Genomic DNA, 70,033 nt, shown 5'->3' on the forward strand with positions numbered 1-70,033 from the left:
GCTATCAGAAATAAATTATATATATACGTACACATATATTAGATAATTTAAGTTGCTTCTCCCCCCTCTCTAGATTAATAATGATCATAATGATAAAAGATGTTTGAATGTAAAATATATAAACAAAAAACGCAATGATTCCAACTTATAGAACCTCGCGCATCGCAGGGAATATGAAGTCTGTGTAAAGCAGTAAAGGAACCACAATAGAAGATTGGCGCAGGGAATTGAATGCGTGTTGTAGCGATTTGAGAATTTAATATTTGTTTAGCTGTTAGTGGTTTAGTATTCGTGCTAGTGCTGTCTGTGTTTAAAGTTAAAGGCAATGGATATAATATAATATTTTCGTGTGAAAATATTTGGAACGGGATCTTTTCCGGAGAAATTGCAACTAGTTAATGTAGGTAGGCCAGTAGAATCTCTTGTACCACAAGTCTTGAACTCAAACTTCCGTGTATAAAAACAAAAATGAGGAATGCAGGAGTAACTGGGTACTGGGGTAACTTGAATTTTACACTTCAATTAATATTGAGGGTTTTTATTTCACTACCGAATTCCTTTCATATTCTTTGTTACAGGTTTTTTCTTATAGATTTATTATATTTTCTTGTTTTATCATTTGAAATTCTAAACGTAGATTAACTGCAAGTGCAATCACAACAATTATTCGACAGTGGTCGCAACAATAAGGTAACATTTTTCACACATACATTCGTAAATCCTGTATGAATGTTGAGGTAAATTTGCAGGGAGACTTCAGGAGTGGGTGGATGAATCAAGTGTCTGAGATTACCCGCTAGTTAAAACCAGCATACGCCACTGTGCCACTGACATTTGTTTTTGTCACGAAACGATAAAATCTTTGGTAATATGTGCAATACATAGACTGTTAGTTATCTAGGCAAAGGCAAAAATGTGCGAATTCATGATTGATTGATTGATTTGGTTTAACTTACTTCTCATTTCTGCCACTTTTGGCTAATCGCGAAGATGAGGATGAGTGATGGTATGATGAAATTCATCAAGGAACACTCACAAACAACACCCATATCCATGCCGGGATTCGAACCAGGAACCATTGGCGACTGTTAACCACTCCGCCACGGAGGTCGGCGCGAATTCATAATGCAAGAGAGCATTGTGTAATAAATGTAGCAGTGCACAGAGAAAAATGTTTGTTTGGATTAACCAAAAAAATGGTAGTGGTGAACAAAACGTTTGTTTAAATAGGCATCAACCAAACAATTGTTCACCATTACCAAAAGATTTGGTCAAGTTCTATTTGTTTGTCGTAAACAATTTTTTGGTTATCAAAACTAAATATTATTTTGGTAAATCTAACAAAATGCAGCCCATTTGTTTAGGAAAACCAAATAATTTAGTCAAAATTACCAAACGATTTGTTAAATAATTTATTCATAATTACTTATGTTATAATCTAACTAATTTTAGCTAGTGTGGATAGTTTGTAGAAACTAACTGATCTCAAAATACACATTCAGAATAGAAAGTTCACGTGAAGTAACCAACATAGAGAGAGTTTGTTTTCCTGCGACGCACTTACGTTGTACTTATATAGTCCAGAATCAAAAGGTTGCCCATGGGAGATTAACTTTTATTCACTGCAGTACATTTTCATCTTTAATTTGTAGCTTTGATGTTCACATATCTTTCGAAGAATGTTAAAGCACAATTTTTCACTGTGATTACAATCAAACGTACCATTATTTGTTGTACAAAAACTTACGTGTCTTGTACAAATTTTGACAGAACCATCTAGCGGCCGGTGTATGAAACTCAGTATAAAGTAAGTATATTCTCAGCTTTTTTTCAGAATATTAGGTTACACAGCAACATAAGGGACTCGCTTCGAGTAATTACCTATCTACATGAGTTTCAATTTTCGACAAGGGACTTTCATACTACACTCGACGAAACTGGACAATCGTTATTTCAAATTCGGAAGCACGTTCACGCACATATAGTAAATTTAACCAAACGTTTTGTTTCTCTTTACTTACATAAGTATAATTTTGTTTACGAGTACCATATTTTGTCTGACCAAATTATTATTATCATTGTTCTTATAACAAATCATAATGTTGCTACACGCATGATCATGTGCCGGCAGTGTGCACTGGCAAGAGGGAAATGCGCATTTTTAGATGTTTGTCGCTTTTCCTATTCCTGTAATTTATTGGCTTCTAAATTCCCATTCCTGTGAAAATTCCATACTGAGAACAAGGTCGAAGGTTAGCCAGAATGGATGATAAGAACTTCTAGTACTTTGCAACTTCTTGAAATCAGAACAGGTTGCCAACTCGTAAAAATTTTGGTTTCCAACTTCGGAAGCACCACCATCTTCTTATTGAAATGAACAATATAATGCACATTTACTAACGAAATTTTTCTTCTGTATTGTACCCTCTGCGGCTTCAGGCTTTAGAGATAACCTAGCTAACATAGAATATAAGGTCCTGAAATATATGTATGTATAACTTGAGGGAAAAGGGAAAACTTGTTGGCCACTCTGATACAGTGTATTTTGGTGTTATACTCTTTCTCTAAGTTAATATTGCTCTTAGTATGTTATCCAGCAAAAACATTAATAAATCCCAGTGCCAACCATGTAGCAGCACCGTGCGGTTAAGCACAGAGAGTATAGAAACTGCTGTTTTTAGAGGGCTCGTAGCGTCGAAATGAGGCCTTAGTGAGCACAAGCGTTTCAAGAAAAGTTGTTTGTTTTGATGTTCTCTGCACGTTGTGGACGTTTGTCGGTTTTGCATGGTGACATCCTGTGTAGTATTGTGTTTGACCAATAAGTGTTGGAAATTGTGGCCGGTGGCGGATGGTCTGGACTGTTGCCCGCCTTCACTAGAGGACAAGATTGGGAGGAGAATTGATTGAGTTTTGAATTGACACAGGAATTGTTCGAAATCTTATTAGATAGGACGCGATGAAAACTACCTGGTACGAGCTTTTCAAATATTTTCTTTTATCGTATCTTTTTAATGATTGTTGATGCTTCAATTGCCAACATGCAACATCCATAGGAATTTCTAGTACTGCGTCAGATGGGTCCTTTAATTGCCATACTAACGTCTGATAACCTCTTGCATAAACTCAGCAGTGACGTAACAGATATTTTATTTCCGCGTACAATGCTCTTTCCTATTACCAGCACAAAATGTGTTGTCACCTTGCCAAATAAAAATGCACGTGCCGACCTTCTTGGTGGAGTAGTTAGCTTAGACGCGGAAAAGTCGGTACAGTGATGTGTAATAAATGTGTGACTCCCTTAAACTACTCTCTCTCTCTCTCTCTCTCTCCCTCCCTATCTTTCCCTCCTACCTTTTTATAAGGCTCTGTTTTAAGTCCTCTTTATTTACATATAGGCTAATTGCACTGGACCGACAGACTAAAGTGAGAGATTTGAACCACTCTGTCTCTCCGCCGGGTATCAAACCAGGGACCCCTTGATTACAATGTGGTGACGTTACCATTACGCCATCGGGGTTCCCCTCAATATTATTTTTACTGCTGTACTGGACAATCCACTGATTCCATTTTGTAAACGAAGAAAGGATACGCTGAACTTGTTATTGCTTTGATCTGCATCTATTATACAGGATGTTCCAAAAAATGTGGTTAACTAGTGAGAGTATAAAATTATCGGTCATACATAACAGAAAAATCTACATCAACATAAAATGTCTAACACGGAGAAAGAAGTAAATCTTCCTCTACACCTACAGCAATGTCGAATCTGAGTACGTCGCTAACCAAACACATTAAGTGGGTGATTTCCGATCTCGCCACTGAAGTTCCCGCGTTCGAGTCCAAGCATGGTCATGTTCATTATCAGTGTTCATTCAACAATTTCATCTTATCACCATTCATAGTTCATACCATCTTCGCGATTAGCTCAAATTGGCAGAAAAGCGATGCTAAATAACGAAAATCAACAACCAACACAAACGAATCTAATTTCTTTGACCGGCTGGCTCACAATCTCGTCATCGTTCGAGTTTCGGTCTATGGGTGTTCCTTTGTGATTGTCATTTCATACATTGTGGAGTTTTAAAATCTTATTCTCCACCCACAAAACTGTTTAATTGAATACTTACATAATGTACCTTATGACATTTGATATTAACTTAAACATTTACCAATCAATGCATGGGCGGAACTTGGGAGGGGAATGTAAAATCGAACTTGGGGTTTAACTTTGGGAGAAAATCAGAAAGTTTTCCTTTCCATAATAATAGCACCCAGGATTATTTGCTAAATAACGGTTACATTTGCGAAATCAGAAATATAATTCTTTTTGGTGTGTTAAGTCTACTTTATGCACAGTAAGGCTAATCGGGACTGGACCTACAGTTTAAAGTGGGATCCGAACCACTATGTGCCTCCACCGGGTATCGAACCCTGGATATTACTCTTTATTACTTTGCTTCTCAGGTCCAAGGAGGTTAACAAAAGTACATTTAGCTTATAAATTTTAATAAACGTGAAAATTTGGAGGGGCAAGTGCCCCTCTTGCTTTTTGGGGGGGGGAGTTATGCGTTTACAGTCTTGGGATATGAGCAGAGAGGGGGGCAGATCAACTATAGTGTTAAGTAAAGCTAATAACAAGTTACTTTAAGTAGACACGCTGTTGTAATTAAATACTTAATGCAGATTACGGCATGATTTAGGGAAATGCGCCATTTATCTTGGGGGGATAGTCACGCCTGGCTACACGTGGCTGAGATTTCTTTAAAATAATAGTTTTTTTTTCCAGAAATTCAAAAACAGTCATTTGAGGGTGTATGAAGGATATTTCATAATTACATCTCTCCGTTTTAAGAGTTCTTCAAAATCAAAGACAAAATTGGTAACGGCTGTGGAGGTCATTTCAAGGAATTCTTCCATTACTACTTTACTTTTTCCCGAGTTCTTTACTGATTTGATTTGATTTTTTTTAATTCAGAGGGGCTGCAGCCCTATCAGCTTCCCTTGCGTACGCCAGTGCTCGAGGGGAAGTAGTGTGTATAATTCGAGGGTAAGACTCTACTTTACGTCCTTTTCCTAAGGAATACGTGTCATCGAGAACGAAGTTTCCCCATCCCGAATGTTGGGATTTTAAAAATTTCCGTCCTCAAAAAACGTTTCCTGGCCTTCAAATTGTGAATCATCTTTTTGGATACACCCTGTCAGCAGTCTTCTGCCATCTAGTGTGAATTGTTTATCTCCAGATTTTAAAACAAAACAAAAGTGTGTCACGCAGCCAGTTCTACACAGCACGTACGCAGTGTTGTTTACGTGTATGTGCATTCACACTTGTGCAAAAGTCACGGAACTTTGAGTTTACATTTCCTTTGATGAAAATACATCTCAATCTTCTTCATCTTTAATCTACATTATTTGTACTGCTCGGTTTAGTAGTCTGTGGAAAAAGTAAGTCTACGAATATGGCGTCCGCGAGGAAAAAGCAAGATGAAAAGAATCTTAAAATATTACGTGAATTAGTGTCTCTTCCAGCAAATAAACAATGTTTCGATTGTCATCAGAGAGGTCCAACGTATGTTAACATGACAATTGGTTCCTTCGTGTGCACCTCTTGTTCCGGAATGCTGTAAGTAACAATTGATTGTAACGTAGTGTCCTTTTAAGGTTGAAGAGCTCATTAGCATAAGTGACTCAACTAGCGGAGCACTTGTATCTGACAATTTTATTGTGTGTTGATTGTTAAACACGTGTACAGCTTTAATATGTGTTTTGAACATATCAGTCTGATAGCAAAAAATCGATTTCTCGACGTGGCATATGTGAAAGTTTGTTTACATTTGTCGAAATGGCATTGAAGTGTTCTTTGAAGTAACTTGTAAAGTTGACAAAGTGTCATCTTAAGTAGAAAAGTAGAACATAAAGCGAAATAAAAGTATTTTCACTATCGTAGGCTGTTGACCAGCCTGCCTGTGTTACAGATAAAAAGTAGTGTCATTTTTAACTCTTATCAGAGCGAATTTATATTAAACCGGTTCAAATATTGAGACTGATTGAGATTACTACTGTTAGGAACATCTTTTTCTTTCTCTCTTTTTTTTTTGTGTAACCCACTCCTCCTCAAAGATGTTTTTTGGTCATTCTTTACTATTCGTGCGTAGTGACAGAGCAGCTTGAGTTCTGTATGCAATACGATTTTTTACAAGTCGTGAAGGAGAAAGAGGAAAACTTCCAGAAGATGGACGCAAATAATGAAATAAGTTTTTTTTATATATATACACAGAAATTGCTATTAGTCCCTCACAGGTCAACATACAATTTTAATGAGGCATTATCCACTATCTATACCAGTGCCCATTAAAGGGGGTTACATGGCCCAGTGTGACTTGTGGCCACATACGTGAAAGGCAGAGTAAGGGTCAGAAATAGCTGGTTCCACCACACTATGTGTCAACTTGTCTGAATTCTGTATACCTTTAAAATTGTGTTTGCTTTACCTATATGCAAGATATTCCATCACAGAGAATAGGCTAAGTTCATTTTGGTAATAATTTACTATCCGTCAGACACCTATAACTTCTTCGTTTCATCAATTTTTGACATTCGTACTTACCTATCTGCTTTGCGGAACATTCCTTAAGGTGTATTGACGTTTTTTTGATCAAAGTAATTGCAGTTATTCACATTATGAGTACTTCTTACTCGTAGTTTTTCGCTTGCCTGAGACACAATATGGCGCTCACTTTCCTACATAATATCGCATGTTGTGCTTGTGTTTTGTCGATTTTCATTCGTTATGCAGTGTTTCAACCTTCAGAACCCAAGAAATAGCCGTGAACAAAGCTCATCTGATCTAATTATTTTTTTAAACTTTTTTGCATTGTTTTATGAAGAAAATTGTAATGTTTCGTGGTGCTATCCGTGAATGGTTTTTGGGGCTATCTGTCCCTGAATCAGTGCGAAATTTAAAGTAAAAAAATATTTTCGTTTGAAATTTTTGGGTCGATATTTCCCACCGATTCTGGGCTCCGCCCCTGGGGTAATTGACGTACCGCGGTGCCGCCTCCACTCCGGCTACCCGGCTTTCTCTATTGAGTCCCTGTTAAAGGCAAGTTAGAAATTTGCCGGAGCCACCTGCCCCCAAATGAGCTCCAAACTTTTAAATTTGAAGAAATCCGTTTCCAGGATACGGAAAACTTATCTGAATTTCACCACACATCCACAACATGTCATATTAGGCATATATGCACAGCCCATTCCTTCTAACGAGTAACTTACATTCACTGCCACATTTCCGACATTCCTTTCCTATCCCGTGTTCAATTAAATTAAAAAATCCACTGGATCTTCCACACCCGGTACGTATTTCACCACGCATCCAAGACACGTCGTGTTTCTAACTTTTGTTGCAAACACAGACAGTTCGAAACACTGGATACCCAATGAACATGAACAAAACACAATCACAACGCGTGATGATGTACGACGGTGTACGCGCCAAAGGCTATTGTCCGTCGGAGAATTAATTCTCAACAAAGAACATGAATTTCCGCTATGAAACATTCCCACATCACACAAAACACCTTCCAGATGTTAGACAATGCTACAGGAAGTTATTACCGTAAGTTGTTTCTTGTGTAAAAATGAAGAAATCTGCGATGTATGGTAAATTGTACCGCTTTTAAAATTAATTATGCTCTAGATGTAGGGCAATTCCATAATTATGTTCATAATATTTTGAAGTATTGATTTTACTTTGTGTACATTTTACACATCTCAATTTGCCAGTTTAGGCTGTAATTATTCATTACATATTAATATAAAGTTATACTGTTACAGATGTAACTCAGATAAACATAAGAGAACACATCTTCACGTAACATTGTCTTATTGTGTAACAGTGTGTGAGATGAACAGCCATACAAGATAACTTATAAACAAGCAATGCAAGCATTGCATTGCTTGATAACATGCAAGCAATGATAAAGTATTAAGTTTTTATAATTGTAACAATTATTTTAATTCATTTGTGTTATTAAAATGTTAGTATATTTTTTAATTTTATTTTATTTAAGGATTAGGGCTGTTATTTTTATCTTATTAGGGGTAAAAATAATTAGGTGTTTTTTTTTATTTCATAATTATGGTGCAATTAAAATATTTTAGACATACTATTTTTCCAGTATGAACAAAAAAATTTCTTCACATCACAGCAGTAGGAAAAATATGCAAGTACATGTCTGAGTTCCACATAAACATTACATAGTCACTCATTCATATGTAAGGACATGGAAGGCTTTTTTTTTAACGATAACACTGAAAAAGTTGAATGAGCAAAAGTAAAGTGTTTAAAATGTAATTGGATAGGTTAAGGAGGCAACACTGAATTTTGCACTTTAATGTGAAAAATGTTTCAAAATATGCAATATAAATTGGGCAGAACACTTCTTCTGTTCAAAAAGAGTTACTTAAAGTGCTGGTGTTGATTCAAAAAAGAGATTGTCACACTTCATTTGTTTCAGTTTTGCGTAGACATGGCTGACAGACCTCGTCCTGAAATAGAATTACCTGCAGGGATCTTCCGTGGAGAAACACCTGATGTGTTGTGGGAGGAGGGGGTTGGATTTGGTTGCACAAAACAGTATTTTCTTTTGGTCATTAAAACTAAAATTTGCCTTAATTTTTCAGAACTACAGCAATGTGAATATTGTAAGCACAGAAGGAACAGTAAAAACACATGTAAAAATAACACCATTTTAAAATTAATAAACGCTTAATTTTGCACGAAACTACGAAAAAGAACACCAAATTGCAGTAAAAAATAACACTGAAATTTAGGAAAATTAAAAATAAAAATAAAACTTCACATCCTTACAGAATGAACTTACAGAATAACGCTGATAGGGATCCTTTTGAGTCCCAAGGCCATTTTCACATGTAACTCCCTTGGTCCCGAGCCGATTTTGAGCAAAATGCAGAGTTTCAATTAAATGAGTGTAGATCGGAGGCTAATTGCCCTAGAGAGATGAGTGATATACCGTTGTACGCGGAATGAACCAGAGATTCAGACTATATGAAATTTAAGCAAATTCGGCATATATGTGGCGGTGGGGAGGGGGCTAACTCTCAAAATTCGAAAATTTCGGGGGGGGGGAATGGGGACCCCCCCAAGAAAAAATACATGACAGTGTCAACATGCACATGAAAATGATCGCTGACATGTAAGGAACACATAAATATTTGCATTATTATCATATGACCAATGTAATGTGAGTTGTACCCCCCAAAAAAATGGTCGGCACACCACTGATTCAAGCTTCAAAATTCAGTGGTACCTTGAAATGGCTTTAGCTCGGAGACTATTTGCCCTGGAGATATGAACGATATACCATTGTACGCAGAATGAATCAGAGATTCAGACAATATATAAGTTATGCACATTCGGCGTACATATGGAATGGGAAAAATATTTTTTTTTAAAGAAATAAGAATTTCTCCCCCCCCCCCTAAAAAAGGATATGAAAAGTTCAAAATGCACATAGAAATTATCGCTGGCATGTAAGAAACAAAAAAATATTTTCATTTTTGTCATATGACCAATATTACGCAAGTTGTACCCCTTAAATGAAAGGCTTGGAAGCCACTGTCTCAAGCTTCGGAATTGAGCGAACTGCAGAGTTACATTGAAATGACTATAGCTCAGAAACTAAATGCCCTAGAGATATGAAAGATATACCATTGTACGCAGAATGAATCACAGATTCAGACGATATATAATTTATGCACATTCGGCGTACATATGGAGGGGGAAAGGGGGGAAATCCCCTCAAAAATACTTTTCTTAAAAAAATTGTGTTCCCCCCCAAAAAAAGATTGTCAAAATGCAAAATTTATGCAAATTTGGCATATATATGGAGGGGGTAGGGAGAAAAAACCCCAAAAATGATTTAAAAAAATTATGTCACTTCACCCAAAAACATGTCCTCGCACTTGGGCACAAAACGACACATACGCACAGCATTCACGGACGAAAAGGTAGAACGCAGTGAAAAATGAGCACCGATTCTTGCAGCTGCTTGAAATTCTATTTTTAGACAATGCAGGGTAACTTGTGTTGCAACTTGTGGACACTTGTGCTAAAAAACAAAGGTTTCCTTCAGCACGCTTCGAAATTCCATTCTCACAATGCAGATTCAACAACCAGTCTTCCCCCCACCCCCACCCCCTGCTTGCGCCCTCACGGAAAACTTTCATTTTGACATCGGATACTGATAAACAAGCTTCCTTCGAATGCAGTTACCAGGCGGGATTGAAAAACATTGCTTTAGAACAACAAAGCCCATCTTCCTTTGTTGGCAAAAATTTTCCCTTGAAAAGAGACGCAAAAGATAAGTCCCTTTTCCCCTCCATTTTCATGAAGAAGAAAAAAAGGTGCAAGATACATTTCTGTTAAATACATGTGTTAGGAACAATATATAAAAAAAATCGAAATTTTAGCCAAAAATAGAAGAGTTATAACGTAAAAACTATGACCTTGACACAGCGTCTCGATCGAGATGCTTGGGACCGTGAGGGTTACATTTGGGTATCTCGATCGAGATGCTTGGGACCCAGAAGGTTACGTTATAATATTTGGTAATAAAAATGTTAAAATAGGATAAGTGTTTAGGAGGACAGGTGACTAGAAGGGAGAGAATATGTGAATGCTGTTATTTTAAAAAATAGAAAAAAGGACTGTAGTGTTAATCAAGTGCAGTTATAATTGGTCTCAATGTATCACATTGTTGCCACCAGTCAGATTGAATAAGTGAATAGTATTGTATGTTAATATATTTCCCTTGAAGGCCAAATCAGAAATAGCATGTTTTTTTCCTTCTCTCTTTTGTCTGTGAGGTATGTAATTGTGCCTTGACCTTTCTGTATGTCAAGGACTTTTTTTTATTCTGATTTTTTCTTCCAGGCGCGGCTTAACTCCTCCACATAGAGTAAAATCAATATCCATGGCAAGCTTCAGCCCAGATGAAGTAGAACAGATCAAATCAAGAGGAAATGAGGTGTGAATAATTTTACTGTCTGCCCTTGTTTAAGGACTAAACCTATCATATGTGCTGTATAGAGCATTGAGGGTCAAATTACTTACAAATAAATTTCACAGAATTGCACTGTTTTAACATTGTCATCTAATATCAGGGGGAAAATTACACTGTGTTCCTGGAATCTCTGTAGAGAGCCAACGAAAACAAGTCTCCGCGGAAGTAGTGATTCTAGAGGACTTGACCAATGAATGTGTGAGAGGAGAAATGAGCGCGTGGAAGGCATAATGTGGCTTCATCTACCAACCGTTTGCAGCAGCATGCACTTCTTTCCTCCGTCAACTCACTTTCTTCCCATCTCTTCCTTTATGCACAACCTTGCTACACAGATTTTAGAGATAGAGTATAGGTGTTCATTTTACTTGCATTTGCCTGTGTTTATTATAAGTGTTGTTTCTAATTTAGTTTCAATTTGAATGCACAGAATTATCTTGAGTTCAAATGAAAGGGGGTGTTATTAATTTATTGATGGACATCAGTAAATTTTATATTTTACATTGCGTTCTGCCACTTCTAATCACAACAAGTAGAATTAGGGATTATTAGAAAAAATTGACGATGGACCAAGACTCAAACTTGGGAACAGTGATAGCGAAATTAAATAGTCAACCACTTAACACAAACTATGGGAAAATTTACTACCCTAGATTTACTGCAAGTAGTCACTTTGTCAAGTTAAGAAAATTAATAAAAGTGAAAGAAAAAAAAAAGTATTGCTAGTCCCAGAAGGATTTACTTATTTTTCACATTTTGAATCTTTTATGGGGCATAAAAACACACACAATATTATTATTATATATACACAACACCACAGTTTCCACAAGCCGTGCACATGATTTTGATACTTTTTCTTGGTAGACAAGAGACCATAGTGAAGGGGCATAAAGTGGATGGGGGGAACTGTCCCCACTGGTCCCCCTTCGTAATCGTCGCCGCAATATAAGGACACACAATTGTTTATTTCCTACGTACACTTGAAACACAGAACTTTTTCTTCCCTGGTACAATCCACACACCACTTTATCACAAGCTGCATACTACATTGGAACCTTACTCTTATTACATCTACCTACTTGACATTGCCTCCTCCTCTTCGTACTGTTGCTAATTTTTGCCTAATCATTTCCAATATGCTTCACTCTATCCTTTACTTCTTGTCTTTTCTTCAGAAATCCTTGTTGCAGCTTCTCTCCCAGCTTCCAAATGAAAGTCTTCCTTTCCATGTGAGCCCCAATGACCTGGGTGTAAAGGATGCATGTGTTGATGCCTGCAGTATCCAGTATATTGTAAATTACATGCATTGTCCATCAACAGACAGATCTAATTTATTATATAATTCGAAAGTGGATTAAAAGTAATTTATTGTTTAAGAGAGACTTACGTCCCAGTCATCCACCAAAATATCAACAAACAATAGATTTTGTTGGTCCAGTGTCCTGTATTTGAGTCTTATTCAAAGTTCTTCATGATAAGCTTAGTTTTCAGTTTGTGTTTTATAACAATCATGCTGAATCCTTGTTTGTATGGTAAGATCGACAAAAGACTTGTTCCTACTATACTGAGGAGCTTGCCTAAAATTGGGAATCGTTCTTTCAGAGTCTGTGATTTTTACAGTAGCTTCAGCACATTGTCTATTTTGTCCTCTTCAATTTCAAGGTGTTTTGAAAAATAAGTTGGTAAAATTTTTGTCTCACTATCACAATTTTCCAACAACTTCCCAATTGGCCAGGAATATTTGGCAAACACACCAATATTGTATTGTTCATTATTCTGATTTAATGATACATGTGATGCAGGAACACACAACTAACAAAATAACATACTATACTTGGCATTTAAAAAAGTAAGGCAAATTTCTCTAAAGTTGACTCGGAATATAAAAAAAAATGATTGTCCAATCATCAGTCCTTAGTTGGCAGCATGCTTCTATCTGAGTACATATTTGAATGAGACACAACATGGACTTGCCGAACAGAAGACAGAAAGTACTTGAAGTATATCCTTCAATGATTCATCATTTGGAGGAACTGGTAGGACCACCTTGTTCCCTCAAGATGTTTACTGTCATAGTTCTAGTGTTAATGCACTAAGCCAGCACAACTATCAGTAAATGTATCACCATACAAGTGTACCATCTAATAATAATATGTTTCCCCCTAAATTAATACTATTGTATTTGTTGTCTGTATTGCCAGAAATTATATAGTTATGTGAACATGTCAGTACATGTGTATTTGCATGCATGTGCATACATGCACACATATGCTGTGTAGGTTTGTAAGAAGATGTCATGCGATTTTGGTTTTCTACATATTACTTATTAGTAAATGGACCTATGTGCTTTGGAGTAGGAAGCAAGATCCATCTGGAGTGAACCAAGACTGTTGTGCAAGACGAGAGTTTTTGCTTTGAAATCACAGGCAAGACATGCATGTTTGTGCCTATCATCAACATGATCATCTGTCCTAGTTTTGAAATCAAGAGTTCCAGGGTTCAGTTCCCAGTGAAGGTACATTCCAGAGTGGTTTGGATCTCGCTGTAAACTGGAGGTCCAGTCATGATTAGCTTGTATGAGCATAAAATGGACTAAGTTAAAATAAAATTTTTGCCAATAAAAACAAAGTGAGAAAGGTGAGAGGACACTATTTTATGGGGAGAGTCACGTTTTTCATATCCCTAAATAATACAGCACAGTTGTATATTTGGTTTAAAAGTTCATTTAATCTCAAGGATGTCTGATTGAGGGGGTAGTAATTAAGTGTAATCCTCATGGTGCAAATATTTGATTTAAATCTTTACAAAAGTACAAAATCATCTGAGTTATTTTAATAATCGTTTTTCATATGCAATTATACATTGACAACTCTCAATCTGTTGACTAATTTCTCTGTAATATCTAGCTAAAGTAATTCAGATGATCTTGTTCAAGATTTATTCATAAAATGGATCAAGTGTGTATTCAGGATAATTGGTTCCTTATTATTTTCTTGTTCTCTTATTATGTTCTAGTATTGTCGAAGGATATGGTTAGGATTGTATGACGCGAATCACGAGCAGGACACCAAAGACGAGCAGCTGATTAAAGATTTCATGGTGGCCAAATACGAGAAAAAGAGGTAAGATATGGTGAATTCCTGATTTAAGTTTTCCCCAACGAACACCTACTATAGCTGACTGACTGTGCCTGTAGAACCCCACTAATGGTGCCACCTGTTGAGAAAAGTATAAGCTGGCTCTATTGAATACAATGAAACAGACACTTTAAGATTGGGTGACACTGACTTTTTGATAAAGTATCATATATTGGGCCTGGCAATATACATACACCATTTTAATATATTTACCATAGTAACAAAATATAGCTAATGTAAAGCATGATTGTGGTAATTGATAAGACAACATAATGCCAGTTGTAACCCAATAACACAATACTGTTAACTTCGTCTTATTTTCTGAAAATCACATCAGGTAGATAGCTGTCATTCCATGTTGTAGCTACACTCACGGAGCTGACAAAGAAAATTATCCATTATAGACACCACCTTTGCTGGTGGAATTGCCTGGACTTCTCTAATTATTCTCGCACATGGCACAGTGGTTCGGATCCCACTTTAAACTGTAGGTCCAGTCCCAATTAGCCTTTCTGTGCATAAAGTATACTGAAAACAACAATTAATCTAATTATTCTCTGCAGGTTCTCTAACTTAGATATGTGTTGCAAAAAGTTGGTTCTTGAGGTACCCCCCCCCCAGAGAAAGAAATCGTAGGTAGTCAGATTGGTTGATCTTGCAGGCCATGTTATGCCCCCGAAACGTGATATGATTCTGCCTGCAAACACACTATGTAACATTGCCATCGTTACTCGAGCAGTATGTCAGTTGGACATAAACTACCCACCTCCGCATTGTGTGTCATTCTGGTTCCAATGTTAAATTGCTGTCAAAATTTACGCTGCGCAGCTACCATACAACAAAATACACCTTAGTACAAAAGCACGGTGTTCAGGAGTCCCAACGCTCCATTGCTACACAAATGGCATCCCTTGTGCTCTTATACCTAGCATGCTCGGCTTCATCTCTACTGCGGGCCCATATGGAATACCAACCTTTGAAAGTGGAAGATATATATTGCCGGACCCTGTATATGCTTGAACTGTATAATTTATTCTGAATCCTAAAAGTAAAAGACAAAAAAGAAAAAGGTTATACCAATGCAATTGTTTTGACTTCTTAAAGTTAAAGTAGGGATTCCCTAATGTCGTAGTGGTAACGTCGTCGTCTTCTAATCAAGGGGTCCTGGGTTTGATACCTGGTAGATGCACACACTAGTTTGGACCCCCCTTTAGTCTTGATTAGCCATTCTGTGCATAAAGTTGGCTTAAAAGCAAACTCAAATTATTGACATAAAGTATTCTTGCACCATACTTTCTCAAAGTGTGCAGTATCTACCAGCAAAAGTTTTAGCTTTAAAATTTTCAATATTAATTTTGGAAATTGAAGATTGTACTTTAATATTTTGTAACATAATACAATTCTATGTTACTGGGATGATTTTTTTTCATTTGTTTGCTTCTTTTATAGATATTATTTGGACCCATCCGTTGCTATGAAAAATGGCCCAGTTGGCCAGTCAACTCCAACGATACAAACTCAACCACAAACGTCCACTCCTGTATCCATTCCAGAAGTGAAGCCATTGTCAAGTCTGATTGGAAGTACACCTCGACCAATAGTGGTAAATGTAGGAGTGTTACTTTTAGATTCTGCTTGTGATCAGTGTATTGAACTTTCACTGTGTGACAGATATGAAAATTTAGTTGTTATATGCATGGACACAGATAATGAAATTTAAATGAAACTGTTAATGTATTTATATTGATACGGGGCCTCCCGATGGTGCAGTAGTAGCGTCATCGCCTTGTAATCAAGGGGTCCCGGGTTTGATACCTGGTGGAGGCTCATAGTGGTTCGGATCCCACTTTAAACTGTAGGTCCAGTCCCAATTAGTATTACTGTGCATAAAGTGGACTTAAAACACCAAATCAATTTATATTGATACTGACTCGGTAGTGGTTCTTTAGTAAACCAGCATTTCTTGGAATGGTTGTAGGTGTGTCAGATAAATCATAGCTTTGCATACCAAGTTATTTTATCACATACTGCTAGGTGGTGATGTTAAATTTTAATTTTATTTCTTTTCCAGGCTTCTAGAGCACTAAGTGGAGCGTTTTCACCGAGTTCGACAGTCCAATCTCCTTCAACAATGCTAGCAGATGTCAGCTCTACAGATCCGTTTAGTTCCTCTCAGATGTCTGCTAATGTTGCCCAACCGTCTTTTGCAAACTTTGAAGATAATCCTATTTTTAGTGCATCAAGTAAGTTCATATTTTTTGTTATAGATCTACAAATTGTGTCTTTCTTTTCTTTTCTTTTTTTTTACCATGCTTTTCAAACAGTTTTGTTTATGACAGATCATAAGTTCTCAAGTCGAAAATGTTGTATATAAAAAAATAATCACGCTGTACAAATTACAACTTTGACAGCGATGTAAAGAAAAGCCATATTGGCAATCGCATTGTATAAAACAGAGTAATAGCAGTATGGAGATATTCTGTGGCTTAGCTTAATGGAAGCCATGGTTGTAATTTTTTGCAATGCATGTCAATCGGATTGTTTTATAATAATTTCAAACATGTATGCATGTGAATGTTAATAAAAACCTGACATTACTAACCCCAGACTTGTTTTGACATTTTGCATGAGTAAGCGTATGTGGTTTAAACCTGAAAGGTAAAAATCCCAGTAAGGAAGTTGGTCCCCTGCGATTCTCCAGTTGTCAGAAGTGCTACGAGAATTGGTACCATGTTACACAGGTTTCGGAAAATAATCTCTTCATACACACAACATGATAAAAAGTAATAGGTAACATATCATGTAGTACTAACAGTCAACAGTTTGGAATGTGTTTTTACCAATTACGCATTGAAGTGGTAACCAGCAGAGAAACCTTGAAAGCACTCTTACGGTTGGGACATCTAGGACTCACTTTCCGTGGAATGGCTGAAGTGCACATATCAGCAGCAATGGAACCTGATGTGCTGACCATGTGTCATCCAGGGAAGAACTGCTTATTGGGCCTCAGTCCTTGAAGAGCCAGTGTACTGTATTAAATATTCACACTTCTTTTGTGCATTTCATTTCTTGTCCATTGAGATGTAACAGTCTATACCTGCCGCAAAATTAGTTTGGTATTGACGCTTGGGAAGCACGTGTTGAAATCGGGTCTACGTCACTGCGGGAGGGTGGGTTGCTGGCATGCGAGCCAATCAAAATCTTCCCAGTGCTTCACCCAAGCTCTGGTTACCTAGCAACAGAAAACGTTTATCTCAGTGTTGCCGCTTATCGGGCGATTCTTCCTGCGATCAGATTTCATCTTGATCAGATTTCGGTAATTCATGTTGTTGGGAGAGGACGTGTTGTTTGTTTGTTGCGTTGCGTTGCTGTGATATTTTAACCGGTCAGTTTGTTTAGTGTTTATTGAATTTAGAATATTCTTTGTTGTATATAGCATGTTGTTTTAGTGTGTTTTTTTGTGCATAATTTTCTGTGTTCTGCTTGAGTGTGTCGTGAGCTTGTGTGAAGAATGTCAAGCACAGGAGGCAATACTCGAGATGACAATGTACCAAGGAGGCCATGCACTAAAAGAAAAAGGAATTCTTCTCAAAGGACAAACGTGGGAGATTGTATGTTCTGAGCGAAAATAATTTGAGCAAGAGAAAAACAATGGGGATCCAATCATTTCTGTAAATAAAGTTCTGGACAGGACTGCTGCTGCTTTCGGCGTGTCTAAGAACACTATTGTTACCATAGGGAAAGAAAAATATAATGTGGTAGAAATAAATAAATAAATAAATAAATGCGAGGCTTCAAAATTGGAAACCCCAGGAAAGAAGAGGAATATCAGTAAACGCATGACAAATTTAGATACCTTTCAGCAAGATGCTATTCGTCGCCATATTTACTCTTATTATAGGAGGAAAGATATCCCACTGTTGGGAAACTGCACGTTTCGTTGAAAGATTTGGGACTTTTTCAATGTGGGGAAACATCTTTAAGGACAGTCATAAAATATCTGGGATTCTCATACAAAAAAAATAATGGACGCAAAATAAAGTATGGAAGCATATGGGGATGTGGAGGTAGAGCTCCACACATTCTCGACCTCGACCTAGGCCATACTATGGAGGTGATGCGGTGATGTGCTTCACCAACCTTCTTTACCGTAGGTTTGAGCCAGGTACTCACTTGGGCTGAGTCGACCCCGGAGTCGCTCTGGATATTTGAAAAAGTTCCACAAACCACCGCGGGTCTCACGCGTGAAAGTCAGACGCCCCACCAACTGGACTTTGTGCAATTCAGTTGCGGTATAATTGAAAGATGGGCAGACTTTAACGGCAACTTCGGAAAGAAATGATTATTGAAAAGGTAACCTGTAAACAATGCTCGTTTCGTTAATTCGTTCATGTTGTAAGGGAGATGGAAATGAAGAAAGGAAACAATAACACATTCATCATTGTTATTCCGTTTTCCTCGAAAAACAATAACACATTTCATCATTGTTGTTCCTTTTCATAATACGTTTTCCTCGACACAGTGTCAGTCGGCTGCACTTCATACCGTACCGTACCGCATGATATGGCAACACCGTGGCGCGTGTTCCTTCAGCTCTCAATACCAAACTAATTTTGCGGCAGGTATAAGTTAGAGTGTAAACTTTTTTTTTCTGGTGTCATATTTTCTTTGAGAAAATCAATATTAGCCACACATTAGTTAAAAATTACTTCTTTGTAGCTAATCAGTGGTGATTTATTCATTCTAGTTTTTTTGACTTTTAACCACTGTTATGTTTTAAAGGACCTCTATATACAAAAAATTGCCAGGTAAGATTATATCAGTGGCCCAGGCTCCACTTTGTCAAATGACCATGTCACTGTCACGATCAAGGCTTCGTGTGTTGCGGTCCAGTCCCCTGAGATCAAGGTGGAAACCTAATGGTGCCACACGAAGCCTTGATCGTGACCTTGACGTGGTAATTTGACAAAGTGGAGCCTGGGCCACTGATATAATCTTACCTGGCATTTTTTTTGTATATAGAGGTCCTTGTGACCGACAGACGCGGTGGAGCCTAGGCCACCAAGAATAATCCTCCTAGGCAACCATTTATGTGACCTAACAGACTACACGCTACCCTGAAGACGGAGGCAGAAACAGCCTCCGAAACGTAGGTATCTTTAAAAAATAACAGTGGTTAAAAGTCCAAAAAACTAGAATTAAAAATTACTGTAGTTTAGTGTATATTCACAGCTGCTACTCCTTATAAGTTGGTACAACATAATTCAAGGCTAAAATCTCATTCCTTCTTTCTTTTTAGGTGTGTCAACAGCATCCACAATGCCGGCCACTCACAATTCGTCGTCTTTTCTTAGTCCTGTTAAACATCCTGCCAATTCAAATGTCTCTGGACACACTCCTACCGCCAATTCTCAAAATAATAATCTCCAGCCACCTTCAGAGGATAGGTACGCTGCACTCAAAGATCTTGACAGCTTAATGAAGACTCATTCTGATCCATTATCAGAATGGACAACTGGTTAGTATGCTTAAATTTGTATGGAGAATGTTGGAAAGCATTTTAAAATGTATAAGAATATTATTTTGTTGTATTTTGAAATGTTATTATACTTCACCTTTTGCTCTCTGCCATAGAAGTCAAGCCTTTTTGTTTTCCTATCTTCCACTACACTTTGTTTCCACTGTGTGGCATTTCAGCTCTCCTTTTTATTACACTCTCTGCTACCTGATATTTCAATTGGCATTCCAACTTTTTTTGCCCTGCACCATGGCCTCTTAATGTTAAGCCTTGTCTACCAAGGAAAATTAAACTGTCCTTGCCTTCCCAAGTTTTGACACCCAATCACGGCCACTACTTCCACCGATACCGGTGCTTGAAAATTGTAACAATTAAAAGATGTTCAAAATATTGATTTATTACTGGCTGAGTATTCTACTCCAATTATAAGCATCAATTTACCAGAATTTTAATTTAGACAAATTAAATATTACCTCAGAATGTAAGAATATCTGTTCTGTAGTCACAAGATAGTTTTTCTTTTTTCTTCTAAATGATACAAAATCAATGGAAACTTTTAATTTTGCAGTACTTCCAGGATAATTAGACTCCACAAAAGTGTTGCTTGGCATTTCTGCAGACCCTGTGTTCGATCAAAATACTGGAAAAAGTATTGGCTGGTGCAAAGCGGCTGATATTCATGCATCGGTTCAGTCGTACTTTCATTTATTGTTCACGTTTCTTTTCCATTCATAATTACATGCATATAGTATGTGCTGTATGCATATTACCTCCTTACATTTGGTAGGCTGTTCTTGTTTCATGTCATCCCCTTACACTTTGATAAGATCCAATTTACATTTTAAAATGTAGTGGATTTTATTAATGTTCTAGCGAATGAGAATATTTTCCATTTAATGTGAAGGATGTGTTCATCGAGCATTATGATGAGAGTACCACGTGGTAAACATTAGAAATGACAAATGAGTTTACACCATCCTTGTTGGGAATCTGGATATTAAGAAATCTATAGGAAAGCCAAGATCAGTATTTAAGGTCAATGTTGCACTGCTGCGGTGGAATGCCAGAGAGGTTAGTTAATGTCAAGATTGTATTTTTGGCTGTTGCTTTCATATTATTTTTCAGAGTAAACATGAGAGCAGGTATTAGAAGGGACTACAGTCACCTGCATTATTAAGCATTTTTAGAATATTATATTAGTGTTTCTAAAGGAAACATATACTTTTTAGTGTGGAAGTTGGCGTTATACTTTAATTTTACTTTGGTATTTTGAAAGCATTCTTATGAGATCAAATTCAAACTTTATATTTCAGTTCAGTCATCTGGCCCGAGTTGGACAATAAGCAGTTCTGATCCAGGGACAAATTCAGTTTTCTATGCGACCTCCCAATCATCAGGAGGTCCTGTTGAAATGGGGATGAATGGGACTGCGCCAGTAAGCACGAGTACTTCCAGTGGGTTCCTAAGTAATGTTGATGCTTCAGCAGGAAATGTTACTAGCATGCCCTCCTCCAATCCTTTTACAGGTGGGTAAGGCAACAAGTATGAACAAAAGTAATTACTATATTGGAGTGAGATAACACAGCTTTTACTGATACTTGCAAACTAACAAATCAAAGTAGTTGAGAATATTTATTAATTTTAATGTATAAACTATATCATGACAATCTACCAGAATTTTATTTAATATATTCATAATTTCAAATGAGATAACTATTCAATGAAAGTTCGTTTCTCCCAACAATGCTGTTGCAAAAATCATAAAAAATATTCATTTTGCGTAATTTCCTAGATATTTGGACTCTTCCAAAATATTTCGAGACACTTGGGGCTCAGACACGTACAGTCAAACTCCGATTTTACGTTCCCGCATTTCACGTTTTTCCACTTAATACGTTCAGCCATCCAGGTCCAGACAAAAGGGTATGTTAAATAATAGGTCATTCACCTCAATCTTACGTTTGCTCTAACTCCTGTTTCCCGCTTCATATGTTTTCCAAGGGGTGCTGATGTCATAAAATTTGCCAAGAGTGTTGTCTGTTGGCCACGGAACTTTTCCTTGCTTTCGCAGCTGTTTCGTTCACCACGCGACCTTCAACTTCCAGATGTGTAACATTCTGCTTCATTGCGTGATACTGGGCCCGAGGGAAAATCGTGGAAGTTATATTAAAATATCACAGAATGTACAAAATCTTTGTTTGAAGAATGCGTACCGAGGTTATGGTACACTTCAAGGTTCTACGGAACTTTTTTGACAATTCACTTGAATTTGCCAGTACTCAGATTCAAAGGGTATTGCTTAAACAAGAATTCTTAGGAACAAGTATTAAAAAAAAAATATTCAAGAAATCAGTTCAGGTACCTGTGGAAAGAAATTCTTAACTCTACAATCGTGCACTGTAATTAACATGCAATGCACACGTCAAGCAATAACAAATCATACTTTCACTTCAAAAGATGTATGAAATATCCATCGTATTGTACTACCCTGAATAACTCTTGTGTATTTAAATTTTGTTAAGAAACAGTAATTGGAAAAGAAGGTATTGCCTAGAATTTTAAATTTATAACAATGGTTTTATTTTCTCTTAAGGCTTTCCACAACCATATGTATTATGAATCAACAATTAATTTTTTACAAACACGCTACAACCATGTCTCTCTTTTATGGCATGCTCACTTCTGGACATAATTAACATTTCAATGTAAAATGACGTTAGATAATGACTAGATTGAAATAATTAACAGGTAACTACTTTCATCAAATATTACTGGATTGTACCCTAACTTGTTAAGCTACATTTTCTCATGCATTGTTTGTAGTCAACCTTACTTTTACATAGTACACCCTGGATTGCAGACTAATGAGGCTCTGGCGACTGGCCCCATGGCCAGTATAATTCTGTGTTGTCCTGTGTTTTGTCCTTATTTGTGCTGAGCGCTCTTTTTAGCCTCAGCTTTTAACCAAAGTAAGGAAATTTTAGTTTTCAGACCTTCTTTTATTTTTGTTATGATAAGGGGCTGGACCCCATATAGTGTGACAGGTGCAAAATAGCCTCAGTGCTTACGCACCCAAAACATTTTAATTCAAATTCGACCAGCAAAAATGCAATTTATTACAATCAAACAATTACGTAAACTTCCATCAAGGATAAAGCCATTATTAATTAATTTCACATACAATCATTTAACCCCAATCTTACTATTCAATCAAAAATGCTCGGGTACATTGAATGTTGGGTATTTAGGAAGTGAGGGAAGATTTTCCAAGTAACTTGCTCCTTTATTAACGTCATTAAATTCAAAAATGAATTAGAGTCAAGATTTGTTTTGCCACAAAAACCCATCCTCAATTTAACTAGATCATTCGTGCACGTAATATGTTTTATTGTTTCATTCCTCGACGATTTCCCTGTCAATTATCGCGTAAATGTCACTCTTTTAGTCAGTACGAAAACTAGTGAAAAACGATGCACTTATTTGATACACCAATGATATTGCCAAGAATATGTCCACTTTTCATGTACCTGTATAATTAGTTCCTCCTAACCACATTGCCACATCTAATCAATGACATAATATTCCACCTTGAAGAATCACGCGATGACTTCAGTAATCATTCCCGTTTTACTGGAATCATGGGTCATGAAGAATTGGGTAGAAGGTGTAAGAATTAACCCCTCAGAAACTTCTATCTCCTTCAACCACGGGCAGACTTCAGAGTGACGTTTGACAACATCGCCTCTGTTATCTTCTAATTGTCTTAGCACACTCAAAAGGCATTGTCAAAAATTCCGTGTAGTACTTCACTTTCTCCATAGATGTACCATGTTCTTCGATTCTCGTACTTCTCAAAATTTTGACATCTCCAATATTTGTCCCTTTCGTCACGTACGCCGAATTAGAAATCTCATTTTACTTTCTTCGATAATGACTACACACTCCACATGCACGAGCATAATTTGCACAGTCAATCTTGTAAGAACCTACTCTCGTGCAGAGCATTTAACTCGCCAACTCCATTATCTTCTTCAACAATGCAGCACTTCGTACAACAGTCAGTATTCACCCAATATTCTCCCTTGTAAAAATAAGGTACATGAGAATTTCCTAATGTTCAGTAGGCACGTACGTCTATGTATTCCTAAAGAGAACATTCGAGCTTGTTCCTCAATCACACGTACTTGCATTTGTAGCTTGCCGAGATTCTCATCGTGGTAGCATGATCTGTTGGAAGTCCAGGCGCTTCATCAACTGTCCTCGCCAGGCATATGCACAAGTTCGCAAGCCACGTGCTTCTGTTTTCTACAGCGAAGTTCAACTCTCTGCGCACCGGAATCCTGTTCTAAGTATCCCGACGTGGCTCGAATGTGTGTGCTGAACACTTTCCGGGCAAGAAGTGTGAGCGGAACCATGCTGCCCTCTAGTGTATTATCGCTACAGCATTTTCACTCCAAAACAAAAGAGCATCAAGTGGCGTAAGCCAAAAAACAGTGGCGGAGCAACTGGTGTACGAAAATCACGATAAGGTAATTTAATATAGATTACATCACGATTTTCATCACAGATGTTAGGTTTTCCATGCAAGAGGAGGGAGGGAAGAAGCATGGTTCCATTGGGGGGTGGGGGGGTGGAGGAGGTGCACAAGATGCATTTGTCCTACCTCCCTTGAAGGACAGGAAGGGAAAATGGCACTTCTTGCATTCCCCGTGAAAATTGCTTCTTGGAAGATGATATCCAAGAAATAGCCACCACATTGCAAATGGAAATCAAGAATGGCTGCACAGGGTGGCTACTCACCAGGAATTCCTTGAATTCCGGGGGAATTATGCATGAATTATTCGCTCCAAGTATTATGCGTGAATTATACTTGAATTTTTCTCCGTAGACGTAAAAAATTGCAAATTTTATTAATCCAAATCCTATTCACATTTCATGGAAAAGACATGGTGTACGCGTGTGTCAAGCAAACCTCGTCATGCTTAAAAGTGCTCCGTAAAAATCGACAGAATGTGTGGTAATTAGTGAGTGTTAGTGTAAGTGAGGGCTGCATGCGGTAGTGTAAGGTGTGTGTTAGGTCGCAGGACACCCCCACAATCTGTTCCGTTAGGTACTTTCTCAAAAACTGCCAAAATAGTGACTGCGTGCACTCTCCATATATTTCTTATGGAGAATACTGTTGCCTGCAGATGAACACAATAGACACCCCCTGCAGCTCACCCAAGGGGTAGTTACCTTTGCTCATCCCCAAACGCTCACGTAAGAAGGACCAATCTTGATCTGAAAATAAACCAAAAGCGAATTCACCCATAAGCAAATGAACTGTTGTGAAAAAAGCATCCCCATGCTATCCTTGCAGATCCACGTCAGTTAAGCCTAACGGATGTCAGTGGTATAAATAACAACCAGACACAGACAACCCGAACCGAGTTAGCTTTGTTAATAAACATAGTTTTACGAGAAGTCTGATTGACATTCTGAGACCCCCAGAACTGAAATCAATACAGTAGTTCCAGTTTTATTTGACAAATACAACTGCCACGACACGGCATAATTCTCTGCTAGAGGGGTCTGTGCATTGGCGGGGCGCGACGTCATTCTCACTCACTCAGCTGTTACAAAGGACATTCACATAGTGTGACGTCACTCAAGAGTATGAAGTCCATTCCAATACTATAGAATACGCGTCAGTTCTCGTAGCACCAGGCAACCTGTGTTTGCGACTGTGCGATTGCAGTTAACGGCCGCTCTCCGTCAATTGGCTTCTTTAATCCAGATTTCATCAGTGTACGCACAACTTGGACTACTGTTGGTGTTCCTCATGGCTCCCACCGGTGGCGCCACACCCAAAAACAAAAATTCAACCCCCAAGCAAAACACCCACTTTGGTTTCGGGGACAGGGAGGCCCTGTCCATCATTCCCCCCCACCTTCTCCTCTGACAAAAAGGAAGCCAGATTCGCCCCTACAACAGCCCCAGGACCACTGGAAAAAGTCATTCAACCCCCTCACGTGCAAACCCCTTCAACCCTCAGCCACCCCTTCCTCCCAGACACCAAGCACTAACGTTCAGACATCAAACTTCAATACGACTGGCATATCTTCAATAGACAGTGTTCCCGTTTATCAGACTATCAAGTTAGAGATGCACAGAAAACTGGTATTAGAAATTACTACCCTTGTCGCTAAAGAAAAAAAATATCAGAAGATAGAAAATCCATCCTCCTAGAACTGTTGAGCAAATTAGAACAAGTACATGAAGAAACAGTGTCAAAGAACAAATCACTGAACGCCGTAAATAAAATCTTTCAAGAAGGAAATCACCATGTCCAATCTGCAACTCCTATAGAAGGCGTATTATACTCCCAGGTTGTGTCAACAAAGAAACCCGACAAACAACAACAAATACAGAATGCCACATCTACCGTAAAGCAAACCGTCTTTATGTCCGACAAAGATAGGAAAATGAGTGCTAAGAAGATACAGGAAATTTTCACTACCACAGTAAATCCAGTGAGGGAAAATACCAAAATCAAAAGCATAAGAACCACAAATCAAATGGTGATAGTGGAAACAGCTTCCAAGGAAGAAGCCGAGAAATTAATAAATAATCAAGATCTTCCTAAACATAACATCCAAGTAGAAAACCCTCGAAAAAAGGACCCACTTCTGATCATATATGACGTTCTGGCCAAAAAGACCCAGAGTAATTTTACACAGAATTTTACAGTCTTAACCTCCAAGAATCTATTCCATATGAAGAATACACAAATTATTTCAATGTGAGATTTAAAACAGGACCCCGTAACAGGAACACAGTACTTCTAGTGGTACAAACCATAAGTAAAGTTAGAAAAATCCTTCTCCGCACAGAAAGGTTATATTTACGGTTCCTATCTCTTTTTATCAAAGATTATATCATGGTTGCACTTTGCCTGAAATGTGGAGATCTGGGCCATGTAGGAAAATACTGCACATACAAAACCCTTGTGCACCCACTGTCGGAATAGAATCATGAACTCCAAAACTGTGACAAAAAAAAAACAACCGAAAACATGCATTCCATGTAAAAACAGGAACAAAAAATGCAATAGAAAAGACAACAAAGACTGCCCAACATACACCCTCATGTGGCAAAGACTAGTGGACAAGACAGACTATGGAGAACACCCCTAAAACAAAAAGGAAAAGAAATCCACCAAGTAGAAGAAAAAGAAACTCTAAGAGACCGGCAGCATACCGACTAAAAAAAAGCAATCGATTTAGTAAACTATTCCACGCTAAACCCATAAGCTCCTCCCTTCATGTACCCATATAGCACATACTTCAATCCCCCGACCCTTCTCGACCTCTCTGCTGAACCGTCCAAACCATAAGAGAATATAAATTCCATTTCAAACACCCATTCCATCCTCAACGACCCTTTTCCAACTCCTCCTGCCCCGATTGAGGTAATAAAACCCGCTCTGAAACGAACACCTATATCTGACAAATCATCTCACACTCCTCTCACATTCAAGAAAATTGAACTTACTGCAGAAGACACCCTTGACTTATATGACACCGATCTCGATACTGACTCGGAACCTTCATCGCCCTCACCAGAACACTCATCCCATTCCTCGGATCCGTACCTAATATATAGAAACTTCGAACACAACTTGAAACTTTCATGCCTAGAAGAGAGACATATTCTCATTACCGCACTGAGACTACTAGCGAGGAAGAAGGATCGCAAGGGCAAAAGTATTACCTTCCCCATACCAGAAGCAATGGACAGGATAACGTTAAAAACTTAAACCTTCGTACCAACACAGAGGAGCTGCTCCGGCTAACCGAGATAGTTTTCGGATGTCGCAGAGACTCCCTGGTACTTGACGCTGTTTACGCGGACTTTGTAAGGGCACACGGGAGGATGGAGTTCATAGCAACAAACAAATGGCCCCGGTGCCACTAATTAGTACAACACTCATAAAAAATGACAAGATACGCGATGCACACATCAACACCAGAAGAAGCGAGCTTGCAACACTTGAAACAATCAATTACTGCAAAGAGCAATACATTGACATAATTGTCATGCAAAAACCATACACATCCAGAAACAAAATTCCCTACATACCACTCAACGTACACACAATTCAGGACCGCAATCAAACCATGGCAGCAGTAATTAACCTAAAAAGAAATCTAACAATCACCAAAATAACACAATTCTGTGACACACATAAATTGCGCTCAAATATCTTCCGAGCATGGTTCTTGGATCTTAATAAATAGCTCTTTTCAATTTAGCCATGACATAGACCCATATCTGGAAAAAATCGATCTGATCAGCAATGCGTACAAAAACTACAAGATCATAATCACAGCAGACACGAACTCCTCCTCTCCGTGGTGGTACAGCCAAGAAACTGACACCAAGGGAGTAGCCATGGAGGAATTCATTTCAGAGCACAACTTACAAGTCGAAAATCAGCCAGATAATCCCCCCACCTACAGGGGAAGGGCGGGTGCCTCAAGCAACATTGATTTAACACTCACGAATGCAAGGGCCTGGGGTGATGTCCAAAACTGGAAAGTTATAGATCTCACCACAACAAGCGATCACAACTTAATACTATTCGACTTAATCTACAGGCAACATCAGCTTGAACAGACAGACCAGAAGAACATATTAAACTGGAGAAAAATCGATCATCAAAAATTCCTAGAAGAACCCATTATCCCTGAACAATTGGAGCAACAAAATTCACTCGACACGCTCGCAGAGGAACTCTCTGCAAACATCAGACAAGGAATTCAAAATTCAACACCCAGAAATAACCAAAGGAAAATGAAGGGGAAACCATGGCCAAAGAAACTAACCAACCTTAAGAAACAAATGCAAAAAGCCAGGAAACTATATAAAAAATCCACCATCGCACAATATAGAACTGCCAACCTCCAGATTTACCGTGCCAAAAAAAGGCAATACGAAACCGAGCTACTAAATTTTAAGAGACAACAATGGAATATCTTCATCGAAAAATGGCTGGAAATAAATAAATGGGGCACCCCGTATAAAATTGCTATCGGCAAGATAAAAAAAGTGCACACCATTTCCACCTTAATTAATGACGATAACAACACAAATATGACAAAGGACTTGGAAGAAACCATCAACTTCCTAATGAAGAATCTCATACCAGACGACAAACCTGAAAACGACAGCGATGAAATTAAGGATACAAGAAAAATCTATCACCAGCCATATCCAGAATCACCAATATTACCTTTCACTACCCAGGAAGTAGAAAACGAAATAATCAGCATGAAAAGGAAGAAGTCCCCGGGACCAGACTGAATTCCTGTGGAAATAATACAAGAAATCACCCCAGTACTTACGCCTTACATTACTCAACTATTTAATGAGTGCCTTATTCAGAAGATATTCCCAGAAACCTGGAAGGAAGCAAACTTAATAATCATCAAGAAACACCCAAATAAAGATGAAACCAGGGTCAATTCATACAGACCAATATGCCTTCTCAACGTTTTGGGAAAACTCTTCGAGAAACTTATCCTAAAAAGACTCAAAGAATTTCGCCTGCTCAAACCCATATCAGGGAAACAATTTGGGTTCACGAAAGGTAAATGCACTGACGATGCATTACGCCTGCTATCGTCTACAACACAAAACACTCCAAACAAGTACATGGTGGAAATTATGGTGGACATCGCCGGGACATTTGACAACTTGTGGTGGCCCAGCCTCTTTCAAACACTCAAAAGCTTGAACTGCCCAGGTACACTCTTTCTACTTCTGAAAAGTTATTTCTCTAACAGAAAAGTTAGCATCAAATATCCTGATCTACAAATGAGTAAGATTACGTCAAAAGATTGTCCTCAGGGTTCCATTCTGCGACCCGAGGTTTGGAATATTATCTTGGAGCCTGCGCTTATGAAACTACAAGACCATCCAGACATAGACCAGATCATAGCTTATGCGGATGACATTATCATGCTTACTTCCGGTAACGCAAGAAGGGAAATCAAAGATAAAGCATCTACTGCAATCAATATGCTATCCGATTGGTGTGATATTCTATAGCTGCGGAAAAGATGCATTATATTATCCTTAAGAGGATGTTACAAAGAAACCCTCAAATCAAACTCTGAGGAAAAAACTTAAAAAGAGTAAAAGAAGCTAAATAACTTGGTATTACTCTTCAAGAGAAGATGTTTTTTAGCAGACACACAGCCCTGGCAACAACCCAGGCCGAAAAAACTATAAACAGTCTAGCCACATTGAGTTCCGGAAACTGCAACCTTCCACTATCACACATAAAAACATATCTCATTACCATATATAATGCTATTATTTCCTACGGCTCGCTCCTGCGGGCCATGGAAACCAGTAAACAGTACATTTAAAAACAGATTGAGATCTTCACAACACAAAGTGATACTTCGCCTCACAGGTGTATTCAGAACAACCTCAACCCTAAATAAGCACAACCTTAGACTGATAAATGCCTGAAATGTTATACAGAGACGGACACACCGGAACATAAAGCCTTCTTTTGCCACACACCGAACAAAAAAATCGAAGATTTAAGACAAAAGCTACCAAATTTCAACACGTACCAGTTAATAAGAAATCCTGAGCACTTTACATTACTAAACAACTTAACAAACTTGGTGTCGAAAGAGGAACTTTCCCTCTTCAAATCCGGCATCACTCACCTCCCCATGCAACCCCTACCTCTGGAATGTAATATATCCCCCAGAAGATCACAAAGAATCCACCTTCGACAAACTCAACAGGACATCCCTCCTTAGGACTAAGATCACCAAGAGGATAATGATGCAGAACCTCCCACAGGAACATCAAGAAGGAGACACTAATACACAAGACAGTGATAGGGCAGAAAGGAAAAAGGTTACGCCTCCCCGGAGAAAGGCAAAGGATAACACTGCATGGATTCGACCCAGGAACCAACCTAATTTAACCCAGATTTTTATTTTCCGTTTATTTATATTAGCCTTGAAAACCGGGAATTATACTTGAATTTTATCATGGTCCTAGAGTAGCCACCCTGCTACACCAAGCGCCAACTATCCACATGGTGTAGTTAAGCAGGATTCAAACAACCACAAACCTGACACTGAAGGTAAACAGAAGTGGATTGCCTTGATCTACCACCCCTCCATCTCTAACCACCTAGCCAAAGTACTCAGACCTTTCAATATTATCATAGTGCACAAACCCAGTTCCAAAATAGCTGGCAGACTCATCAAGCATAAATGATACTTCCTCAATGTACTGAATAACCTGGGGGTGGGGTTGTATGTCAGTGCAAAGTGCATTACATTGGCAGGTCTATCCGATCCATTAATGAAATATTTCCACAGCACTCATCTGATACTAAAAATACCATAACCAACCGTGAAACTAGCAAAACACATTAGATACAACCACCACCAAATCGAGAAAGTGTTCACCACACAATCAACGTGACACAAAATTCAAGGATGCACATGCCATTGTGCATTTCTTCCATGAACTAAACATTGATAATGGACAAGCCCACCTCACCACACTTGCTTCCAATATTTGAGCAAGTAAAATCAAACTGGGACTATCCCGCAACAGCAGCGCACCTAACAGCCACCAACGTAGCAATGGCGACCAGAAGCCCACAAACCAGATAACTACGAGTTCCGATATGGATGGTGACAATGGTCACTGAAATTAATCAATCAGAATTAAACATTTTTGTTGATGCATAAGTATATTGCATGTATATTAATATCTTATCTCATCTGAAGTTTCCAGTAATATGAAAATCCATCAATAAGTCATAAACCCTTACTTTCCGTATTGCAGGAACAAGTGCCAATACATGGGTGTCATCGACAGCCAACAGTGGATTACAGAATGTCCAGGGTGGAGTAAGTTCTTTTGGAATGCCACAAATGTTTACTGCAAATCCATTTGGAATGCCGATCAGACATGGTCAGCCAAATTTTGGAATATGTACAGGTATGCTTCACAGGCTAAGTAGTAAATTAATTTATTATTATTATGGTCATACATGAGGGGTTCACTACTAAGTTCAAGAACATATCAGGGAATTCCTTTTGGGGGGGGGGCTGAACACCCTCTTTTAAAGGGGTGTAGAGAGAACCTCTCAATTGTATGTTTATGGCCAGTGGTGGCGATTGGGTTCCAAAGGAGAGGGGGTGCAAGCAGGGCTCGAAAAATCCCAGTTGCCAGGTTGCCATGGCGACTAAAAATTTCAGCCTGGCGACTGTGATCTTTTGCTGTAATGTTGCAGTTCTTTTAAGTTTGCATGTACGAAATTTTGAAGATTCTAAATTTAAATTGCAGTATAGCAAGTTAGCAAATATATATTTTTTTTCTTCAAAAACTCAATATGCTGACCAAGGCAGAAATTTATTTTGTAACATAAACTAAACGTAATGTTTCAACCATCTAGCAAGGTCTTCTTCAGACTCTGCACTCTGTAAAGTCAATGGAAGATAATGGTAAGCAAATTGTCCACCGCTATTTTATTTAGTTTTTTATTCTACTCCTGTGTTGTTTTAAGGAATGAAACTATGTTGGTTCGAAGCACACATTGTTCTTTGCTTATTGAAGTTATTATTTCAATTCAGTGTCGTCATATCGTGTAATTCAGACCGAATGAAAATGGCGGTGGACAATTTGCCTACTGTTTCTTTCACTGTTGGGTGTACAAAAGACCTTGCTACAAGGTTGAAACGTTACGTTTAGTTTATGTTTTAAATTTCTGCCTTGGTCAGCTTACTCGTATTGAGTTTTTCATATCACGGATACAAGGGTTAATGGTGTTATGATTTTTTTATCAACGTTGTGAACTATTCCTTACTCTTTTGTCCCCAAACCCCAAATTTTCTGCTTTCTCACATGATTTAGCAATGTTTTGAATACGGTGATGCTCAACTTCTTATAGTATGCACAATTGCCAGTAGGTGGTTTTCTGACGCCTGAATTTCAGAGCTGGCACCTAGCTCTGATGAAGATTTTTCGAGCACTGGGTGCAAGGAAAGTTTACTTTCTCTTGGTAGACAAGATGCATTAAGAAGCCATAGTGTGGAGGCAAAAAATTGGGGAGCGACTGTCCCCTAAATTGGCAGCCAGTGGCGGCTCATGGTGAACCAAAGTGGAGGGGCAACAGCTCACAAATTTTCTCTACTAGTAATGTAAGTTTAAATGATGAATTTCATACATAACAGCCAACGTGATAAGAAATTGATATATTCGTCTTTACCGAATATCATGTTTTGCACGTTTACACATACTATGATAAATTAATAATTATTTAACAGTAATGCCAAGATTACGAAAGATGGAAGAAGAAATAGAATTCTAACAGATTTAGTTGTAGCATTTTTTAACTTAACAGAGGGGAAAATTCAGAAGAAGCAATATTAATTTTTACACGGCTTGATAAGCACAATAACGAATATTTACATGCATTGAACGCGAAAATTACTAGTAAAAAAGTTACACAGAAAAAGATTCCTGTCCAACATGACAAATTGATATGTGAAATAGGGCACTAAAGTAAATATCTCACTGGAACGGTGATATCTTTGTCACCAGAAGCTCTACAGTAAAAAAACTTCAAACTTACCAGAAATCTTCGTCAGGCATGCTTGTTCTAGATTCAAATTTGGCCTAGGTTTTTTATGTTTATTTCTTTCATCCAGACTTCTGGTAGAAAAACTTCGCACCAACAAGTTCTCCACATTGCTCATCGCGACAAACGCACAACTACAGCACACTCTGCCGAAGAAACTTCACTTCTCCACGGAAAATGAAGAAACAACAAGTGTCAATACTATCGTCTTCCTATCCGGTCGTTTTATTGCTTCCTGGTTGCCAGACAATTTTGCCAAATTTTTAGAAATTCCCTGTAGCAGCTCTTGGTGAGTTTAGATGACAAGCTTCTGATTTATTTAACAGCCGGCTTGAAAAGAAATTGTGGAACTTTGTCACACTATCAAGATTTTTTTTTAAAACGTGCTAATCAAAGCATGTAATGAAATCTAATTTTTCCAGTAACAAGAAGCTGTAGCTGACTTCCGTGGCTAGCATACTGCATTACAAAGCCAGGGGTCCTGGGTTCGAATCCCGGCATGGCCATAGATGTTCTTCGTGATTGGCCTCCATCAATTTCATTATATCATCACTCATCCTCATCGTCGGATTACCGAAAAGTAGCAGAAAGCGACGGTAAATAAAAATCAAGCAAGAGTCTGTACTCTTTCAGTTCCCGATTTTTTCTTTCCTCATTGGAAATTGTGTAATTTATTGCTCACTTGTCATAAGTGAATAAGATTATGGAATACAGAATGATTTTTCCCACCGGTTGGTATTTTTTTTTTTTTTTAATGTTAACTTCATTGCTTCTGGCAACTCTTCATTGTTTACCGTTCTCCGGAGAGAGGGTCTGTTTCGCCTAGGGCATGGGTTTCGGACGACAAACCGTCCATCCTCCCGTTCACAGATCCCACGCGTGTTGTTCCCCCAGTTCCCTCTCTTCTTACCCCTCGTGGCCGCACCTGAGAATGCTCTACGTCTCGTAAAGTGGGAGGATGGGGCCCCACCAGATTTCTTGAAGTTCCGTATTCCCCCGTGCTGTGGCGTGCAAACTTCGCAATTGTCGCAGAAGAATGAGTACAGAACCGACTAAGCAATGGAATATTTGCAATTCAGACAATGTAAAAGCCAATATATAAATGTTAATGTAATGTATGTTCACTTGCGATTACACACGGCAGTGCGGCATCCGTATCGTCCTTATGAGCGGTCACCCCTGGTGGCGACATTTTAATCAGAAAGTGAAATTCGAAAGTTTTTTTTACCATTCGACTCCTCTGTCTCCATGTATTAACATTGTGTGCCGGAATCATCAGAGTATGTGTGTTTATCCATTTCTTCTCATCAGACATCAAAACATCTTGTGGTGTCTTTGAGTGTTTTTTCAAAGCTGTTGCACATTCATGGGATGGATAATACACTCGACAATGTGAGGTTCAACCTGTGGGCTGCGAACTGGATGCAGACAGTTCTCAAATATGTCTCTGTGATTCGAGCCTTAACACCACTAATGTGTCGTGTCCTCCCAGGTTTGCATCTCTTATAAAAGCGAAAACCCACCAAATTGTTCATATTCAGGCGTAAGCACTCGCAAGTGTTCAAAATTGTCTGTCACAGCTTCCGCAGTCTTGTCATATATCGGCAGGAAACAAAGGAAGTATTCTCGAATACAGCTGGATGCACAGAGAAAACCCTTCCATTCCCATCACATCTAAAGTTTCGTCTCCCAATATGATTAAATGCTTACTCATTTGTCTTCAGTGGCATGCCAAAGGGAGGTTTAGTGGTCTCATAACCCCATTTGACCCAGTATTTCTTAATAGAGAATGTCAGAGACAAGAAAAGATTGCAAAATGAGGACTGACCACCAAAAATAGTATGCGTAACCCCTCTCCCTTCCGAAAATCCTGGGCACGCCACTCTTTATCTCTAACACATTTTTTAAAATCAACTCACCAGACGTTGTTATCATTTTGTATTGGAAACTAAAGTAAGATGCATTCTTCCTGCAGGTTTGGATGTTATCCTTTATGGTGCTGTCACCTGCCTTCACAGCTAACCTTAACAAAGCCCTAATTTTCCATTCTTGTGACTTGGATCTTCAAGACTTAGGAACATTTCATACTGAAGGGACACACGATATATGTCGTTTGGAATGAACCAATCGACAGCAAAATTTCACACCATAGTGCCACAAAAGGGCGCACAAACCTACGTTCGACTTGTGAAATTCTCAGGCATCACTGTGTGAAATCTCCCTTAGTAGGCCACTGCCATTGTCACCTCAAAGCGTCAGCTCGTGTTGACTACAGAAGTAAATGTCTCCTCAACCGGTGGGAATGCCCCGCAGTTTTCTTTTCTTTCTCCTTTATTTTCTGTGCTTGTTCGTTATACAGGCAACATCTTACGATTTGACATACACAGGACATGTAGCGAAAAATCAGATGAAGTCAAGGGTGGCTCGGTGGCTCTGTTGTAGAACAATGGCACAGTATGCCAGAGCCCTGATTGGGTCCTGTTAAAGCCTGCAATATTCGTGAAAATGTCTACATATTATGCAACATCTTCTTGCTTTCTCTTCTCAACATGCATAAAATTTTCAGCTGTCCCTTTATGGTAGTTAAGTGGTTGAGTGTGTGTTAAACCCAGTAGGCTTAAACAAAAGTATTTTTTATGCCATTAAATTCTTGGACTGCATACATGAAAATTTGGTCCACACACAACTAAATCATTACTCAAAATGTTGATTTTTAGTTGATCTATGCAGCTTATTTCCTTCTTAATAAACCACTCCAATACCTGGTACTGCTGAAATATTCAGTTTAGAGAGAGAGACCTTGGATCTCTTTGACCCTCGACCTGAACTAGCACTTCACTGAGGCTCCAGAAGTTCCGTTGTCGTCAATGTCTTCAGCTTTGGACCCAAACTGGAACTAGTAGTAGAGTTCGTTACTTTATGGTATTTAGTCCTTTTCATTTTCGAATCACTAGATCTTATAAAGCTGCCAATGGACACTGACTGATCACTAACCGACTGTATGAACTGTCACATTACACCTGAAGTCTCATTAACCAATTCTGTTGTACAGATCAACCAGGAAATTGAAGCTGCATATTTATATCGTCATTATATTCTAGAATGTTCTGCAGATAAAAACAATTCTTTAATATTGCCAGTAGTTCGACTCCTCTTGTTCAAGAATGTTCCCTCTCGTGCCTTGCCAGAGATTAAAAATTACAACAAATCGTCCTACTTGTGGCGCTATCTTTGTTGTGCAGCTTCCAAATGCTGACAAGTCTTTACATAATGCTCAAGTTTGCTGCGACTACACCAAAAGCGTCACATTATTAAAAAAGGCAAGAACCTAATTTTATGTAGTGTAAAGTGAAAAATTTCCTGGGGAAGGGGGCCTCTAGCCCCCTGATCCCAACCTTGTATTTGTGCTATTAACAATAATATGGTTATAGAACATTCTCTGTATTGTCTTGATAATTATTTCTCTCAAATTATCATCACATTATTCAAGAAACCAAGATCCTAGTTTTATCTAGCGTAAATGGAAAAATTTCATGGAAGGTGGGGGAGGGGGCTCAAGTCCCCTGATCCCCACCTTGGATACCTGCCATTAACTATAACAGGGTTATAAAACATTCTCCGTCTTGCCTTGATAATTATTTCTCTCCTAAAATGATTATTGTCACATTATTTTATTTCACACTATAAGAAACCTAAAGCCTCATTTTATCTAGTGTAAACTGAAAACTTTTTTTGGGGGGTATCAAACCCGCTAAGCCTCCACCCCTCCCTTGGATACGTGCCTGACTAAGTTCACATCAGCAGCACAGTGCAATATGCAATTTTCTTCAGGCACTTGTCTGTTAACAACTACTCTTCATTACCAGTTTTTCCACCTGCAACTGTCTGGTTTTATTCAGAGGATTAATTCATTATAACTTTTTAAATACAAAGTGGGATAAAAACAAATATCATTTATCAGAACATCAATTTTTCGAGCACATTTCTGTTGATATATCACAATTAGAAACTGTATTTCTGTACATTTTAAAAAAAATATCAATATAATTTTAGTAAGGTTGATTGAAATTGATCGATATAGATTAATTTAGGCATTTTCTAGTCTGGCTGGTCTCGATTCTTCCACTACTCCTCTCTTTCCACAGTGTTACAATTCTGCCCTTTTCTCACACTATCCACTACCTCATTTACCCCATTTAATCTTACAGTTGGCCTCTTTCTCACTCCTAGTACAGTCTGTGCTATCAGTTGCAGTCTCACTGGCTGAGCATGTTTGCTGTTCGACTTTCAATCTCACCACCGAAGTTCCCAGGTTTGAATCCTGGCCTGGGCATTCTTTGTGAATGACCCTTCATCAGTTTTATCTAATTATAATCACCCCTAGTAAAACGTGAGAAATGCGAGGCTAAGTAACAAAAATAGAAAAAAGTGTACTCTTTTTTTTTTTTTTTGGCTGTTCCATCTTTTCGTGTCCAAGTCACCTTAGTTGTGCCTGATCTATTTTCTTTCCATGCTGTCATTTTAATTTCTTCGTTTCTCATTTTGTCCCTTCTATTACTTCCTTATTATTATTAGTTGTGCTCTTCTGCTTTTATTGGTTAAACTTTAGATGTTGGACCGCTCACACACATGTTATCTGTTTGAAGCTGGCACCTTTTCAAAATTTGCTGTGAAATACAAAAAAATAGTAACTCGAGAAGTAATTACCATAGACAAATGAAATTGGTTTTGTTTTCTTAAAGACAGGGCTTTTAGCCAAGATAAAATTTATACATTGTGCCTCCCAATGATTACTGTTGAAGGAAGAAGAAGAATAAAGTTTCATTTTTTTTAAAAAAATTGACACGCCCCTGTGCATCCCTCAATAGACCGAAGTGAATGAAAAAATATGTAGTATGTAGCGATGGTACGTTCCTACAAACGTGCAAAGTTTTGTTGAAGTCAGACTGATACTTCTTGAGTAAAAAATAATGATATTATATGAAGTGGCAGTGTTGCCAGCTTCAGAACAATGTTCGGAATTTTGCTTCTAGCGCCAGCCCTGTGGATGCTGGATGGACCAAATTTGGAGGGAAGCACGACAAAAGATCACTGTATGAGGATATGTAATGCACGTGCTGCTGCAACTTTGAAAAAGAAAATTGAAATTATGGGGTTCAGAAATTTTATATAATTATGGAAAATTTCGAACTTGGAGCCTTTGGCCCCTGCATCCTCCCTGGAGCCTTAATTGTCAGATGTTACTTAAAATGTTGTTTTTCACTCATTTTTACATTTAGAATTTAAATTCTTTAAAAATATGATAAGTAACAGCCTTTTATCTTCAATTTATTCCATAGTAACAAAAGGGAAACTGTGCTTGTTAATAATAGTAACAATGGATGTATTGTTTTGTAAATTCGAGTATATAATATGTTTAGACGTAAACTAATGAAAAAAAAGAATCGGGCCTTTGCCCCCTGCATCCCCCTTGAATCCTTAATTGTCGGATGTTGCTTGAAATGTTGCTTTTTACTCATTCTTACTTGTAGGATTTAAAATACCCCCCCCCTCAATAAAAAAGCATTAGTTTTGAAGTTTCAGAAATCTATCCCATAACAATATTGTATAAACGAAGGAAAAATAAGGACTTTTTAAAACTTCACTTGTTAATAATATAGTAATAATGGATATATTATTTTGTAATTCGAGTATGTCATACCTTCATATGTATACTATAGATAAAAAAAAATGATAGATCGGAAATATCATGTGTAGTTTTCAAGAAATGGCACATTAATTGCTTCCATGAGCTGCTGGTCAAAATGTTGACTATCTGGTCTGAACGGTTGTGGCAGTCAGAATTTCGATCATCCGGCTGCTAGAGGTTAATCTTGATGATGAGAATGAATGATGATTAGATTTAATCTATGAAGGTTTACTTGCAATGAAATAACCCTGCCCAGCACAGAACTTTCAGTGGTGACATGGTGGTTCAGCTACTGCTCTACCCTGTCTACCTTTCCTAGGAATTTTATATCCACTACCTGCATCTTACTTCTCTGTCTCTCTCTCATTGTCCAAGGCCTTTGCTCAATACATGGTTATATATAAAGAACTGTTTTTCTAAAGTAAAACTAATCGTGCAAGGATGTAATGAAATTATTCATATTCTTTATCAAAGGTATGCCTTTTAATATAAGTTTGGTAGAATATTTGTTAAAGGCAATGATAAATTTTATATTGGCCCTTTTACAGATATCAATTGAGTCCATCCAATAGAATGTAATTTTAAAATAAATATATATTGTTTTATATTTCAAAATAAAATTAATGCACGTGTTGGTATTACATTATACGAGGGGTGTCCCATAAGTAGTGAACCTGATAGGGTTCCCATAGTTCAATCTGAAAATAATTTCGGGATTTGAAATAGCAATTCCTTGTAAGTGTATATGCAAAGCGGTGTCCAGTTCGAACCATCCTATTCGTCTTTGCGGGAGCTAGAAGTGTGCTAAGTGTGTAACGTCAAAAATTAAGAGAGAAGAGATACGAGCAGTGATCAATTATCTCTTGAAAATGAGGTTGAGTCCCAAGGAAATCCATGAGGATATGGTGACAACATTAGGAGAGGATGCTGCATCGTCTGACACAGATGAGTAGCCAAATTTAAGCGGGGCAGAGTGAGTGTGGAAGATGGCCCTTGCCCAGGCAGGCCAGTGGAGATGGTGACACAAGAAAATGTAGAGAAAATGCACAAGATTATTCTTACAGACAGACGTGTGACTATGCGATATATTGCAGAGGAACTGAAGATGTCCAAATCAACAGTGGAGCGCATTGTGGATGACCAGTTGGGGATGAAAAAGGTTTCTTCGCGTTGGGTTCCAAAACTTCTGACAAGTGAACAAAAGTTGACAAGACACATGATCTCAGTATGAAATCTTGAGCTGTTCCAGGCCGATCCAGATGGATTTGTTGAACGACTTGTGACTGTTGACGAAACTTGGGTTCATCACTATGTACCGGAGCCAAAACAGGCATCAAAACAGTGGAAACACCCCGGCTCCCCCACCCCAAAGAAGGTAAAGTCCGGTCCCTCTGCTGGGAAAGTGATGATGACAGTCTTCTGGGACTCTAAGGTGTTTTGTTGGTCGATCATCTACGAAAGGGAAAAACAGTGACAGGAGAGCATTGTGCTTCCCTGGTGAGGCAATTACGGGGTGTTTTCAAGACTAAGCGACGGGGAAAGCTCTCTAAAGAGGTGATTCTGCATCAGGACAATGCACATGTTCACACATCGCTTGTTGCGATGGCAACCATCCGTGATTGTGGGTTCGAATTGTTGGAACATCCCCCTTATTCACCTGATCTTGCTCCATCAGACTTTCATCTCTTCCCTAACTGAAAAAAGCTTTGGGCGGTGTTCATTATCAGTGTGATAATGACGTCATCAGTGCTGTGGGTGACAATTGTGCAAGCCTTGAGGAAAGCTTTTATGTGACTGGGATAAAAGCACTGCAGAAGCGTTGGCAAAAGTGTGTGGACCTGCAGGAAGACTACGTAGAAAAATAGGTTGCTATTGTGGTCCCATCCTGTTCCCTTCTAGGTTAGGCTTGCTGCTTATGGAACACCCCTCGTATTATTAGGGACAAAAGTTTATGTACTGTGGCTACTTCAGGAGCTGAGCATGTTGAAGATTAGTTCATAACTGAAAGTTCAGGATTGTGATGTGGAATATACATGGGCATTCCTCTAGTGTGTCCTTTGATCAATTTTATCTAAGTCCATTGCAATTAGGGCAGAAAAGGTGATAAAATCCCTACATTGATGTGTATTTTACTTCCACATGCTCCTTTTCTTGTTCTTTTTACATTTCAAAGTTCATGTTACACCTGGTTTCTTGCAGAAATAAATTCACAGGATACGAGAATGTCCATATTAGTATTTAAAAATTCTCATGAACTGCTCAGTAAAGCTGACTACTTCTTTGCAGAAGCTAATTTTGGCCATCAGACGGCTTGGGGAGGAATGGGAATGGCGTGCGTTCCCAACGGCCAGGTTCCGAATGGTGGTCTTCAGTCCTTTCTTCCAGCTGCTTCCGTATTGGGTAATGCCAATGCGGGACTGCACACTAGTCAATCAATGAATTTCCCTAGTAAATCTTGGCAGCAGATGAATGCTGTGGGAAATCCCTTCATGGTAAGTTGGAATGATTTTGATGCTAGTGTAATACTTGAATTAAACAGAACAACAGAAACCAAGTCAAAACGTATCCCTTTGTTTTGTTGGTAATCTTGGTAATGTAACACATTAGGTGGGTCGTACAAAAATGAAGCATGGAAAAAGACGTGGGAATACCACACCTAATAGGCACAAAGTATTTTGGTTTGTGGTCAACGAATCACTTCTAACATGTTTAAGCATTCTCTAGGTTATGTTTTTGCAACAGAACACATTCAAATTACAGTACTAATCATCAATATATATTCTACATTGCTTATCTTTAAGTAAAGTTTCATTTAATGCATAGACCAGCACTCTAGAATGCACGTCTTTCTCAGTAAAATAATCATGGGATTAGATTTGTACCATATTTCACTACTACTATTAATACCTCGACTCATGCATATTCATCTACCTTTTTTTGTACTTATGTTAAGTATTGCCAATAGGATAATTGATCATAAGATTTCTATAGATGTTTCAACTAATTTATTTATAAAGCTTTTGTAGCTCGAAGAATATGACATGTGATAAACATTTATCCAAATTTCAACAATAATATAGAAGCAAATTCAACTTCCTGAATGGTTTATAATTTGTACAATTCAGAAACATTAACAAACGGTGTGCAGTTTTATGCACAAAATATTCAGCAACAATTATGATTACTATGCACATATTTACGATCAAAAGCTTTACTAGTTTTTATTCATCATCGTGAATTTAACAAGCAACAAGTTTGAGTACAATTTCGAAACTAGAATACAATTACTCAAATGTTAACTTTAAGACTCAGTTTAGACTTAATTTTGCATCACATAGATTTACCCATCTCTCGTCAAGATGCTCCAAATTACTTTAATTTTATCATTTAATTATGCAAAGGAAGGGTTGGAATAATATTAGGTGATGAGTGCTCTTTAGTTTAGATACTTCAATTATCGCCGTTGATCTGGGTATTCAAGTTAACTGTGACGCGATTTTTTGGAATGCAGTTCATGGCTCAAATAGTTCACGTTGATCACGTCATTAAATTTCAAATATTGTAGCACTACCTTGCAAACAGACGCACGATTTAAATACTTTGGTCAACTTTATTATTTCATGTTGAGGGGAATAAACAACGCGGTTGATAATATAAGACTTAACCTTTTGTCGCCCAAGTAACTCGATCGAGATGCTGTGTCAAGGTCGTAGTTTTTACGTTATAACTTTTCTATTTTTGGCTAGAATTTCGATTTTATCTTTTTATATTTTTCCTAACACATGTATTTAACAGAAATGGTTTTTTGCATTTTTTTTTTTGTCTTCATGAAAATGGAGGGGAAAAGGCGGGAAAAGGTACTTCTCTTTTGCGGCTCTTTTCAACGTCAAATTTTTGCCGATAAAGGAAGACGGGCTTTGTTGTTCTAAAGCAATGCTTTTCACTCCCGTCTGTTAACTGCATTCGAAGGAAACTTGTTTATCAGTATCCGATGTCAAAATGAAAGTTTTCCGTGAGGGTGCATGCAGGGGGTGCAGGGTGGGGGAGGGGGAAGACTGGTTGTTGAATCTGCGTTGTGAGAATGGAATTTCGAAGCACGCTGAAGGAAACATTTTCCTTTTAGCACAAGTGTCCACAAGTTGCGACAGGGGTTACCCTGCATTGTCTAAAAATAGAATTTCAAGCAGCTGCAAGAATCGGTGCTCATTTTTCACTGCATTCTAGCTTTTCGTCCGTGAATGTTGTGGGTAGGTGTCGTTTTGTGCCCAAGTGTGAGGACATTTTTTGGGTGAAGTGACAATTTTTTAAAATAATTTTTGGAGGTTTTCTCCCTTCCCCCTCCATATATACGCCAAATTTGCATAAATTTTGCGCATTTTGACCTTTTTTTCGGGGGGGGGGGAAACCATTTTTTTAAAGAAAAGTATTTTTGAGGGGATTTCCCCCCTTTTCCCCTCCATATGTATGCCGAATGTGCATAAATTATATATCGTCTGAATCTGTGATTCATTCTGCGTACAACGGTATATCTTTCATATCTCTAGGGCATTTAGTTTCTGAGCTATAGTCATTTCAATGTACCGCTGCATTTTGAAGCTTGAATCAGTGGCGTGCCGACCATTCCTTTTGGGGGTACAACTCAAGTTACATTGGTCATACGACAATGATGCAAATATTTTTCTGTTTCTTACATTCCAGCGATAATTTCTATGTGCATTTTGAACTTTTCATATCCTTTTTTTCGGGGGGGCAGGGGGGGGGGGGCGAAACCCCATTTTTTAAAAGAGAAAGTATTTTCAGGGGATTTCCCTCCTTTCCCCCTCCATATATACGCCAAATGTGCATAAATTATATATCGTCTGACTCTGTGATTCATTCTGCGTACAACGTTCATATCTCCAGGGCAAATAGTCTCTGAGCTAAAGTCATTTCAAGGTACCACTGCATTTTGAAGCTTGAATCAGTGGCGTGCCGACCATTCCTTTTGGGGGTACAACTCAAGTTACATTGGTCATATGATAATAATGCAAATATTTTTGTGTTCCTTACATGTCAGCGATCATTTCCATGTGCATGTTGACACTGTCATGTACCTTTTTTCTTGGGGGGAGGGTGGGGGAACCAAAATTTTTTTTCCGAAATTTTGGAATTTTGAGAGTTAGCCCCCTCCCCGACCACCACATATACGCCAAATTTGCATAAATTTCATATAGTCTGAATCTCTGGTTCATTCCGCGTACAATGGTATATCACTCATCTCTCTAGGGCAATTAGTCTCCGATCTACACTGATTTAATTGAAACTCTGCATTTTGCTCAAAATCGGCTCGGTACCGAGAGGCTTACATGTGAAAATGGCCTTGGGCGCCAAAAGGTTAAGCGAGTTACTAAAGATATATCCACAAAACTTACTTGGTAAATGTTAAGTACTTTCAATTTTAAACAACAAGATCTCTGGCCATTTTGTAGTTATATTTCTCTCTGCATGCACAAATGCACATAGTTCGGGGTATATCAATTATTACTTGAGGTGCAATTCAACTGCAAACTTTAAGACTTTCGAATAATATGAAACGCACACCTGTTCTTTTGCAGTTTAGGGTCTCTGGTGAAGCTCTATGAGGTCGGCAATCTGTGAATTGTATTCTGGTGTGGGTTCTTAAATGCACCATGGTCCTTCCAGTACATGCATATGCGATGATCCAGCTTCTGCATTCATGCTACCAACATCCTTCCTCCTTCAGCGTATAATTCAACCCAATGGAGATGTAATATGAAAATCTTCCAAAACTGGTAGTCGATGTCAAAATAAGAAACTTCGCAATTCATGGTCGTGGGATTGAACTTGAGAATACATGATGTAGAGTGTGGTTTCATGTAGGCACAAATCTTTAGTTATCACATAAAACCATATGCAAAAATCACTGAAGTTGTGAATACGGTGAAAAGTGCCCCATACTATGTAGGTCGAATCTGACAACGTTCGCCATTCATAGGCGTGACACAATGATCAAAATTAAACCATGACTGTGTGTGGCGTGAATCGGGTTAACACTGAAACTGTTTTCTTTGCCAGGCAAATGCTGCATGCAGGCAGAGCCATCTTTAGGTTTGTGGGAGATTTAACATGAACAAGCAAATGATGAAAATCACAAACTGCGATTAGAAAGACTTAAATAGATTAAAAGGTGATCCCATGATCACATCGGTGGGATGGCCAACCATTTCCTGCAGCTACCACGGAATGACAACTACTTTAACCATCAGATGGTGCTTTCTTTTCTTCTTTTTCAGAATCACCTGCACCAGGTCAAAGATGTATAACATATACAGGGTGTTTCTAAAGGTTGTTTACAATGCTTGGGAGGTGATTCCTCACACGAAAACAAGCAAGAAGTGTGAGTTCCATTTTTACGACTGAGGCTTCGTTTCCGAGATAGGAGCCTCACAAAAGGTGACAAAGTGAACGTCACACGTAACTGGGACGAATACTATCACAGATAGAGAGGCGGTTCCAAGGAAATCATCAAGGAATCGTATGTGCTCAGTCCGGAAGTCACTATGAAAAGTTCACTGCACGCATGCGCAATGAAGTCTTCAAAGGAATTGGGGATTTCCAGCAAGAACAATGCATGGAAAGGGTATGTAACGCAGCAAGAATTACCGTGACAATGAGAAATGCGTTAAAGACAACACATCCCGACCTCAAACATCCAAACATGAGCACGGAACACAAAATCTGAAAAGTTGAGCATGGTTGCATACCCCAGTTACACGCGAGGAATGAACGAATCATGTCATGTGGCATACGAGAGACACATTACTCCACCAGGAGGAGGGAAAGAAAAACAGAATATCAGATGATTGCGACAACGTGTATTTTTACATGCGACAACTACGTAATATTCCTCCCCCCCCACACACACAACAAACAACAAATGCTACCTACAATGTCTTACGCACAGAAAGTGCGTGTCACTGTACACCAACTGAAGATGTCACTTTCACCACACAAAGGGGGTGGGGAGCAATACCAAGAGTGTTCGCACGCGAACACTGTGACTTAAAAGAGACCAGTTTTGGAAGCGCTGCACAGGCAAGTCTGGCTCTCGTAGTCTACGTTTGACCTTCATGACTGCTGTACCCGCGAGAGGAGCTCGAAGGGTTGGTTCTCTCTGGCAGTCGTCCCAGTCGTGTTGCAGGTTCTGGGATATGATCAGCAGTTCGCTCTAAGTTGTCATACGCATTGAAGAGTACTAGTATGTTGTATTGAAAGAAGTTGACGTGGTGGAGTGGGCAAGTCAAGTATCGCAACAATTGGTCTGTGATGTTCGTACGGTGATATGGCCAATTTGTGCAGTGTGCCAGTGTTAAACATAAAAGATACTTTGCAGTTCCAGCTCCCTATTACACAGATGGCTGCATATACGACCCAGCAGCTAGCAGAACATGCATCTCATGTATGGGGAGGCAAGTGGTAATAGCCGTGAGGCAAGGCGTCTTTATGGAGAACGCTTTCCACATAGACGTTTACCATCTCACGCCTACTTTCAGGTAGTGGACAGTCGACTGCGTGAAACAGGGTCAGTGTTACCACCGCGGCAAGAAGTTGGAAGATCCCGAAGTGTACACACACACACACACATCAGATTGCAGAAGATGTGTTAACGGCGGTCGCAGAACATCCTGGCACAAGTACGCCCATGCTCGCTCGGGCACGAAACACGTCTCATGTGAATGTTTGGCGACTGTTGTCAGAGGAAGGAATGCACCCTTTTAAACTGCAGAAAGTACAAGAACTGTTACCTCGTGACTTTCACCCTGGTATGGAGTTTTGTTGCCAATGGTTGTTGCATCAGCTGGACACAAACCCTCACTTCGGGGCAAAGGTATTGTGGACAGATGAAGCCATTTTCACCAGGATGGATGTCTTCAATAGTAGAAACAGTCATGTCTGGGACTTTGTCATCCCACATGCACTTTTTGTGGCCCATCACCAGCACAGGTTTTCAGTGAATGTGTGGTGCGGGATAGTACATGATAATTTAATTGGACCATACACTGTCCCTGTTCGCCTGAATAGTCGCACGTATCATGCATTTCTTAGGTTCTGCCTGAACTGTTGGAGATCGTAACTTTGGCACTGCGGCAAGAAATGTGGTACAAACACGATGGGGCACCAGCTCATTTCAATGGTAATGTGAGACATTTCCTGCATGACGTGTTTCGCAATAGGTTCATTGGTAGGGATGAACTTGTGCCTTGGCCACCGAGGTCGCCAGATCTCAACCCTCTCGATTTTTTCTTCTGGGGAGAAATGAAAACCCTCGTATACGACACACCTGTCACATCAGCTGAGGACCTCGTTGCTCGCATCAACGTCGCCGCCACGACGGTAGCAGATATACCTGGCTTGTTTGCTCGTACTCGACAATTCTTGATTCGTCGCTGTCATCTCTGCATAGAAGTGAACGGCAGACATTTTGAAAACCGTCTGTTATTACCGCCCTCGACAAATTCCAGTGAGAACACTCTTGGTATTGCTCCCCACCCCCTTTGTGTGGTGAAAGTGACATCTTCAGTTGGTGTACAGTGACACGCACTGTCTGTGCGTAAGACATTGTAGCATTTGTTGTTTGTTGTGTGTGTGTGTGGGGGGAGGGGGATATTACGTAGTTGTCGCAATCATCTGATATTGTGTTTTTCTTTCCCTCCTCCTGGTGGAGTAATGTGTCTCTCGTATGCCACATGACATGATTCGTTCATTCCTCGCGTGTAACTGGGGTATGCAACGGTGCTCACCTTTTTGGATTTTGTGTTCTGTGCTCATGTTTTGATTTTTGAGGTCGGGATGTGTTGTCTTAACGCATTTCTCATTGTCACGGTCCTTCTTGCTGCGTTACATACCCTTTCCATGCACTGTTCTTGCTGGAAATCCCAATTCCTTTGAGGACTCCATTGCGCATTCATGCAGTGAACTTTTCATAGTGACTTCCGGACTGAGCACATACGATTCCCTTGGAACCGCCTCTCTATCTGTGATAGTATTCGTCCCAGTTAGGTGTGACGTTCACTTTGTCACCTTTTGCGAGGCTCCTTTCTCGGAAACGAAGCCTCAGTCGTAAAAATGGAACTCACACTTTTTGCTTGTTTTCGTGTGAGGAATCACCTCCCAAGCGTTGTAAACGACCTGTAGAAACACCCTGTATACGTTCATGCAACCTTTTATTCTGTAGCGGACAGAAGCCTCTCCCAGGGAGAGAGCGCGCGTGCGCGAAGAGACAAGTTGCTGAAATGTCAGGGATTTTAGCAGAAGATTAAATTTGTACATTGACCTCCCAATAATGAAAGATAAAGGATGAAGAAGAAAATTGAAATTTTACAAAAAAAAGGCGGGGGGAGTCTGGCATACTACTGTGGCCACCACAATAAACCAAACTAAATATCATAATGTTGGTAAGGAAAAGATTGACATTTGTTATTAAAGCAACAGTAAATATATTATATTGGTTTATCACCTTCATTTGCATAAAAATGAATTAACAAAATGGAAATATAATATTTAGTTTTGCCACATGTGGAGGTGATACACAAGGTATTCTGCTTGTCTTTTGTGGACATTGATAAGATGGGTTTACTGCTCGTCCTCTATAAAGGTTATTGATTTTAAGTCTTTTCAACCAAGTTTAAACTGTTTAGCACATCTTGTACTTCTCTCCCACCCATGAAAGGTTATTGTGCTTGATTAAAAAATTAGGAGCAAACAAAGATATGTGTTGTAACTTTGTTTTTATGTTGACATAACCTGTGGCATGAAATATCACCTGAATTGTTGCTAAGGGATTAACCCACATGAATTTTATTTGTGTGTGTGGTGGAAAACCATCAGAATATTTAAGAATTTTTTTGGACATTTACAAAGCAAAATCCCTTGCAAAGTTCAACAGAATTGTTAAACCTTACACAAGTCATGACTTTTCTTTTTAACATTTATAAGGGTGGGGCAGTTTAATTTGTATTGGTCAATGTAGACATATAAATATATCTGAAATGTTCTGAGGGTTAAGAATTCTGATGTACAAGTGAAACATGGATAGACGAAATAAAATACATACCGTACATAAACGCACCCAAAAAAGAGTTTTAATAAACTTTCAACATTTGTACAAGATGGTGCCCAAGAAAAACACTAACTCAAATATTTCATCATAAACAACAGACTATTGAACATATTTGTTTCTGTATGACAGTAAAAGAGTTCTTACGTCATGTGCTGGCAAAATACTTGTTAAAAACAGCACAAAAAGTACAAACAGCACGATTAAAGACTTATTTTCCTGTAGTTTACGGTTATTCCAAGCATAAGAAAACAGTTTTTCTTTGTGACGTTTCAGGAGAACACACACTCCTTTCATCAGACATTTATTTTCATTTTGACTAAAGATACAGTTATAACAATGGTTTGGACTACCAAAAACTCACAAACCGGGAACTCCAATATGACCCATCATTGCAACTTTCACACATCCTGCATACAAACTATCCAAATATTTAGTTGAAAGACTTGCTATAATTAAACAACAAACACCATTCAGTGTTAAAAATGCATATGAAGTGAAACAGAAACTAAAAAATATTGTCTGGAATAATGAGTATCGTATTGCAAGTTTTGATGTTGAAAATTTATATCCTAGTGTCCCAATAGAAGGTGCCACAGATGCATTACACAGATGGCTTATTGAGATGAAGGTTAACCCAGTAGAATCATGGGAAATGGTTCGATGGTTTACTGTATGTGCAAATTACAATTACTTTATATTTGATGGCAAAATCTATCAGCAAAGTAATGGTCTATCAATGGGAAACCCAGTATCCGGAATCATCTCCAGCATTTTCCTTCATTACATAGAATCTCCAATTGTTAATGCGATAGGTGCGGATATCAAACTCTACATCAGATATGTAGGTGATGTGCTAATTATTGCTAAAAATGAGAACACCATCATGGACGTATTTAAATTGTTAAATGAATCACATCGTCGCATAAAATTCACTTGCGAACCCATGAATAACAATGTAATTTGTTTCCTTGATCTGCAAATTAAGACAACTGACTCAACAAGTCAAATATCAGTCCATAGGAAAAAATTAGCGGGGGAAAAATACATCCATGCTAATTCAGAACATTCGCGTATAACAATGGATAACATATTTTTAAATTTTTTCCTGAGAGCACAAATACTATGTTCTAATAATGAGGATATCAAAAATGAAGCAGAAAGGCTTTTTAATATAGCAAAAGAAAATGACTTTCACACTAACAGAATAAACCAAATCAAAAAACAAGTCGCAAGAAAACTAAAGGAAAAGAGAAATACAGACAAAGATGAAAAATCTGTTGAAAAGAAATTTGTGTGCATTCCATTCCACAAGGGATTCTCACATAAAATTGCAAACATTTTTAGAAGTTTTAATTTCAAAATTGTTTTTAAATCACCAAGAAGTTTGGAATGTGCATTTAATGAATTCAAAATGAGAAACTCTCTACCAGATGTGGAAACCACAGGAATATATAATATAAGTTGTTCATGTTCAAAGGATTATGTGGGACAAACAGCAAGGAAAATGGCAATAAGATGGAAAAGGATTATGTGGGACAAACAGCAAGGAAAATGGCAATAAGATGGCAAACACGATTTGGACATTATAAATCTAAACCCAAGAACAGGTTTGTCAACTCATATCATCGAAGAGAAGCATTTGATTAAAAAGAGAAGGGTTTTAAAAAGATTAACGGGGAACACAGAGTTGAATGTCTGGGAAGCTTCGTTCATTGCAGAAGAACACTGGAATAAATTAAATAATGAAAATGGTAACATAGATCCAGTATGGAGTTTTCTTTTTCACAAATGGAGTAAGCCACCATCTTTAAAATTTAATGTAACAGAAAACATCAAGAGACTTTGTGAAAACAATGATGAATTTGAATTACCTGATGATATTTGTGATTCATAATTTTAAAAATATCTGAAATAAAAATAAAACAGACTGCTTTTTTAACAGTTAAGTTGCTATATTACAACAATGTAACATTGACAACATCCATTATATAACGGATTCTTTTTGTTTAAAAAATTACTAACCATTGTTATAACTGTATCTTTAGTCAAAATGAAAATAAATGTCTGATGAAAGGAGCGTGTGTTCTCCTGAAACGTCACAAAGAAAAACTGTTTTCTTATGCTTGTAATAACCGTAAACTACAGGAAAATAATTCTATAATGCAAGCAATGCATACATAAAAGAAAAACGATAAAAGACACTTTAAGAATTTGTCTTTTCGATTCCATTTCGAAATCATGATCAGGTTGAGGTTCCACTGGCGCTACTCGCTGTGTCTGTCATTGCAGTCTTGGCAAGTTCTTGTTCGTTGAGATTGATGATTGCGGAAGGCCAAACATGTCATGGAAACCAACCACCAATTACCAGAAGATTGCATTTCCTTTTTTGCACATGCCAAAGGAAAAATAGAATGGCATGTTAAGGAAGGTGTACACATGATTAACACTATAACGACGGCTACAATGACTATACGTTATTGTCGGATCGTGTCTATTGGACCCGGAGAAATATTATACTTTTTTTTCAGGTGTTCAAATTTTCTAATTTATATCAATGACTGAAAATAATGTTTCAGGTTATTTATTAATGACATTTACCCATTTACATTTTTTACAAAAGAACTTTAAACATTGAATAACATATGTTATAAAGAAACCCTTGAGTTTTGAGTATAATAGTTTTTTACATTTGAAACATTTTTATCATACGTCCAGTTATCATTAATGATTTTTAAGAATTTACATATTTTTATTATCTACTTTTTGTCAAAAATAACTTACAACATCGATTAAAATGTGTTACATAGAACACGTAAATGCTGAGTACAAACGTTTGCATACATTTCAAGTGCACTGTACTTGTTTTCCGATCGATTTTTGATGGACAAATATGACACCTCCTTCTGGATTGCTTCTGTACACCTTGCTCTTCATTTGAACACCCGTTGGTTTGCTCGTCCATTACTAGTTTGCTACTGAGCTCCTTTCCCAGGTACTGCAAGAATCTTCTACGTCTACCCGATTTGGCTCCCAATTCATAAGGATGTACTGTTTGGTACAAAACAAATGCATTTAGTGCACTGAAGTCGATCATGTCATGAAATATAACCCATGGCCTTCTCCGAGCTTTTCGTTTCACACTGTAGTTTTGTACCATTTTGTGTTATTAGCTGTGCTGTGGAAGCATCGATTTTCGGCTGTTCATGGAACATAGAAAGTAGAATCAACACCTTGTTCTTCTTGGGGCAATATGATGCTATCATGAGATCATCTTGAAATCCAAACAAAGATGAAATACACACTCGCTGTTTTGTGGCAGTAAACTCTGATGGCAGCTCTCCTTTGTTCTTTCGCATCGTGCCGACCAAAGTAAGTTTCTTGGCAAGTAGATCCCTTGAAAGAGATACACTCGTGAAGAAATTTTGGCACGTGATGTTTCTTCGACTACCTTCGACTAAGTCCTTCACTACTCTCTCTACTTGATTTTTCTACCTATTAACTCCAGCTTCCTTTCCTTTGTAGATTTGAGCCTTCAAAACATAAGCTCTTGGAGAATCACAAATCAGCCACAGCTTGATCCATATTTACCATATTTCACTGTCCAAAAGGGCATCGCCCTCTACAATTGACCAGTTGTTCGTATACAGTCATGATGCAATCAGGAATGTACGCTTCTCGGAGGTAAACATTCCAAGTCTCGAATACATCTCTTATAGGTTCGAGCTTATCTGGAGACGAGACCTAAGCTTTCGTGTATTTGGTACGAGAACGAACAAATTCGTCGTCCAAACTACACAGATGTTCTGCACCAAACAAAGTGTGCATGCAGATTCGTTCCGAAAGTTCCGGAAAATTGCAGCACCTGTGCTTTGAAACCAACAAACTGAAATAACCAACAATGGTTATGCAGACTATTGTCGACAAACAAACAAATCCTTTTTTCCAGTATCCGTCTGCAACTTAGGATATTTGTTTTTCCTGGGTGAACTGAACTGGCAAAGGGTACTGTATATGATTTCAATTGATTGATTTGTTTCATTTTACTTCTCGGTTTTTGCCTCTTGGCTAATTTGCGAAGATGGGGATCAGTGATGAAATGATGAAATTGATGAATGGACATTTGCATAGAACCTTGTCCGAGGGGGATACGAACCCAGGATCATTGACATGGCAGTGCTATGTGCTAACCACTCACCCACGGGGTCCAGGAATACGATATCTCTGTGACTATCCTTGAAAAGTCACAGAGGCGAAGAGGGATATTTCTGCAGTAGAAAAAAATAGGCCTATATATTTAAAAATTAAAATCTGGCCTAAAGGACCCGTCCGTCCGCAACGCGAGTAATACATTTTCTGACCAAACTTAAAAAATAATCAAAGATTACAATAAATGATTTCAAAGGCTTTTGAAATTGACGAAAAGTCACGGAAGGAGAACACATTCATTTTTAGCATTAAAAAATTAAACGGGTATAAAAATTGAAACCGGGCCTACAAGACCCGCCCGTCATTACAGTGTTAAAAACAAATAATCTCAACAACAATTGGTCCAACTTAAAAATTCCCATCTCCCTGTACATGATTTAATATGTATAATTTAACAATATTGAATAGAGTGCATTCTAGAGCAAGATAAACTAAACTTAAAATGCATAAAAATGTGAAATCTGTAATTATAAAATCAAGGTTCCACCATATACATAATTTCACATGTCTCTAGCTTTGCAACATACGTATATTACATGTCTGTGTCAAGTATTGAAGTGCTGCATTTATTTAACTGATAAATTTTGTGCATACAGAAAAACAAATATATTCTTACAAACATTTTAACTTTATAGAGAATCTGAAGCTACAAGAGCTAGTAATGATGATCATTTTTTTTCTGTTTTCAGTTTGGTGCTAGTCCAGGTACAACTGGTCACTCAAGTAATCCCTTTTTGTGAAACACTAAATGAGGATAATGTAGTGTCTTTTGCATACATGTTATACTAGAACAATTCATGTTAAAAGAATGGGGAAAAAAATCTCTTTTCTTTTTCTTCTTTTCCGTTTCCTTTTACATACGCTGCTTTCAGATAATTATTTTTAAGCAAATATGACTTTAATATATTGCAAAAGTAAATATTATGGTAATGTATATATTTAAGTGTTTGCATTTTGTGAATTTTAATGTTTGTTTTACAATGTGTAACAAGTCACTGGAGAAATACTACGCCAAAGATATTGTAAGTAGGGGAAAAACACTATAATATAATGTACTATTTTATGTATAACATTGTTGATTTTTTTACATATGAAAGCATTGGATGTAGGTTCCACAATGTAGAAATGTAGATAACGAGAAACTATTATATAAAATGGATGTGCTTATACAGAAGATAAATGATTGTATTATACCTTAGGACGTTTCTAGGATTAGTCTCCAGTGATATGTTTCATGAAAAAAAAAAAAAAAAAGACGGTGTGATGATGAAAATACCATATTTTGTGTAATAAGCCTCCACCAATCATTTTGATAGAATTGCCAGTAGTTTCGTGCATGGTTGATGAAAAACTGTAAGTGCCTAGTCTTAGTAGTGGTGATATCCCCAAGTTTACCAGGGGATCATACTTCAAGACAAAAGATACGGTTAATTTTTCCTACCTCATTGTCAAGTTTTGTAGAATTTTTCATTTCGGTTAGGCCAAATCCAGATAAAATTTTATCTTGATATTTGATAAATATCAAATATCTGATTATTTGGTCAGATAATTGGGATTATTTTTCTTTCAAAACAGATACTGGATAATTCGAAATCTGGGATCTGTCACCGACAGAAAATTAATTTTCTCCGACACCAATATTATCTGATTTCGGAGGCTTACGACAACAAATATGGTTAATTTTTAAATCCGAATATTACAGCATGTTTTAGAGAAAGAAAATGAGAATTCTGGTCAATTTAGCTCCCATTTTTCTGTTCGGATCCACTTTTTTTTTGCTTTGGGCTTTGTTGGGCAATAGCTATGCCTGTGTCAAAAAGTGGGAGGTAAAATTTCCAAATATAACTACGTGCACCCGCATGTCTGCCAAAAAAAAATCTTCAAGTTCAAGAAGATATTTTGTCCAGTTTCGGGTAGAACTGTATAGTAAGATTTTATACAAATGGAAATTTGTGTTTGTCCAGCCATTTCTGGACGTACCTGGATTAAATAGTTTTCGTAATATGCCCCGTAGTTTAACAAGATTAACTTAGTGACTAGTGTAAAAGAATTGTTTTGATTAGTATGAAGTGACGAAAAAGTCATAATTGAGAGTAAACTTGTAATTTGTTTTTCTGTGCAGCATTTAGGATGTGCTGCTGTTAGGTGATTGTCCCCAAGGTTATTCTCAGTGTTCTGTCACAGAGTTAAAGTAATGTATTTTTTAACAATGCAATTAATTTTTCATCACTTGTGCCCAGGGGCATAAGTTAATGCAGGGCACGGTTTGTAATGGCTGACATTATACACTTTTCTGTGATAATCATCTAAATATTTGTCGACACTTCTCATTTAGTTGTCAGTGTGCATATCGTGCGCAAATATATCTTGGTTCTATAAGAATTTTTATTAACAGACTAAAGATTGTAAAAAACTAGGGTGAGACGATGCCAATACTGCTGACGATACTCTTTACCAATTCCCACTGTTACCGATACTTTCTGGGCCTCCCCAATTGCATGGTGGTGACGTCGTCACCTTGTAATCAAGGAGTCCCGAGTTCGATACTCAGTGGAAGCACATCGCACAGTGTTCGGATCCCACTTTAAACTGTAGGTTTGGTCCCAACTAGCCTACCTGTGCATAAGTGGACTTAAAACAACAATTCAAATTCAAACCGATACTTAGAAATTTGTGTCCCACATCTTGGCCATGCAGTCTAAGGTATCACGCTTTGGGCTCCGGGTTCGAGGTTCGAGTCTCCTGGGGGAAGCATAACAACTTTTCTCCTGAGATTTCGGCATGAGTTTGGAAACAGTGGCCACCCACCATCGTGAGGAAATTGGGGATCTACCAAAGAGTAGTGTAACCCAGTCATGGAAACCTACAACGACTGGGGTTTGTCATGTTGACCACATGTCACAACGAGTTGGATGATCTCCCAGCTCGGCAGGTGGGAGTGAGGCTGGCAGTCGGTACGTATACCCTGGCCCTCACGGTCTGTTGCACCACAGGTAATATATTTATTTATATTACTTGGAAATTGTAACAATTCAAAGTTTTTCAGTATCGGCTGACCCCTAGTAAAGACTGTTAACAATTGATGCAAAATATTTTAATTTGTAAATATTATGTACAACAAGCATAATACATAGAACAAATGCACTATGAGGCTGAATGGGAACCTCGTAAATACTGTTAACGATGCAAACTATTTTTTACATTTACTTAATTTTAAAAATATGCAGTAACTATTTGGATGTGCAGCCAAGTATATTTCTGTGATATTTTTCTTTTCTATCTGTGAATAAAGATCAATATTTTTTAAATACGAAAGCATTACCATAACATGCATTGCAAATATGTATAATTGAGTATTTTTAATTGCAATTGTTCAGAATTTTTTTTTGTCTTAGTGAATGTGCGTGCGTGTCTATGTGATAATGAATATTCTGAAGATTAACTACTTACATTGTCCTTTATAGGAACATGTATAATTTAGACTGTTTTGTATAAGAAAATTATTTGTATAGTCTGTAATTGCATAATTTCTCTGCTGACTGCATGTGGAGCTGCAGCAAAAAAAGAACAGTTCTGATTTGGTTACATTGTACAGAAATGCAGAGCTTCTCCATTTATTTGTAAACCTACACACTTGGTTAATCTGTATGTGTACTTGTATGTAAAAGCTGTGTGTGTATGCATAATATGCACATTGTACATACATACCTAAATTCGCGCACACACATACATACATACACACACACACATGTAACAAATGTGCCACCTAGCAACACAAAGATGTAGTTCTTTGTACATTTAACCATTTTTTTTAAACACAGATAGGAATTTTTATTTTAAACGAAAATTTACATGTTTGGTTTTGGATCCCAAACCAAGTAGTGTCACTTGTATCATGTAAGCATGCACAGCTTTGACTTCTAATGTAAATTATATGTAATTTTTTTGTCATTTTTTTAGAACAGTATGCTTTACTATGCTTGGATGCTTTTGTTTTTCCATAGTTACAATTGTACACCAACAGAATATATATATAGATATACATAATATATTTTATTTTTGCAACTTGCATTATGTAACTTCTTGAAGGGCAATATTTTTTATTGTAAGAGCTGAATGAATTTAAAAACCCCTAAAATGAAGAAAATTGTGTTAGTTCCATTTAATTTTATGATATATTTTCAACCTTTTGTTTCTTGTAATCATGGTTTGAACCAGAACTGCAATTGTGGACTAGCTGAACCCTGCATTGGATATTCTCCAAGTGGTTTTCATTTTATACACGAGTGCTACATTACCATTACAGTATATAGCATAGATGATAATGCTTCATTTACATTAGTGAGATGTAATATACAGGGTGATTCAAAAGTTCCCTAACCATCCGGTAGTTTCAAACAGTGATGTGCAGTGACCTTCACACTTGAGGTAGCAACTGATTAGGGGTAATCTTTAAAGCATTGTGCACACCACCTCCCCCTTCACCCACCCACCGAAATGCACAGATTACAGTGTTGTTTCAGTAAAACACTAAAAAATTTTGCTATTTCATGGAAGTGGTAATTTAGCACAAAACCTGAATTTCATTTATCTGTATCCGCTTGTGCAAATACCTAAATCCTCTATGAAGTTTCACCTAAAAAAATTAAGAACAGTTTGTACCTAACATTGTATTGTAGTAGATCAGTCCTCGTCCCAATTATATGGATAGAACAGAGTTGAACTAATAATAACTGGAAAGGGGTGTTATGGTGGTCATAAACCCCCATGAACTTTTGAAAAAATAAGTTTTGGTAATTGTAATTATTTTGCTCATTTTCTTACCAATATTTACACTCTAAATACTTTCTCAGCAGCCTAACCTCTGTTAAAATATTTCTGGTTTGGCCTATTCACACAAGGACACACACAGAGAGACAAGGGAAATTTTAAAAAAGCCCTCTTGGAAAACAATGAGAATCTTGAAGAAAGGTCTTGAGTTGAAATTATGATTACTGTATGAATGTTTGATGTTCCTCATTACTACCATGAGTTTGTTAGCAATTTTTATTGTCTTGTCGCAATGTGAAATGCCAAAAATGTAAATTAGCACAGGGTGAAAACTGACAAGAGGTTTTGTGTAATTTGCTCCTTGTACAGTTTGTCACTGTTATTTCACTACAGACCAGTGTTCAAAGTGAGGGGAAATAGTATCCCCCCGCTGTCTCATTGTCACCACATTGAACCATAGGAGCGCATCCCCCCCCCCACAGTTAACCACAAGGCTTGACAAAACATTCCCCCAGCGAACATTTTCCACTTCAAGCTGCTTCAAAGTATAATACACCACCACCACAAATATACTAAAACAAAAAAGAGAGCATTTTTTTTTACGTTATTATGTTAGGGGCATCCAGAAAGTAAGTTTCCCTGGGGTCGTGCACAAAAAGGAAACATTATTTCATTCAGTGATTTATTGCCACAGATACAGCACTTGTCATAGCGTGGGACCAACTTCTGTATACCTGCATGGTAGAAATCCGCCGCCTGGGTGCCGAACCACTGTGTAACAGCCATCTGAACCTCTTCGTCGCTGTGACGTGAAAATGTTGGCCAGACAGGAACTTTTTCAGGTGCAAGAACAGGTGGTAATCTCTGGGAGCGAGATCCGGGCTGTACGATGGAACACCTCCCAACCGAACCTGTCCAGAAGGGCTGCAGTGTGCCTAGCCATATGTGGCTTCGCATTGTCGTGCAGCAAGATCACCCCAGCACTGAGCTTACCGAGCTGCTTATTCTGAATGGCTCATCACAATGTCCCCAGTGTTTCACAGTAATGGTTAGCGTTTAGTCTCACCTCTGGGAAGAAACTTGATGAGCAGAATGCCTTGTCTGTCCCAGAACACCGTGCACATCACGCACCGACACAGTCTGTTTAAACTTCGTCCTGCATGGATATCCACTGTGACGCCAATGCGGACTACTGCTTGCTTTCTGGGGTGCTGTATGCAACCCACGTTTCATCCCCTGTGATGATCCGGTTGAGAAAATCGTCATCATCATGGTAACGCTGCAGAAATGTCAGTGCCGTGCCCATGCATTTTCCTTTGTGTTCGGGATTCAGTTGCTTCAGCACCCACCAGACACACAATTTCCGGAAGAAGAGGCGTTTGGTAACAATGTCGTGCAACAACGACCAAGAAATCTGCGGGGAAATGGTTGCCGAGTTCCGCAATTGTGATGCGACGATCCTCCAATATGCACTGCTGCACCTGCTCCATAACGGCCGATGGCTGCCCACTGCGCTCGTCGTCCTGCACCAACGATGCACCATGTGCTTGCTCATGACGTCTGGCACAGCTGACGATGAATTTCGATCGGCTTTATGTTTTGTGTGTTCAAGAACTTGATCACCGAACGAACCTGGCACGCGGCAGGAGATGGAATAAGAGCTGTCATCATCTTTCTCTGCCACGATGCTACTGAGGACTTTCGGGAGACGTCTTCTAGGACATTCACTTGATAGGTCATGTGCCTTTCACGCATGTGTAAAACCGTTTGCAATACGCATGGCCTGCCACCTGTGGGCGAGTGGGAAACTTACTTTCTGGATGCACCTAATAGTTATATTCCTTACTGGAGAAAAAGGAACTGTTACCAGAAATTCATCCCCAAACAAAATACTTTCTCTTTTCATAAATAATAAAACTCAAAGCCATATTCAATTATGCATAAATATACAGTATAATAGACTGGGATTCCTGAAACCACTGGCTGGAGGGTTCGAGGTGAGGAGTATGGGGAATAAACACTGAAATCTTCATCTTCTCTTTCCACGTTAGGTTCCACCTGAAACTTGGTTTGGCGGTCAAAAATAATGCTAGATCAGCTCTTTCCAGGCTGCCTGCCAATCGTACCAAGGAGTGAGAAGAGTGTGAAATGTTGTATATGAATTGTGGCTTCAAGAAGAAAATAAATATTGTGATTTGCTAGAGTCGCTACTCCTCAGTGGTAACCATGGTGACCATCTTGAATGGTGGGTTGAATTTTTTAAATAGGAAGGGGTAATGTCACATTTCAAAACACACAAGAATTTGAGGACAGAATCCACACTACTGAGAAAACAGTCTAGTTGGAGTGACAAGTGACATATGTAACTTGTCATGTCATTTAGGTAGAAAAGATTTGATTTATTTGAGGGCTTAGTTTCTATAGTCGTTTTCACGTTCAGAAGACACAATGGGCTCTCATGGACAATGCTTTCCTTATGGGAAAATACGAGCGCGCTGTTGTGAAATTTCTCGATTTACAAATTTAGCTTGCGTAAAATCGGTACCTGCAGTTTTGCAGGAAATTTTGTAGAGAATACGATGGTGAGCACAAAAAACTGGTAACTTGCTTACATATTTTTAGATAAATTAAAAACTCAAATTTTCTGTGAAAACAAAATTTTTACATTGTTTTCATTCTGTTTTCATTCCTAACATTGAAACATGCCGTAACATTGAGGTATTCATTATGAAAAAAATTGACACTGTTTTTTAATTGTCATAGGTGATGGTGGTGCTCAGAATTTATCAATACTTTAAAGCATATTCGCATAAAAAAATATTCAAATAAAGTATGTGGATATTTTTTATATTCGTGCAGTAGAAAATGTCATCGCTGGCCATTTTTTGTTCTGTAATTCCAAGTAACAACTTCTAGCGACAAAGTTGTGGAGAAAATAATGAAATTTTTTATAACAACTCAAAGGTTCCCAGAAATATTACTTCCATGCATTTGGAGTTTCTTTTTAACCTCGCGAAGTAAGGAGACGTTGTCTGGCCATCTTGAGCTGACTCACCGCAGCATTCCGGCTAATCCCCACCAAGTTTTCGAGTTGTTATTTTATTTCCATTCAGTAAAAATATTAACTTCATGCAGTTTGTTATAATAGAATTGCAATTACTTTAATTTAATAATTGACAATTATTTCCAATGCTGCTGTTGTGAGCAACATTAGTGCTGTCGCAAATACACGTTGTTTTGACATTAATACTGAAATGAAGATCACCTTTCAGTTTCCAACGTTCACATAAATTCATAGACAATAATGAATTTATATATATATATATGTAACACATTACCATATCTCAATGTTATTCTATGAAATAATTACAGAGAAAGGCGAATGAATATTAAATGTGCCTGTGAATTAAATTAAATCTAATGGGAAAATGACATGCTAATGAACTGTAATGTTCACAGTATAATATTAATATTAATAATTACATATAATTATCATTATATATACAAAATATGTAACACCTTCATTGTGAAGGAAGCTCATCATTTCCCAGCGACATGAGCTAGCGCTGTATTGGCAACACTGTGCGGTTTCTCCATAAGCGCCGTTGTGTCTTCTGAACGTGAAAACGACTCTAGTAGGGATGGGCCGATGTGAAATTTTGGCCGATACCGATATAAAATTTACTGATACCGATCCGATATAAAATTAGAAATGGTCCTTGAAGAACCTGAAAGGTTCACTGACCTCCTTAATAAATTGTTTCAAGATGACTGCAGTGCAAAAGAAGTTGCATATTTAGACATTTACTTGTTTAGAAAGTAGAGCATGGAGTGTGCAGGTTATTTATCCATAAAAATTACAACAAAATTGCAGACTTTTGCACTAATTTATCAGATATTTATTGATATATCGGATCGGTAAAATAATTGGTAATTTTACCGATATGCCTATATCGGCTGATACTGATAGAGTACCAATTAATCGGTCTCATCCCTAGTTTCTAGTGACAAAATGTCACTTGTCACTTCAATCTGAAAGCTGTTTTAGGGTCTGGTTCTGTGAAATAGGTTTGCACCCAAATCAGACTTGATTGTAATGAAGAGGTTAATTGGGGGGGTCACATAAGAATATTTATCTGAACAGAAATATCTGTTGCTGCCGAAAGTGTAAGCTTAATATCATAGTACAGTGTGATTCAAAAGTCCCCAAACTTTGATTTCAAAAAAAATTTCATGAAAATAGTGAAGGTCAATTTAATTCAAATTCTCTTATACTGTGACCCATAACTTTATTGAAATTCGTGCTTACAATATTTACAAATGATGCTGGAAGTGCTATCCATTTTCTCGAATACACAAATTCACGCGACATACATGTTGGGCCCTACTTTTTTCATTATGTTGCTTGGCATGTCCCTCGCAGCTGTTTATGTTGTTCTGCCGATCTTGCAGCGTCCTGAGGTTGTGTGGTACACTGTATTTTTTAGATATCCCCCATAAATAAAAATCTGGAGGACTCAAATCTGGTGAGCGAGGCGGACAGAATTTTTATGAGACCGGTGGGTCTTGGGAGAACTTGCGGAACATCTCCATTGTTTTGTTCAAATTGTGGCAGGTTGCACAGACTTGTTGGAACTGACAATAATGTTCCTCTTCTTCGAGCATCGCCACAAAATTATGGATAATGTATCCGTACACAGCTGAATTAACAGACTTTTTTTTTTCTGAAGCCCAGATGTGAGTGTTCTGACTGTTAACATACCCGTCCAAATGAAACCAGGCTCCAGGACATCACAAAATAAGCTTCCAACATAGCAACTCTCTGTTCTTGCACGAGACTCATGGCGCACGGGATTTTACTTCTTGCCAACTCCCACATGAACGTGCTGTCACGTGCATCTATCCCGTAGCACAGCACGTTTCCAAGGTCACCCACATATCACCACAAGCAACAATACCCAGAAATATTTTCTAGTTTTACATCAATGAATTTTTAAAATTAGTTTGGGGACTTTTGAATCACACTGTAGCATGCAATGGCAATTCAACTCATCCATACTCTTTACTTTTACTAACACTGCAATTCAACTCATCCATACTCTTTACTTTTACTAACACTATGTTGCTAGAGAGCATTTCTTGTTTGATTTTGAGGCAAATAAATTTCTAGAAAACCTAAGATGTGCCAGTAATTTCCTACAAAAAATATGGACTGCTAGTGTTGCTAAACTGCCACTTTTTCACTTTGCCTATAAAACTGCTATTCCCAAACCCATCAGGCATTGGACCAATATTGGTCACAAATGACAAAAGATTTGCATTCAAAAAAACTTTGAATTATGACCCTGCAAAATCTTTTCGCACCTTTCTCCCTCAAAATTAGTACTCTGGAAAAAAAAAAAAAAAAAAAACTGTCCGACTTGACTCATTATTTTCTGGAGGTATTCATTGATTTGAGGCTGGATGAGCCCCAGAGCAGCTTTATGTGGTGACAAGGTCAGAAAAATTCTGTCAGATTCCCTCCTGACTAGACCACCGTGGCTCGTAGTTGACAATAAAATATTAAAAAATATGCCAACCAATGAGGCTTGAAGACACACAAAAAATAAAAACATGCATATCTCGCAGGTTGTTCGACTTTTCAAACACACTGCAATATAGAACCGTAATCACTAATATTCAAACAAGGAAACTTACCAGGTGTGCCGGTTAATAATTCTTAATTGATCCGAAAGAAAACAAGTGTATCTGGGGAGAAAGGTAACAAATGCTTTATTCAAAGTGTGCACCATCGCTAGCTATACATTGTGCCCATCTGTCAAATTGTGGATGCCCTTCCAGAAAAATCGTTCACATTTTGAGGTGATCCAGTCAGCAAGCCATTGTTCGACATCTTTGTAATTGTTGAAGTGTTGCTGGGAAAGTGAGTGAGACATCGATGAAAACAAGTGGTAGTCCGAAGGGGCTAAGTCTGGTGAGTATGGCAGGTGGGGCAAGAATTCCCAGCCAAGTGCAGAAATGGTGTGTCTGATGCCTTTCGCTGTGTGTGATGAGGCGTTGTCGTGCTGCAAAATCACTTCTCCGTGTCTTGTCGCCCAATCTGGGCACTTTTCGATGAATGCATGGTTCAAATTGATGAGTTGTTGATGGTAGCGAATGGCATTCACTGTTTCACCTGGTTTCAGAAGCTCATGGTACACCACACCCTTCTGATCCCACCAAATTCACAGCATTGTCTTCCTTCCGAAGCAATTCGGTTTTGTGGTTGATGTTGAAGGTTGCCCTGAGTCAACCCATGACTTTTTGCATTTTGGGTTCTTGAAGTAGATCCATTTTTCATCCCCAGTCACTATCCGATGCAAGAAAGACTTCCTTTCATGCTGAGAAAGCAACACTTCACACACTGTTTTTCGCTTTTCCATTTGTCTGTCGTTCAGATGATGTGGTACCCATTTTCCTGCCTTCTGGATCTTTCCCATGGCATGAAGACGATCAGATGTGGTTTGGCGACCAGCATTTAACTTCTCTGCCAGTTGTTGTTGCGTTTGCGTATAGTCTTCGTTCAACAGTGCTTGCAATTCGGCATCTTGGAATTTTTTCGGCTGGCCTGGGCCATCTTTGTCTTACAAGTCGAAATCACCACTTTAGAATCGTCGAAACCAATGCACACACGCGTCTTGCGTTAAGACATTGTCACCGTACGTTTCCACAAGGATACGATGGCTTTCACTCGCGTTTTTCTTTTGATTAAACAAGAAAAGCAGGACATGCCGCACATGCTCCTTATTTGGTTTGAAGGTCAACATGTTTCCCACACAAACCCAATATCACGATCACTCGCACTCGGTTGCACATCCACGGCGTTTAAACAGCTACTGTCTCTGGCAACACACTGACACAACAGTCGAGACTGTGCACCAACCCTTGCTTCCAGGGCCATCCAGCGACGAAATCAAGAATTATTAACCGCCACACCTGGAAATACAGTGGCATATCGGTCACCCCTGCAATGTTGTCTATGTCGTCTTGAAATTTTGTATAATTGCAGAAATTCAACAGATAGTGTCGCTTATGAGAAATTTCAACTTGCAAACCATATTTAGTATTTGTAAATATATACAGACAGGTCTGAGTTAGGCAACTTTCACACCAGACACACAACACATGTTACTTGGAAACAAACAAATCAATATTTCACATAGCAGTGACATGCTGCATAAGCTTGCATTCAATTGACAAAATCCTCGAGCAACATGTGTCATAGTTGCTTCAGTGTGAAATTTCCCTTAAATAAGCTGGAAATTGTTTGAGATGAGACGATCGCTGAATAGAAAAAGCAGCTGATGTTTACTGTCGACACACTTGGAAGACTCATCAAGAATATCAGTTGGCTCTACATGTTTTTTTGTTTTTTTTAAATATGCTGGTAACAAATCAAGAAACCATATTGGTCATGATGTCTGCCAGACCATAACATTGTGGAGGGAAGCTTCAGCTCCTGGCTTCCAATAGATCTCCACTGGGGAAAAATTGTTTCAAAAAGGGCTACAAGATGAAATAACAGATGTTTCACATGTGATAAAAATATAAATAACAACTTGGCATAAAAGTTATAACTGAAATTGTATGTAGGGGCCTCACTGTGACGTTAGCCTGGATTCAGCGATAACAATGAGTTTCATTTCTGTGAATTTTGTGGAATTCCCGTTTTTTCAGCTGCACAAAAATAGACCATATCCAATGTTGCATTTGAAGTTTTAATGACATTTCTCTCAAATGAGATTTTCAGTACAGCATGTTATAAATGTTTTGTCAATCTATTATTAAAAAAAAAAAAAAAGTACGGTTTCCAAAAAAATTAATAGAACTATATTCATCAGTAGTATATTGAAAAGAAAGTACACTGTTACGTATAATTCATAGTGAGGATCACCAAAATTAAAAGTACAGTTCATGTTACACCAGCCCAGGGCCAAGTCTCTGCCAGCAGCTCTTCACACAGCAATGATGTGATGCATGGTCAGGAAGTTGAGTCCACTTCCACTCTAAGACTTAAGTCAATTTTGTTTTCCAGTTATTTATGAATTCATATCATCCTGATTAATTCCCAGAAGCTATTTCCCTTATAAAAAGTATGTGGGAAAGCATATTTTTGGAGGTATATATAATTTCCTGTAGGAAAGGGGAGAGGGTTGAGATTGACTAAGTCTCTGGTGTTACCATTGTTTATGAATATTACTGGATGATTGCCTGGGTATTTATTTATCCCAATCTTCTATTAGACAGTAAAATAATGAATTCTAACTATAGTGTAAATTGAACTTTGAGTTGAACGTCATTGGGATTGTCACTATTCATCTTAGCGACACTGAAAACTATGGATTCCACACTAATATTGGTCGTTTTTGATTATTTTTACGTGTCACCCCCTTCCCAGCCCCACCCCTAGGGGTGTCTTGGAGTTGAACGGCATTGGGAGTGTTACTATTCATGTTAGCGAACCCGAAAACTATGGATTCCACACTAATATCTGTCGTTTTACATGTCACCCCTCCCCCAGGGGTGCCAGAGGTGTCTTGGAGTTGAATGGCATTGGGAGCATCACTATTCATCTTGACGACCCCGAAAACTATCGATTCCACACTAATATCTGTCGTTTTACATGTCACCCCTCCCCCAGGGGTGCCATAGGTGTCTTGGAGTTGAACGGCATTGGGAGCATCACTATTCATCTTGGCGACCCCGAAAATGCTGGATTCCACACTAATAACGGTAGTTTTAGATTATTTTTACAAGTCGCCCTCTTCCCACCCCCACCCCTAGGGGTGCCAGAGGTGTCTTGAAGTTGAAGGGCATTTGGAGTGTCACTATTCATCTTAGCAACCCCGAAAACTATATCTACACTAATATCGGTCGTTTTCAATTATTTTTTCATGTCACCCCCACCCCTAGGGGTGTCTTACCCACCCAGTATTTCTTTTCAGATTGTAAGTGATATGTGTACCAAGCAGTGGCGGCTCATGGTTCGAAATGTTGGTGGTTGCAGTCAGTGACGTGCCCAGGAATTTGGAAAGGAGGAGGGTGCATATACTTTACCGTAGTCGACCCTTATTTTGCCATCATTTCTACTTGGGGCATGATCTGACTAAATATGCTGAGCTAAAATATAAAACTGTTCCTAATTTCCTCCCCTTTCAAAACCGCCTTCACACACTGTTATTTCCATTCTGTATTGTTGACGCATCTTGAGTGAAAGTTCCACCTTGTGGGGAGATATCGAAGCAGACGCTTTTTCACAATTTCGTCCAGCACTGGATCGCTGCAGACTATTTGAAAAAAAACCTGCATATTAGTTGTACGTTTGCAAAAAAATATCCAACCATTTCTATTGCTGGATGCTGCATTCATCATTATCAAATTCAGCTGGCGTGCATGGCAACAGGGGCGGCTGCTCCTCAAATGGCAAAGCCCCATCTCAACTACCTCGTCCCCCTAATTTCCAAATGTATTTTGAAGTGCATTTGATTGATTTATTTATAGATTTTAGTTTATTATTAATTTTAAACATCTTCATCTTCAGCCGATCCTCTGGAGATAAACACAAGTTTAATTTCATGAAATCCCTTTTTTGGATATACAATACATATAAATATAAAATTATGCTAATGGGATTTCCCGTGTTTCATACCCATGAATACAATAAAACAGTGTCTCATCAAGGCTGTTGCCCCTTCTCCCACTAATCAGATGGTCTGCGAACGAATAATGTAATTCCTTTAAAAAAAGTTTAATAATGATAGAAATATTGCTAAGAGTAAGAAACAATAATTATTGGTTTGCACACAAACACGAAATATCAACAACAACATTCAGCACAGAAGCCAAAGCATTCAGAAAACATCGAACCAGACTCCACAATATTAAATTTATTTTTCTGGGAGTAGTTGAAAGGTTAATAGTGTATGTACATCACACCACGAATGTATATATTTTGGGGCTGAAGCTTGATAATACTCCGATGATGAAATCGATCAACTGATGAAATGGATGCTTTCAAGTAGTGTTGCAGCACTTTATGCCATCTAGTGATACATTTATTATTTGTACATGTACGCATGATTTTTTCCAGGGAGGGGCAAGCAAGATATTTTTTTTCCATATGGGCAAGGAGGCATATTTTCCCCAATAATAGTGATGCCCCCCCTCAAAAACACTGCTTCAGTCTGATATTATCATGTTCCTTTAACGCACTTATTATAACAAAAATTACTGCTACTGGAATGAATTAATGTATGAAATATATAAACATGTTCACCCAGGTAAGAAGACTACAGCACTCATACTACCAGGGACGCCATGAAATCGTGCAGAAGGTAAATGAAAATAGTGAGAGGCAATGTGCACCTGCATTAAAAAAACTTTACATGCAACTGTGCAAATAACTAGTTTAAGTCACAACAATTACAGAAAAGAAAAAGACTAGGATACTATTATGTAATACATTTATTTTACAGTTGTGGAGAAAACAGTACAGTCCACGAAAGTTTCTGGGGAATAAAAGTGCACAGTCTTTCAATAGATCAAAATAATGATATGACACTTCTTTTCCACCAAGCTTTCATTCTTGTCCAAAACAAATTTGCCGAATGCACAAATGATAACTCCACAGAAACATACACTCTTCTCAACATATTATTTGGGTTTCAACAAACTGATTCACCCACAAAAAGAACAAACAAATAGTGCAAACAGAGGAGCAACCTACAGAGACAATATACATTAGAATCACCTGAGTTTGGAAAGAGGTAGGGGCAATTTGTAATAATTTTCATTTTTCCACTTCTGTGATTATTGAGTCAATGCTGATTTTTTTTTTTAAAAACAAATTATTAATCAGTTCAAATTTTCATTTATGCCATTGCAAAATCTGTATACCTTGAGAGTTATGCAATCATCATAAAATATATATATGTATGTTAAACTGACTGACAATTTGATTAACAAAAAAATGGGTCGTATGAATAAAATTGAGTACCTATTCATTTCTCATGGATTTGTATGCATAAAAAAGACTGACAACCTGTTCACACAGTAAGCACCAACTACATATTTCAGCATCCATTCCAGTGTTAAGCTTGTGCTTATATACACAAGCATTTATACACACCGTGTCCCAAAATGATCATCAGGGTTTGAAGTAGTATATTGAAAGAGACGAAGGTGAATGTTTTATGACGTACATGTACAATAAAGAATGGCTGTGGAAGTTTGTTACCCTATCATTTGTTTCCCATCAGTCACAGCGGCGTAGGTGTTAGAAGATGGAGACTCCCGTGCAGAAGTCATTGAATTTGCAATGTGTGGTTCTGCTGTTTCAGTTCAGCAAAATTTTCGACGGCAATTTGGAATTTAGCCTCCGTCCAATAAGATCATTCGTTGATGGTTTAACACAACTGGATGTGTCTGCAAAGGGAAGAGTTTTGGACGTCCAAGTGTGTCGAACGAAAGCATCGAACTACCGGATTGATGTGTGCCATGTTGCGAAAGGTGCTCACATTGAACATTTATAAGGTACACTATGTAAACTTGTTCAGTTGTTGCTTACTCCTATGTTAAGCTTTGTCCTTGTACCCCACATATAAAGGAAATTAAACGACTATGAAACCCCGATAATCATTTTGGGACATACTGTATATGTAGGTCACCTGGTTGTAAAAAAAAATGTTATGTATATGTAGGTCACCTGGTTGTAAAAAAAAAATTGGTATCTGAAATGTTGCTAGATTGGAGACTACATGAGGAAAGTCTCGATTTATGTGAAAATGGAGTAGCTATGTGCTAACTTC

At 38.2% G+C, this 70,033-nt stretch overlaps 1 protein-coding gene across 1 annotated transcript; it reads left to right on the forward strand.

The window, feature by feature from the left end:
- The first annotated feature begins 5,262 nt into the window (after positions 1 to 5,262).
- drongo (Arf GTPase activating protein drongo) lies at positions 5,263 to 57,486 on the forward strand. The gene is made up of 10 exons (XM_083122593.1): positions 5,263 to 5,620; positions 10,952 to 11,045; positions 14,094 to 14,200; positions 15,665 to 15,818; positions 16,287 to 16,458; positions 19,515 to 19,733; positions 21,047 to 21,259; positions 31,605 to 31,760; positions 41,378 to 41,583; positions 54,107 to 57,486. The coding sequence occupies exons 1-10, from the start codon at positions 5,457 to 5,459 to the stop codon at positions 54,155 to 54,157; spliced, it is 1,536 nt and encodes a 511-aa protein (XP_082978719.1). The 5' UTR covers positions 5,263 to 5,456; the 3' UTR covers positions 54,158 to 57,486.
- The last annotated feature ends 12,547 nt before the right edge of the window (positions 57,487 to 70,033 follow it).

This window comes from Lepisma saccharinum, chromosome 5 (genome assembly GCF_977018435.1).
Source record: "Lepisma saccharinum chromosome 5, izLepSacc3.1, whole genome shotgun sequence".
Taxonomy (NCBI): domain Eukaryota; kingdom Metazoa; phylum Arthropoda; class Insecta; order Zygentoma; family Lepismatidae; genus Lepisma; species Lepisma saccharinum.

Bases quoted from the DNA above. Each gene is read 5' to 3' on its own strand.
- drongo (XM_083122593.1), top strand. From the start codon at position 5,457: ATGGCGTCCGCGAGGAAAAAGCAAGATGAAAAGAATCTTAAAATATTA. The intron at 14,201-15,664 runs GTAAGATATGGT...CTTCTTTTATAG, and splicing joins GCCAAATACGAGAAAAAGAG to ATATTATTTGGACCCATCCG. The intron at 16,459-19,514 runs GTAAGTTCATAT...CTTTCTTTTTAG, and splicing joins TCCTATTTTTAGTGCATCAA to GTGTGTCAACAGCATCCACA.